The following is a 72089-nucleotide window of genomic DNA, read 5'->3' as shown; positions in this document are numbered from 1 at the left end:
CATGCATGTAGGCAGAGAAAATAAAATGTATAATTATGTTGCAAAGCACTGAGCAAATCTGTCACTGAAAAATACTTGGCTAAACGGATGAACAGGAAACTGAGCTTTATTGACCAGTACCAGGCAGCATCTGCCAAGGCCAACAACATTTTGTGATGTAATAAAAGAGGAATAGATAATCATGGCAAGAGCTTCTTCTATACAATTCACTGAGCAAATCAAATTTATGTTGCGCTCAATTAAATGTGCAGGTACAGGCATCTTCAAGCAACTTACGATTTAATTTGCATTAGTTGCCAAAAAAATCTCTATTTCTGTTGCATCAGATACAAAAGGCTTACATAACCTCAGACTTGATTGCATGTGATTCCATATAATGCTTCGCAGCCATCACATCACATAACAATGTTATAGCTCAGCTAATTAGAGGGGACTGTCATAGCCTGTATAAAAGCTGAAGCAAAGAATTCAGCAGGATTATTTAGGATTGTGAGAGAAATTGTAGTGCTTTCTTAATAAATAGTGTTGAAAAGTTAATTAGTGTTGTCGAAAATGTTTGGCAAAAGAGAAAATGGCAATGGCAATGGATGGTTAGTATAAAATGAAAAAAAAAAACAGACTATGACTAATAATGTGGGAGCTGCTAGCAGCAGTAGAAGTACCACGACTGACACTAGTTATCTAGACAGCAGTACTATTGAATGCTGATCACAATTTGCCTCCTTTGCCTTTTGGCAAACATATTCGTGATGTGAAATGGAAGGGCATTATGGAATATATGGCACATCACTCATCTCTTCACAGAAGGGTGACGTTACCTCTGACAGCAATACCATCAATTTGAGTCAATGTGCGGCTCTAAACTATCAGCCTGATCACAAATGACTTAGAGGTATTATTTTTGGATTGTTTTTTTAAATTTTATACAATATTAAAATCCTGTGGTGACGACTCCTGGAGTGGACCCTCTGGGTCGTGACACCAACCCTCCCAGGGCGAGCTGACCTAGTGAAGACCACCCCCTATACAGGGAGTGTCAGGGGCAAGCCCCAGGGGGTGAGGCACCACGACTGCTGGCACCAGGCAGCCGGCTCACAGGAGACACGAGTGGGTGAGAGTGTCTGCAGGAACGTGTAAAGTGTGGACACGGGAACACGTGGTATACAGAGACTTCGTTCGTCCGGGTGTGAGTGAAGCAGGAAGCGTGCAAGGAGCACGTCAGAGCACTGAGTCAGGCAGCAGGTGTGCCAGGAGGTACAACTGAGTATAAGACAGAGCACGGAATCGGAGTGTGTGCCAGGAGGCACGACTGAGTATAAGACAGAGTACAGGGTAAGAGCGTGTGCCAGGAGGCACAACCGAGTATGAGACAGAGTACAGTGTCAGAGCATGTGCCAGGATGCACAACCGAGTACGAGACAGAACACAGGGTCAGAGCGTGTGCCAGGAGCACAACCAAGTACAAAGCAGAGTGCAGATTCAGAGCGTGTGCCAAGAGGCACAACAGAGTGCAAGGCAGAGGACCTGAGTAGAGCGCACAGCCAGGCAGGGACACGGCAGACCAAGCCAGGAAGCACAACAATAATCAGGCACCTCCCCTAGGGGGAGGTCGTCTGATATAGCACATGACTACTACTGGTTCCGGGTCAGGAACTAGCCAGAAAGCACATGACCACTACAGGTTCCGGGTCAGGTCCTCCATTACCATAGAGAGGACCGAGCCCTATACAGCACTGACCGGAGCGCGCAAGCGCAAACGTGACATGTAGGAGGAGGCCCGGGGACGAGAGCTGCGCGTGCGCACCCTACGGGACCCCCGTAGTGACCGCAGCTCCGAAAGAGATGACGTCGGGACCGAGGTCCCGCCCCCAGGTGAGCACGGCGTGACACCTGTCAGTGCTTTGTGTTGTTAAATAGTCTGTTTGTTACTACCAGATTACCACCCATTTCTATGGTGAAGTAATTTGGACATTAGTAAGTCTATGTTTGTGTTGAAGAGTTTGAAAAGGGTTGGATATATTCCTAGGATACTTCATAATGTTAGAGACATCATTTCAGGGCAATTGGAGACTTCACAGTACTTTCATTCAGTGCAAAATCAAATTTTTGGAAACATTTGTTAAATTTTGAGATTTTGATTTTGAATCTCAAATGAGTCATTCATCTCTAATGCTCCAGTATCACGATTCCACCACTCATGGTGTCCCAAGGATACTGTACGTGACAGCTGAGTCACCCTATAGGATAAAGGGCATTCTGGGCTTTCAGTATTTTGAGTGATAGCATAGCTGCCCCAACTGGTTGGACCTGCAGGATTCCCTTCAGGTGTCACCCATTCCAAGTGATTACCTGGCTATTTAGCTAGCTGGCAATGGTCAGACCATTGCCAGTCATAGCCTTGCGTGGTGGTGTTTTGGCTCTGTGCTCTGTGTTCTGATATTCGAATCATTCTTGACAGACTTTGGATTTGTCTCTTTGACTACTCATTTGCATTACCCTGTTAACCTATGACGTACTCTGACATTAGTTGCTAGACTCAGGACTATGCGTTTGACTATCTGTTTGTCCTATCCATTTTGTCTTTGACGTACTCTCTGTCATGGGTGTGTCAGGTGTGACAGACAGTCATCCTGGATTCGGCTGTAGAAGGTCTTTGCGTTTAGCTCAAGAACCTTCTTGATTCTTGCCTCATCATCAACTACAAAACACATCAGACTGCTGTGCTTCCCAACAATGGTTTTGCCACCAAGTATTAAGTCTTGTTTGCCAGAGGGATCAAATATTTATTTCTCATTGCAAAATGCAAATAAATGCATATATTTTATACAATGTGAATTTCTGGATTTTATTTTTGATATTCTATCTCTCAATGTTAAAATTAGCCTACCATTAAAATTATTGACTGTTCATGTCTTTGTCAGTGGGCAAACTTACAAAATCAGCAAGGGATCAAATATTTATTTCCCCCACTGTATAGACTTTTCTTTAATCCCCGTTACACTAAATGATGCAACAACGATCCCGACAACGATACGACCTTGTCAGGATCGCTGGTGCATCGCTATATGATTGCTGGTGAGCTGCCAAACAGGCACCTTCACCAGCGATCAGCACCAGCGAGGACGCTGGTCTCTAAGGTAAATATCAGGTTACTAAGCGGCACGTGTCACCTAGTTACCCATTGTGTACCTTAGAAACCTGCGTGCTCGCGCCGGGAGCTGTGAGCACGCAGGTTTCTAAGATACACATCGGGTAACTAAGTGAAGCACGCCGCTTAGTAACCTGATATTTATCTTGGTTACCAGCTCCCAGCGCCTGCTTAGAGCGTTAGCTCCCACTGCCACACGCAGCGATGCGCGCTGGCCAGCGGGAGAGCAACGATCAAAAAACGGCCGTGCACGATAGTGCACGATCAGCGATACCCTGCGGGGGGGCGGTCGCTGATCCCCGTCACACACAGCGATCTCGCTGGTGAGATCGCTGTGACATCACAAAATCAGCAATCTCGCTAGCGAGATTGCTGGGTGTGACGGGGCCTTTAGGCCCTTTTACATTTAGCGATGCACCAGCGATCCGACCAGCGATCCCACCCGGTCAGGATCGCTGGTGCATCGCTAAATGATCGCTAGTGAGCTTTCATACAGAAAGACCTCACAGCGATTCAGCAGCGACGCAGCGCACGATACTTACCATTCACACACAGCGATCCAGACGTCCTCCCGCCCGCCTCCACGCGTCGCTGGACGTCACAGCAGGAAGTCTCAGCAGGAAGCGCCCGACGAGAAATGGAGCCGGACATTCTCGCGCGATCAGCGATGGACAGCGGGGGAGCCGGTCGCTGGTAAGTATCACACATAGCGATATCGCTAGCAATATCGCTATAACGTCACAAAACCAGTGACGTTTTAGCGATATTGCTAGCGATATCGCTTAGTGTAAAACCCCCTTTTAGACTGTCTGTTTATCTTATCCCATTTCTCTTTGATGTACTCTTCTTGCAATTGATCTTGGATTTCTTGAGTTCACTGCCTCACTGCTTGTCAATGAGAAGTGATTCAGTGTCATATCCAGTAATCAATACAAATGCCAATATGTGTTGAATTTGCAGAAGACATTTTGTTATATTAATTATGTCAAACTATTTAAGTTGATTTTGATTGACTGATTTATTGCAAACAGGAGAAAGTTTGTAAATTTTCGAATAAACCTAATTTGCAGTAGGGGTTGAATTATTTTTATTGCAAATGTAAATTGATCTGTTCAGATAAATACAAAAAACTACTCCTTTGATTGTTCTTCCAAGAAGCTTATGTCCTTGGAAGGTACAATCTTGTCTCTGTGAGCTTTTCAACACTCTAAATAGAAATGAAGAAACATTCAAGTGGAGATTTCATTTTAAAAGATATTTTTTCTAAATCACAGCTACTCACCCCCATTTTGCTGAACTGTATTGGGTTAACAAAAGGTAAAAAAATAAAGTTATACTCACCTTACTGCTCATCTCTCCTGCCACTCTGCTTCTCACTGTCATACATCCAGTTCTTGTAGCATATTCTTATCATTGTCACAAGCATTAAATGCCCAAGCCTTCATACAAGGCCAGGTCCCATGGCTTGAAATGGTACTGCACATTTGTGCTCAAGGTCATGAGGCAGATTGTGATGTCATGACGTGATGACCTTACATAGAACCATCCTTAGCTCATGGGATCCTGAAGTCCCAATCTAGCATGAAGAGGCCCAAAGATTCAGTGCTCCAATGGTGCAAAGAAAATGAGACGGTGATGTTGAAGATTGAATGAGCTCGAGAGGTGAGTGGTGTGAGTATATGTATATTCTTGTTTTTATATCTCAAGTTTATTAGAGTTTTGGAAAGTAGGTGAAAAATAATGATGATCTCTAAAATTCCTTGAATCAAGTGGCACTGGGTATTAGACCAAGCATGAATAAATGAGATGCACATGCCATAAATGTGTTCAATTATAGAACCACAGTGGGCGATCTGTCCATAAAGCGATGCATACATATATGATAGCGATAAGACAACCTAAACACATTGCAGTGACTGGATAGAATAGGAGTGCAGAATGACAGGCACGGCCATGATGTTAGAGAGGGATAGTGAATACGATGGGGAGAGTAAATGCTCAGCAGAATGCACAGGAATGCGCCCCAACACTCATTTCAGATCAAGTCCTTAGTCAATCATAAGCAATCATACAGTATATATCAGTCATGAGCAGTTTATACTCCAGCTTTTGAAATGGTGTGATCAGCTGCAGTATTTCAACTGATAAGCAGAGTCCATGTCATGTAGGATATAATCCTGTATGGAGTCACAGAGGGGACAATTATACTTTATGGCCCACTGTCCACACAGTGTCATCCTGGCCACTGGGGGAGTGAACTATTCTTAATTATGCCAGACGTATTGTTCCTTTGTTCACTAGGTCAAGGGACATTGAGCCATTGTTTCATATGAGCATGTAAAATGTCATTCACAGAATAGATGATAATAGTGGTTTAACTGCTGGGACCCGAACTGATCTGTATAATGGAACTTTAACTTCAATAACAATTAAGTGGCATAGCTGGCTATTGCTCCATTTTTTCCCTATGGTGCTGCTAAGCAGTGTGCTCTGCTTTTTTCCAGGAGCCTCACAAAAAAACAAAAAAAGCTGCAGTCTGGAATATTTTTTGAAATAAGGACAAAAGTTCCATGTTGGGGATAAAATACCATGTTCTTCTGATTGGTGCAGGTCACAGCCATTGGACCCCCACTGATCAACAGGATAATAAATTGATTAATGCAAGTCACCATAATTGTAAATTATAGCTATAGAGGGAGCACAGTAAATGTCCAGGAGCCATCTTTATTTTACTTTCAATATTCTGCTATAATGGGGATAATGACTAAAATGTCTTTGCATATTATTATTATTATACATTTATGTAGTGCCATTTATTCCATGGAGCTTTACATGGGATATAATTGTATAGTGGGCACCTAGGATGAATTATCATGGACAGTAGGTAACACTGTATGCCTCGCTAGATGCAACACTGTATGCATCCACAAATGCTAACTTTAAAAATACAAATTTTAAAGAAAAAAACAAGCCATTTAACGCAATATTTATAAAAAATTGTAACCTGTGGCTCTCAGAATTTGGCAACACAAAATAACAAATATGTTGTAAAAAATATTATGGCTCCTGGAATTAGATGATAAAAGTATATATAACCTCATCATTTTTAGGGTAAAAAAATAAAAAATAAACTTTATTAGGTAGGTCATAAAAGAAATACAAGCAAAACTCCACCTCCTGTCTCCTCCAGCTCAAAAATATTTCCAGAATCCGTCCTTTCCTCCACCCTCAATCTACTAAACTACTTGTGCATCCCCTCATCATCTCCCGCCTCGACTACTGCAACATCCTTTTCTGTGGTCTCCCTGCTAACACCCTTGCACCTCTCCAGTCCATCCTTAACTCTGCCAACCGACTAATTCATCTTTCTCCTCACTACTCCTCCACTTCTCCCCTCTGCATATCTCTTCACTGGCTCCCATTCCCTCAGTGTATCCAATTCAAATTACTAATACTGACCTACAAGGCCATCTATAACCTGTCTCCTCCATACATCTCTGAACTAATCTCCCGATACCTTCCATCATGTAATCTCCGGTCATGCATTCATTTTAATGTTATCTTCATTTACAAATAATTAAACAATATTTTCTTGCTGTTAATTTGTAAATGTCCCCCAAGTTCAATTTCAAATTTGCTTAAAGGATTTGCAAAAATATTTCATAAACACTTGCATGCTCTTTTTACATTTCACACAGGGTAATATATCTTTTTCAATTAAGAGGAAAATGTGTCTATTTCTGTAAATTCAGTCTGTGATTACCATCTGCTCTTATGCTTTTTATCATGCCTGGTAAAGGAAATTGTGTTATAATTCCATTCAACATGACTGTGTAAAGACGGTGAAGTGTGTATTGCTTCAATTAGTGAATGTTCATGTTTCAGATTTGGTTAGCATGCACAATTTCCTCTTGATAATGGTAAGTTAGTGTTCGTGCATTAAATTCAACACATGCATCTATTTCAGGTAATTTGGGAACAGATGCTAAAAACACTTAAAATGTATTAATAAAAGCTATCTAAAATGATTAATTTGCTCTGTGTTATGTCCTTGGAAAGTTCTCCTAGGAATTGTACTTCACCTTTGAAACTGCCTATTACATGTTCAGGGTCACTTTTTTCAATAGCACATAAATCTGCATCTTTACTGGTGACATAGACGTTATGCTCCCTCCTCAGAGGTTATCTCTAATCAGTGTTTCACTGCAGAGATGGTAACTATCAGATAAACCGGAATGTAACTCCAATATTTATAAACACATTATCATACTGTTAAAGGGATTGTGTTCAATGCACATAAACTAGAAGAATACACTCGTAATATTATGGAAGAAAAAAACTTAAAGACACATGAACCAAAGCAACAAAGACACTAAATGTAATTATGAAAAATAAAAAGGGGAAGCAAAAAGAAAATTCTAGATAAAAAAAACCTTAAGGGTTTGTGCACGTGGCTTCTTCCTGAGATATGGGTGTCTGCAGAGTTTTTCAAGAGAGAGACACTTCAAGAAACACTGAAACTTTTTTCTTGAAGTATCTTTTTTTTTTTTTACAGTTTTTTGTTTGTTTCTTGAGCGCTTTTTCAATGTTTTTGATGGCTAGTTTTTTCTTAGCATTCACCAGTGTTGGGAAAGCGTTTAAGAGTTACATAACTTAAGTTGCTTTCTTTTTCATGGGAACGCAGGGATAGCAAATGAATAACTAAATAAATAAAAGACAAAAAGAGGTTAAGGTTTTGTAACTACTTTACTAGTTGAATTTAACAAATGTTTGATGACTATTACCACAAATCTCTTTTCGTGTGTGTACCTTCATAGCAAAGCAACATAGTTCTTTTTAATGGTCATTATATTTTTGATAAGGGGGGAAAAAATATATATATAAAAAAATATTCTGCATACTGTACCTACTGTTGTTGACACAAATACTTTTCCATTTATGCACCTACCAACCAATGTAGCATTGGGAGATTTGTTTTTTAGTCAGGGGGATAATAGTGTATTATAAAGTAGTAACAACTGGAAAACATTATTCACACATTTTAATTTTTGCACAGAAGTTTTAATATTCTAATTTGGCAATTCTACATTGTCCAATGGACTATTGAAGCAGTTTTAGTCCTGGGGAGGAAGTAATCTGCTGTATCTAAGCTTCTAAAAATCTGGAAACAAATGATTACTGCAAATAGATATATTTAAATTTACATCATAGCTGTTTAACACTAGAACTACTGTACTCGTGACACCTACTAGAACTACTGAATGTAGTCATTTTGACTACTGACTTCTTTTCGTTATTAGAGTTTCATTTGTGGTTATTTATTAATTATATTTTTTTAATGTATTATTATTGTGAGATCCAACAGTAATGCTTTGGAATGTTTTTTTTTATTTTTTTTTTTTTCATATTTTTCTACAGGAAATAACAAAAGTAAACTAAGCAAAACAATAATAGACGTTTTAAAATAATTTATTATTAAAGTGCACACATATAAACAACAACTCAAGAACAACAAGCAGAGAAAATGTAAGAGAAGGAGAAGAAAAATGAAAATATGGCGCAGAATCTCAATAAAACCGACCAACCGTTATTATGAAGTACAACCGGTAACTTTCTAAACATTTGTTGATTCGCATTTCAGGCATCGTCTTTCAATTACAGCGGTACATTGCCCACACAAAGACTTATGGCAAGTCATACAATTTCCAACAGATCGATTTATTTTTGCATTTTGCTTTTATCTGGCAAAATTTTTTTTGAGACATCACATCTGAAGATGTAGCAACTTGAGACATGCCACCCTTTCCCCTAGATACAACATACGGACCACTCAACTCTGTGACAAGCTTTTGCAAAAATGCCTTGCGTGACATTTGTCAGGTGGTCATCTTCTTGTATAATATCCAAGCATTTATACCCGCTAAGTCTAAGGTATTTTCAAATGCGTGAACAGGCCGTCTCCTAGTACCTGTTCTTGTGCTGTATTTGCGTGCCATCTGATCTACTACATCTACTCCATATTTTGTTTCATTATAAAACTTTACAGTTTCTGGAGATTTTTTGGAGATTCAGAAGCAACAAGAACATCGGGATGGACGGAACTCAGAATTATCACATTTTTGGTTGGCTTACCTTGATACACGGTAAGTGTAAAATTATCCTCATTTTTATAGACTTTAGTGCTGTACAACTTTTCTTTCATTGTTTTTATTTCTTTAGGCACTTCTCGTCTTATCTTATTTAGCGTTCCCACGATAGTCGTTCCCTGGCTTTTTAGCTGTTTGGCAAGTTTTACTGATGTAAAATAATTATCGGTGGTTACATTTCGACCTTTTTTCAAAAACGGCTGCAATAGTTTCATGACTACGTGGTCAGCTAAACGGTCATCAGCACGGCATGAATCATCTTTACCCATATAAGGGAAGCCATTTACAACATATTTACTATCCTTATCTACAGCTAGCCAAAATTTATGGCCATATTTATCTGGCTTGGAAGGTGTATACTGTGTGAAAGGACACCTGGTTTTGCTTGGAAAAGTTGTTCATCAACCATAATGTATGGGCCAGGTTTGTAACAAGCAATGCAATTGGCAATAAACCTGTCCCACACAATAGAAAAGAGAGCAAATTTGCCGGTTTGCAGTCTCTGCGATCGATTGGACTTCTCATCAAATCTGAGGTAATGCATAATTTCTACAAAACGGTCCCTAGACATTATCGCTTTGCATAACGGTATTCCCCAGTCATAATCTAACCAGGTAAGGCTGGTTTCACATTTGCGTTTTTTAGCGCTGGAAAAAAACGCATACCTGCGCATGCGGTTTTTCCCCTATATTTAACATGGGTGCGCATACCTGCGCGCTGGTAAGCGCATGTATGCGATTTTCATGCACTGCGTTTTTTTGGGGTGTGCGTTGGGATTTTCCAGACGCAGCATGTTGCATTTTTTGGCCCTGCAAAAAAGCGCATTCACACATATGCGCACGTTTTGCGCTAAAAATGGCCATTATAGCCTATGGATGCGCATATGTGCGCACTGGCATGCTCATGTATGCGTTTTTTTGCATATGCGTTTTTTTTTTTAACCATGGAATTTAGGGGTTTGTGTTAGAGTTAGGGTTAGTTAAGGGGGTTTAGGGTTAGGGTTATGGTCAGGGTCAGGGTTAGGGTTGGGTTTTGGGTCAGGGTTAGGGTTAAGTATGGTTTGGTTAAGGGTTAGGGTCAGGGATAGGGTCAGGATTAGGGTTAAGTATGGTTTTGTTAAGGGTTAGGGTCAGGGCTAGGGTTAGGGTTAGGGTTAGGGTCAGGGTTAGGGTTAGGGTTAGGGTTAGGGTTAGGGTCAGGGTTAGGGTTAAGTATGGTTTTGTTAAGGATTAGGGTCAGGGTTAGGGTCAGGATTAGGGTTAAGTATGGTTTTGTTAAGGGTTAGGGTCAGGGTTAGGGTTAGGGTTAGGGTTAGGGTCAGGGTTAGGGTCAGGATTAGGGTTAAGTATGGTTTTGTTAAGGGTTAGGGTCAGGGTTAGGGTTAGGGTCAGGGTTAGGGTTAGGGTTAGGGTCAGGGTTAGGGTCAGGATTAGGGTTAAGTATGGTTTGGTTAAGGGTTAGGGTCAGGGTTAGGGTTAGGGTTAGGGTCAGGGTTAGGGTTAAGTATGGTTTGTTAAGGGTTAGGGTCAGGGTTAGGGTTAGGGTTAGGGTCAGGGTTAGGGTTAGGGTTAGGGTTAGGGTTAGGGTCAGGGTTAGGGTCAGGATTAGGGTTAAGTATGGTTTGGTTAAGGGTTAGGGTCAGGGTTAGGGTTAGGGTTAGGGTCAGGGTTAGGGTTAAGTATGGTTTTGTTAAGGGTTAGGGTCAGGGTTAGGGTTAGGGTTAGGGTTAGGGTTAGGGTTAGGGTCAGGGTTAGGGTTAGGGTTAGGGTTAGTTAGGGTTTAGGGTTTGGGTTAGGGTTAAGTATGATTTGGTTAAGGGTTAGGGTCAGGGTTAGGGTTAGGGTCAGGGTTAGGGTTAGTAAAGTCATGGTTTGGGTAGTGTGAGGGGCCACCTAAAAATGTTGGAAAAAAACGCAAAAGCGGTAAAAACGCACTAAAAACGCATACAAACGCATAAAAACGCTGCGTTTTTTTCATGCATGCTCATAAAAATGCTTGAAAAAAACGCAGCAGTTGTATGCTTATGTATGCGTTTTTTCAATGCGTTTTTTTGCGGGAAAAACGCGCTGCAAAAAAAGCAAGTGTGAAACTAGCCTAACACGATGAAAATGTGAAAAGTTGACATCTGAATTGAACTAAATCTATATGAATATCAGGGTAAATAAGATACAGTGAAAAAATTATGCACAAAACTTTACAGCAACTTTTAGTGACAAAAGGACAGCAAAATATAGCAGGTAGTCAAAAAGACTACCTTTTAGTAGTTATAGGTGAATGTTGAAATAAATGGGCAATTTTTGCACCTAAATTATTTATTGCCACAAAATCTTTTTTAACATCCTATTTGAGGAAAAGTCACCGAGTCTCAAGCCGGAATTCCAAAAAATGTAGTCACAGAGGAGAAATACATAGTGCGAAGTAATCAAAATGACTACCTCAGTAGTTCTAGTGTTAAAGGGAATCTGTCACCAGTTTTTTGGCCCATCAACTAAAAATATCATCTAATTGAGTGTGACCAAAGCCGAAAAGCATTAGTACGCATGCGCCGGTGAACTGTGTCCCGGAACACAGCAAAATACTTCCAGGACATAGTAAATCCGGTGCATGTGCACTTATGCTTTTCGGCTTTGCCCACAGTTGGGCAAAGCTCACTGCGTATGCACGGGAGGCAATTTGAATGCGCACACGTGGGACCTGTGCGCGGACAACACTATTCACAGAACAGAATTCGTACAGCATGCCAATTTGGGTTGGACAGAGGGACCAGAAGCAACGCCCATCGGAACGGACTGAGGATATCAACATACTGCGCGAGAGCAATGTAAAAGGTTTTTAAGGGGATTGTATAGCTCACACTATAGTTGGGGAATGTATAGCTCACACTCTATTTGATGACACATTTAGTTGATAGACCAAAAAACTGGTGACATATTCCCTTTAAATTATCAAATTGGAAACTAGTACATGTCACCCTGATATTACTGACAAGCAGTTGTGGTATTAGTTTTTATTGCCATTATTTGAACCCTGACTGGAATAGTGGCCCTTATTTCCAGCTAATGACTGTCCATTATCTGTCTTCTACACTATTTTACTGCCACCAGAGGCAATGGCATACATTCTTCTTGGCATCTACTCCTTTTCAGTCATGTCATATTTACTGTGGTACTGTTACTACTGGGGCTGCCATTACTCGCCCTAAAATGCCAGAAATCTCCTTGCCTGCCCCGTCCTAATTCTCTGTTAAATACCAAAAGGTAAGACAAACACACATGGTATACCACCTAATCAACATTTGCGACCATGTGTGTATATGGATTACTAAGGCCCATCATCAATTACTACATAGAACCACGCAAATAGATGATCACAAGGCTAGTATTTATGTCTCAAAAATACCATTTTTATTAGAAAAATTCATTTAAAACCATAATGCCAAAAATTGGGAAAGTGGGAAAAGACAATACACTCATTGTCCACAATCACTAATAAACACACAGTTCCAGGTGACAGCAGCTACCTCAAACACTGGAGGGGCTGCCAGCCATGCACAATGGCTATAGGAGCAAAGTGCTTAAAATATCTCATGGCAGTATATTGCTACCAATTATCCCCATCATCCTATCACAATAGTGAAAACTCCACCAGTGTACTAATGCTCTAACCTATATATGTAGTGGAAAACCAGCGCCACCTAGCTAACAATAGCACATGTACCCATAGAAATCTAACTAGACAGGATCAATGTCAAAATACAATGAGGTAAAATTACCTCTGGGTGTACACAGAAGGGTGCCGCTACCACCTGGGGCTGCGCATCCACCCTAACGAGTGTTTCGGACTCAGGTTAATGTCATCTTTTCCTCCCAGTGGCCGCTGGCGTTCCTACAAGTTTAGTTAGTCTGCTGGTGCTCCCACCTTCCTATATAAGGTCACCTGGTATACCAGCTGACTGTTGGTAATACAGGTCCTTTGGAAACCAACCATTGTGAAGACTGGTCCTACCTGGTGCAGAGGTGGTTAAGCTTATCTGGAGCAGTGGTGATGCTCCTGAAGAGAGGAGCTTTCTGGAGCAGTGGTGTTCCTGCTGAAAGCTGAGTTCGGGTGCCATACTCTGCTGTCCTGTGCATGACAGAAGAGAAAGCTAAGTGTTTGTTTTTCCATATCTGTTATTTTCCTTGCTGTTGTATAAGTGTAGCGGTGGGACCAGTGTCCGCACTAACCAATTTCCTAGTGAGGGATAGGTGGAGGGCAAGTGAGGACTGAGGTATCCTGGTCGGCGACGGTTTGAAAGAAGCCATATAGGGACGTCAGGATAGTCCAGGGCACAGCCTCAGGAGAGTGCAGGAGGTGTCCCTTTCCTCGCTCCCTATTGCAGAGCCCACTTTTGTAATTGTGTCCCTGGTGTCCCCTTGTTTTGTCTTGTTGTTTTGTGACCGACCGATTTTCAGGTTGCGTCACGCAGGGCCAGTCACATCATGACAGTGTAGTTGTGGGACTTCTACAGGCATAAAGGCTTTGCACACAGTGCAAAGCCAGAAAAAAATTATAAGTATCATCCAGTCATCTATAGATTCTTGAAGGCAACAATTGTCAGTCCTCATATTTTGAAAGTGTAGTTGATCTACTCCTACACTCAAAAAGGCTTTGCAAAAGTGCAAAGCCAGAAAATAATTAGAAGGGGGATCAACCAGTTATCTGTTGTGAGTTCATTTTCCCCTTCACTACTGAGGCCCGAGGAACTCCCTCTTCTGGTAAAGAAAGGTAGTGAGCCTGATTATCAAACACCTGAGTCTGATGATGATGACTGGCTGAGTGGAGTTACTGACTGGGTATAAGGCTGCCGACGCCCTTCTGCCCTGCGGGTGATTTCTCTGTGGGATCCTTGGAGACCAGTCTTAATTCCTTCTCCTCTAAAGCTAAGTTTTCTGCTCGGCCTTTTGCATTTGTGCTTAGACTTTGTTTTGCTTTGTTTTTCTGGATTTCTGCCATTCCTTGCTGAGGTGTGCTGAATTCCTTTAGCTCTGTCTTCTGAAAATACCTGAGTGCTGATTTAGTTTTTGAAGCCTAGCTGCTTCAGGGTCTTTTTCATATCAGCTTGTTGGCTTATGTCTTTGATAGGGTTTTGGCAAATTGCAGACAGCAACCTTCCTTTCCTGTTCTGTTTAGCTAGCTTGGGCCCCATCGTTTGCTCAGCCTATCTTTCTATCTGTGTGAGTGTTTTTTCATCTTGCTTCACCGTCATTATATGTTGGGGGCTGCCTTTTACTTTGGGGTCTGCTCTGGGGCAGTTTAGATTTCCTTTTCTGTCTTTAGGCTATTTAGCGCTCCGGCTGTGATCGAGAGGTCTAGGGCATTGTAGGAACCCCCCACGGCTACTGCTAGTTGTGTTGATAGGTTCAGGGGTCTGCAATCTGATAGTTGCCAACTTCTCTGGTTTTCTGGACGTAGCTTCTACTTTTGTGTCTGCCTCCTACGGTGACTCAATCATAACAGTTATCCATACCCCCATGAAGGCAACAGCTTGTGGGCCTCATCAATTATTTTCGAAGTGTAGTAAATGTACTCATAAAGGTTTTGCACAAAGTGGAGGATAATACAATAATTCTCTTCAGGTGTCTGCTTCGTCTTTTCCTGCCTCAGGAAGCTGGGGGGACTGCCCTCACTTGTGTCCTGAAGCCCGATTCCCAGGTGGCTGGGCTGTAAGTGTCCTTCGGGTAGTGCTAAAGCCCCAGACATGTAAAACTGGATGACCACCCCACTTTTTTTAGGCTTATATACCATCACAATCTAACACTAACCACGTTAAACTCTATGGATGACAAATTGAATCCACAAAAATTTTTGAAGCTTTTTTGTGTAACATACTAACGAAATGTAACAGAATCCATATAATACTCTATAGATGAATATATGAATCCAGAAACATTTTTGAACTGTTATATATCACTAAACGTAGCACAATGCACGTAATACTCTATGACTCAATGAAAATATAGTCAATTATTTCACCTCCCAAAAAAGACTGTGGCCATGTGCAGTAGCTGTATATTTAGCAACTGACTTCAAAGCCCTAAGCCCTGCCTAGAGGCTATATTCTGCCACTCTTCATGCTCCTGCAACTGTTCCTAGAATGTAACTGATGCAAACAGCAAAGCAGAAGATTAGCTCTTAGAAGAACTGTTAGTATGATTGTTCAGCATCAGCACCAGTATCAATACTAGAGGACTACGATAAGTTAAACTGTGCACCCACAGGCCTGGATAACTGCTCTGTCGCTCCATTCACAACTGTCCTTGAGCTTTGCAATGGCATCAGTGTGCTGAGAGTGGCTGCACTGTCCTTTTATAACCTCTGCTGAGGTAAAGCCAATCACGGTAATACCACTTCCAAGATGGATACCGCATTACAGTGACTGGAAGGCAATCCCAGCATGTTTATTGGCTTTGCAATAGGCACCAAACATGCGGGGTGGGGATTCAAGCTTCAAATCCTAACACCAGCTAATGCTCGTCGAGTGTCAAGCACATCAAAGTACTCATGTACTCGAGTGAAATCCGAATATCATCAACGATGTTAGCTCATCAATGCAGCTAAGCTACTCCTGCTCCCTAAAAGAAAAATATATTTTTTGGATTGCTTGAGGAAAATTCTTTCTAATTTCCTAGTCATTTTAAGAATAGCAAGCCTGCTGTGTAATTCGTAGTTGAGAACCCATTACTAGAGATGGGCGGACATCTGGATGTTCAGTTCTGGTGGGTTTGGCCAAACAATTACCCGAACCCAGACCTCATTCGCTTTAATGGGGGGCCCGAAAATCCAGTGTTTGCTGCGCTGTCATGTGCATGACAGTGCGGCAAACACTGCTTCTGATCGATGGTAAAATCATCACTGCTGGTCAGACAGCAATGGTTCCCATGTTGTCTGGTTCCCACAATATGGTTCTCAGCTATGGCTCCCACGATATGGTTCCCTTACTGGAGGGATAAATTTTACCTTTGGTCACTGGTGTCAGCTGATGGGACTACTGCACCAGTCATTCGACACCTGTTGCCGCCAATAACAGTGAAAGCAGGATTGGCAGATGGGAGGATTTGTCAGCCATGCCTGCACTGTAAATAAATGATTTAAAAAATGGCATCAGTTCTTCCTTATTTTTGATAACCAGCATTGCAAAACTCACAGCTTGGGGCTGCAACCCTCGGCTGTCAGTTTCAGCAAGGCTGGTCAATAGTGGGGCCCCCACACCGTATTTTTAATTATTTAACCCCTTCACCCCCAAGGGTGGTTTGCACGTTCATGACTGGGCCAATTTTTACAATTCTGACCACTGTACCTTTATGAGGTCATAACTCTGGAACGCTTCTATGGATCCCAGTGATTCTGACATTGTTTTCTCGTGACATATTGTACTTCATGTTAGTGGTAAAATTTCATTCAAATAACTTGCGTTTATTTGTGAAAAAAATGGAAATTTGGCAAAAATTTTGAAAATTTCGCAATTTTCTAACTTTGAATTTTTATGCCCTTAAATCACAGAGATACGGCACACAAAAAACTTGATAACTAACATTTCCCACATGTTTACTTTACATCAGCACAATTTTGGAACCAAAATTTTTTTTTGTTAGGAAGTTATAAGGGTTAAAAGTTGACCAGCGATTTCTCATTTTTACAACACCATTTTATTTTTAGGACCACATCACATTTGAAGCCACTTTGATAGAAAATACCCAAAAGTGACACCATTCTAAAAACTGCACCCCTTAAGGTGCTCAAAACCACATTCAAGAAGTTTATTAACCCTTTAGGTGCGTCACAGGAATTTTTTTGAATATTTAAAAAAAATGAACATCTAACTTTTTTTCACAAAAAAAATACTTCAGGTTCAATTTTTTTATTTTACCAAGGGTAACAGGAGAAATTGGACTGCAAAAGTTATTGGGCAATTTGTCCTGAGTACGCTGATACCTGATTTGTGGGGGGGAACGACTGTTTCGGCGCATGGCAGAGCTCAGAATGGAAGGAGCGCCGTTTGACTTTTTCAATGCAAAATTGGCTGGAATTCAGATCGGACGCCATGTCAAGTTTGGAGAGTCCCTGATGTACCTAAACAGTGGAAACCCCCTACAAGTGACCCCATTTTGGAAACTAGACCCCCCAAGGAACTTATCTAGATATGTGGTGAGAACTTTGAACCCCCAAGGGCTTCACAGAAGTTTATAACATACAGCCGTACAATTAAAAAATCATATTTTTCCACAAAAATGATCTTTTCACCCTCAATTCTTATTTTTCCAAGGGTAACAGGACCCTAAAAGTTATTGTGCAATTTGTCCTGAGTACGCTGATCCCCACATGTGGGGGTAAACCACTATTTGGGCGCATGGCAGAGCTTGGAAGGGAAGCAGCGCCATTTGACGTTTTTGGCTGGAATTGAGATCGGACACCATGTCGCGATTGGAAAACCCCTGATGTACCTAAACAGTGGAAACCCCCACAAATGACACCATTTTGGAAACTAGACCCCCTAAGGAACTTATCTAGATGTGTGGTGAGAACTTTGAACCCCCAAGGGGTTCACAGAAGTTTATAACATAAAGCCATACAATTAAAAAATCATATTTTTTCCACAAAAATGATCTTTTCACCCTCAATTCTTATTTTTCCAAGGGTAACAGCACCCTAAAAGTTATTGTGCAATTTGTCCTGAGTACGCTGATACCCCACATGTGGGGGTAAACCACTATTTGGGCGCATGGCAGAGCTCAGAAGGGAAGCAGCGCCATTTGACGTTTTTGGCTGGAATTGAGATCGGACACCATGTCGCGATTGGAAAACCCCTGACGTACCTAAACAGTGGAAACCCCCCACAAATGACACCATTTTGGAAACTAGACCCCTCAAGGAACTTATCTAGATGTGTGGTGAGCACTTTGATCCCCCCAGTGCTTCACAGAAGTTTATAACGCCCGGGCATGAAAATAAAAAATTCGTATTTTTTCCACAAACATGATCTTTTAGTCACCATTTTTTTTATTTTCCCAAGGGTAACAGGAGAAATTGGACCTCAAAAGTTGTTGTCCAATTTGTCCTGAGTATGCTGATACCCCATATGTGGGAGAAAACTACTGTATGGGCACACGTCGGGGATCGGAAGGGAAGTAGTGACGTTTTGGAATGCAGACATTGATGGAATGGTCTGCGGGTGACATGTTGCCTTTGGAGAGCCCCTAATGTACCTAAACAGTGGAAACTCCCCACAAATGACCCCATTTTGAAAACTAGACCCCCTAAGGAACTTATCTAGATGTGAAGTGAGCACTTTGAACCCCCAAGGGCTTCACAGAAGTTTATAATGCCAGGGCATGAAAATAAAAAAATCATATTTTTTCCACAAACATGATCAATTAGTCCCTAATTTTTTTATTTTCCCAAGGGTAACAGGAGAAATTGAACCCCAAAAGTTGTTGTCCAATTTGTCCTGAGTACGCTGACACCCCATATGTGGGAGAAAACTACTGTATGGACACACGTCAGGGCTCAGAAGGGAAGTAGTGACATTTTGGAATGCAGACTTTGATGGAATGGTCTGCGGGTGTCATGTTGCCTTTGGAGAGCCCCTAATGTACCTAAACAGTGGAAACACCCACAAATGACCCCATTTTGGAAACGAGAACCCATAAAGAACTTATCTAGATGTGTGGTGAGCACTTTGAACCCCCAAGGGCTTCACAGAAGTTTATAATGCCCGGGCATGAAAATAAAAAAATCGTATTTTTTCCACAAACATGATCAATTAGTCCCCAATTTTTTCATTTTCCCAAGGGTAACAGGAGAAATTGGACCGCAAAAGTTGTTGTCCAATTAGTCCTGAGTACGCTGACACCCCATATGTGGGAGAAAACTACTGTATGGACACACGTCGGGGCTCGGAAGGGAAGCAGTGCCATTTTGGAATGCAGACTTTGATGGAATGGTCTGCGGGTGTCATGTGCGTTTGGAGAGCCCCTGATGTACCTAAACTATTGAAACTCCCAACAAGTGACCCCATTTTGGACACTAGACCCCCCCACGGAACTTATCTAGATGTGTGGTGAGCACTTTGAACCCCCAACTGCTTCACAGAAGTTTATAACGCTCGGACGTGAAAATAAAAAAATTATTTTTTTCCACAAAAATGATATTTTTGCCCCCAATTTTTTATTTTCCTAAGGGTAACAGGAGAAATTGGACCCCAAAAATTGTTTTGCAATTTGTCCTGAGTAGGCTGATGCCCTACATGTGGGGGTAAAACACTGTTTGGGCGCATGGCAGAGCTTGGAAGGGAAGGAGCACCATATGACTTTTTCAACTCAGAATTGGCTGGAATTGAGATCAGACGCAATGTTGCATTTGGAGAGCTCCTGATGTGCCCAAACAGTGGAAACCCCCAATTCTAACTCCAACCCGAACCCCAACACACCCCTAACCCTAATCTCAGCCCTAACCCAAGCCCTAACCCTAGCCCTAACCCTAACCCTAGCCCTAGCCCTAATGGAAAAATGGAAATAAATACATTTTTTTAATTTTATTATTTTTCCCTAACTAAGGGGGTGATAACGGGGGGGTTGATTTACTATTTATGGCGGTTTTTATTTTTGGCAGCTGTCGCACGCTAAAAGACGCTTTTTATTGTAAAAATAGTTTTTGCATCACCACATATTGAGAGCTATAATTTTTCCGTATTTTGACCCACCGAGTCATGTGAGGTCTTATTTTTTGCGGGACGAGTTGTCGTTTTTATTGGTACCATTTTCGGGCACGTGAAATTTTTTGATCGCTTTTTATTCCGATTTTTGGGACGAAGAATGAACAAAAACCAGCGTTTCATGAATTTCTTTTGGGGGAGTGCGTTTACACCGTTCCGCGTGCGGTAAAATTGATAAAGCGGTTTTATTCTTCGGGTCAGTACGGTTACAGCGATACCTCATTTAGGTCGTTTTTTTATGTTTTGTCGGTTTTATGCAATGAAAACTATTTTATATAAAAAATAATTATTTTTGCATTGCTTTATTCTGCGAGCTATAACTTTTTTATTTTTTCGCTGATGATGCTGTGTTGTAGCTCGTTTTTTGCGGGACAAGATGACGTTTTCAGCGGTACCATGGATATTTGTATGCGTCTTTTTGATCGCGCGTTATTACACTTTTTGTTTGGCGGTATGATAATAAATCATTATTTTTTGCTTCGTTTTTTATTTTTATTTTTTAAGGGGTTCGCTAAAGGGGTTAACTAATGGGACAGTTTTATAGGGCGGGTCGTTACGGACGCGTCAATACCTAATATGTGTACTTTTATTGTTTTGGTTTTTTATTTTCAAAAAATGAATTTATTGGGGAATATTTTTCTTTTTTTTTACTAATTTATTTGGCGATTTTTTTTAAATTATTTTTACACTTTTTTTTAAATTTTTTTTACTTTATTACATAGTCCCAGGTGGGACATCATGGTCCTGTGACAGATCGCTGATCTGTCACATCACAGATCACTGTGACAGATCAGCAATCTGTCACAGGCAGTGCACAAGGCTTCCTCATGCCTGCGCTTTGGAAAGGAGGAAAGGAGTCCCCCGCAGCAGCGCTGCACATTGCGCTGCCGTGGGGGGCTCAGGGAAGCACGGAGGGAGCCCCCTCCCTGCCGATGCTTCCCTTTAACTCCCGGTACACCGTGATCATGTTTGATCGCGGTGTGCAAGGGGTTAACGTGTCGGGGGCGGTCCGTGACCGCCCCTGACACATAGTGCCGGGTGTCAGCTGTGATAATCAGCTGACACCCGGCCGCGATCAGCGGCGCTCACCACGTGGGCGCCGCTGATCGCGCTAGACGTACTATCCTGTCCATGGGCATAGAGGCCCGGGTCCCATGGACGGGATAGTACGTCTGATGTCAGGAAGGGGTTAAATAACTAATAAAAAAAATGCAGTGGAGTCCCCCTATTTTTGACAACCATTTCTTGGACCAGCACATTCAATCTTACAAGGGGGTATCCTATTGTGGAATCCAGGCTGTCCCCCAAAATCCAAGGAAGGGGAATTATTTGAAAACTATGTCACGGGTTGAGTCCAAGTGGATTTTCACCCTTGACAGCCTTGCTCCAAAAGGCCTTAATCATGAGATTGAGCTATATGGCTTTTAAAATTTGAGATGCACCAAATCTCAATTTTTCATTTACTTTTAAACCTAATATTATTACTATTTTTATTTCTAAGCATATACATTATGAACCAATTCCCTTCTCTTCGGTTATTTTTATAGAGGTCCACCATGATAATGATAAAGTATCTAATATGGGACTCCGGTTAATATTCCCCCTTTTTTTCTTTCCTCTCCTTTTTAGTACCTCCTTTAAATTTATAGTCAGGATTTATGCTTGCTCCCTGTGTTTAGATACATCGCTGTGTCATCAGTGTGTTAGTATGATCGGGATAGTATTTTTATCACATAAGGAGGTACACATCCTAATTAAGGGGTCTCCCTGTTTTATATATATATATTTCTTATTTTTTAGACATTTTTTATATGTATTTTTATTTATTTTTCAAAAAAATGTTCTAGTCACATATATGTATGTTTAGTAATCCTTTTAAAATCTGTTTGAAATAAAAGTTTTCTTTTAATATAAATTATACACATGATCAGACACACATTTATCATTGGCCAGCATGATACATTGACTATCGGGATCCACTGGTCATTACAAATAAGGAACATTGTAAGACACTAATAAACCTGTTTTACTACTACTGCGATCTGATTAGAAGTATTGGCTGCAGCTGGGTGAGCGAATATATAAGGATGGGTTGTCAGGCATCTGACACAGCCCTGATGAAGAGGGGAGCCCCCCTCGAAATGCGTTGGTTTGCGCCTCTCGCTCACCCGTCCTCTGCTCTGTTTGTGAGGTCACAACAGTCCTGCCCCCCTACACCGCCGCGTCCTCGCTGCTACTTCCGGCCGGAGTACACGAGGTGCTGGCGTCCTTTCTCACCACGCGCGGCACCGCTCATCCTCCTTGTCAGCAGCCATTGCTTCGATAGTTTGCGGTACTTCACAAGCGGTATAAGTAAGTCTATAATAGTGCCACCAGCACTTAATGCTCATTGCCATTCCGCTGTAATAAGTTAATCATTTTTCATCTAGTGCTTTGTTATCGCAGCAGCAGACACTGCTCCTGCGCCGGATTAGCTGGCAGAAACCATCACAAGCTTCTCATTAGATTTCACTGCCCACTTGGCAGGTTCCGTCATCCACCTAGTGCATATAATTCTCCTCCACAGACAAAGTCTCGCTGCACTGATTAGTGTTCCTGCCTATTCCAACTTTTCATCATTTAAAAGCACAAGTAATTGCAGACGTGTTCCTTTTGGGACTTTGGTGTCCAACCTATGACCATTATCATTTACTATATTCAAATCCTTTTTCTGTACAGCACCGTGGTATTGATCCATGAGCAATTAACTCTGTACTAACGAAATTGAAACGGATAGAAATTTACTAGTGAGTATAGTATATTTATGAGTTACAACATGGGTAATTAATATTATTGGTACTCTAATCTCAATTTTTACTTCATCAGTATCACCAGCTACTACAAGAAAACTATCCCTACATAATTAGGGGCGAAGTATCCACCAGTTAGATACTTGTGACTACATAGAATACTCTATCAACTCCTACAGTCAAAGTAAGTACCAACAATATCCCATTTTTGCAAGCATAATCAAATATTTCACTTATGCCTATATACATCAGCTCAGTATAGCGCGGTAAGCCCTATTACTACACGCGTTAATCTGATTTACAAACAGGAATTGACACAGTCCTGTTCTCTTACCAGCTGCATCTGAGCTTCTAGTTCCAATCAGGTAGCGCCCGTGTAATCGGAGTTCAAATTCACCACAGTGAAATTCTACCCGTGAATTGCAGTGAACTCGCTTCTGGACTGTGAAGTTTTGCTCAAAATGTGATTTATTTTCATCTGGCACTTTAGGAAAGACAGATCTTTTCCAAGATTTCGATTAACTGGTGGTCTACATAGAGGACATCTGTGTATGTTATTTCTAAGTATATAGTGTTAGTGTGGAGCCATATGTGTTGCACATGTCTCCTCACTAATGCTACATACCTGGCAATAACCTACAGTTGGTCAAATGATAGACATCTGTTTTTATTTTGGTACCAAATCAAAATAAATCACATGTTCTACTCTTGTCTTATTTGGTGCAAAGTTTTTTGCTATATTTAAAAAAACAATGTCTTTTTCTGCTTCCGCCACATGTGTATAGAAAACAACAAGGCTTGCATATTCAAAAAGTGATAATTTTTGGATGGTTTTCACAGTCTAACTAGCCTAGCATGTCTGATATTGCAATGAGTTGTTAAATAGGTTGTTGGTTACCACTAGATACCATCTGTTTTTCACTATCCAGATAGGTTGAGGACACTTGGACATTAATAACCATGTGCTTGCATTAACAAGCTCAAAAGGAGTTCAATATAGACCTAGGAGTTGACAGAGTGTTATACACATATTTTACTGGCAATCAAATGCTTTTTAGTATTGCAATTCATGGCAAATTTATTTGCTTCAAATCAAATGTTTGTGGGAAAATTGCCAAGCTAGAAAATATGAATGTTAAACAATCTGCTTATCTTTAATAACATCATCTTTTGTAGTAAAAAGTATCTTAAATTATCTCTGTTATTTCAACTTTTTTTGCATAAATCATCAATGTATAAGTGATAGATTGTAGATTGTAATTGAAGCGCATGTGAAAGAGTGAGCAAAAGGAAAAGCCCGTTAAAGAATATATAACGAGATATGAAGTTGCAACTTTGTAGTAAACATTTCACCGTGGAGCTGTGTTTATGATTAGACTTCTCTATGATGCTGTATAAACTACTCTATGTTGCCACTACTTCAGAACATGTGTCCATAACACATGGTTGTTAAAAAAAAATAACTTAAAAAATACAAATAAAACCCATTATCTTGAATAAAATACTTACAAGACCTAAAAAGTTTTGTACCAAGTAACGCACATGCACACTAGTGATGAGAAATTTGAATTCACATATTAGAGCTTTTTTCCCTAAAAAATTGATTTGCAGAGTAGTTATTCTTCACAAATTTAATATCCATTTAATGTCCCTCCTGAGACCCCAAAACATAATAAACATAATATGTAAAAAAAAAATTAGCTTTAAAGCCCTTCTGATCGTCACTGTCACCCATAATGTCTCCTTCGGTTCTTCTGATTCCACTTGAATTTATTAGCTCATCTTTACTGCACATCAAGGCTGCATTCACTGTAAATCTAACTGCTGTTGATAAGTGAGCTCTGTATTCATTCATCTCTTCCAATAAGACCACCAGCGGATAGCAAAATATTAACTATTTTGTGAATAAATGCTTATAAAACTTGGTACAAACCAAGTATTTATCAATTATCCATGTTTAACCCCTTTCTGATGTCAGGCGTAATAGTACGCTGATGTCAGAATCCCTCCTTTTCATGTGGGCTCCAGCGGTGAGCCCACATCTTTCCTGGGATGTGTCAGCTGTTTTGAACAGCTGACATGTGCCCGGAATAGCCGCGGGTGGCATCGCGATCCACCTGCGGCTATTAACCTGTTAAATGCCGCTGTCAAACTCTGGCTATGTACCTGAGGAAGTGGACAGGACGTCCATGAAATGCGTAGTTTTTTAGCCCTGAATAAAGTATGCAACTCTTCTGAACCCAATGGTTCCCTTGCCTGATTTTGGAGGAGAGTGGAATTATCGGCATCTTGAATATCCTGTCCAGAAACTCTGACAGCGGCATTTAAATCGCACTTCCGGCCATCATTCCGGAAATCCGCCCACCAGTGGCCCTGTCACATGACTGCGAATCACCGGTTTGTAGGCATGATAATCAGAGGTCTCCTGGAGACCTCTATGGCTATCACTGTCGACTTGCTGTGAGTGCCACCCGGTGGTCGGCGCTCATAGCAACTGAGTAATTCTACTTTATAGAAGCAATGTGTTTCTCGCCTGTATATAGCAGAGCTGATCGGGTTGTGGCAGCTTCTTGTCTCCTATGGAGACTATTGAAGCATTCCAAGAGTTAAAAAAAATGTTTTTAAAAATATAAAAAAATTGATATATAAAAGTTCAAATCACCCTCTTTTAGTCCCTTTCAAAATAAAACAAAAAAAATCAAACATACACATATTTGGTATCACTGTTTTCAGAATATCCCGATCTATCAATAAAAAAAGATTAACCTGATCTCTAAACGGCGTAGTGAGAAAAAAAGTCAAAACTCCAGAATTTCGTTTTTTTGGTCACCACGACACTACATTAAAATGCAATGACGGGCGATCAACATATTGTATCTGCACTAAAATGATATTATTAGAAACGTCAGCTCAGTACACAGAAAATAAGCAGTCACCCAATGAGTATCGGAAAATGGAACATTTTTTTATTTTTTTTAGCAAAATTTGGAATTTTTTTTGCCACTTAGCTAAGACAGAATCTAGACATGTTTAGTGTATGAACTAATAATGACCTGGACAGTCATAATGGCAGGTCAGTTTTAGCATTTATTGAATCTAGTAAAAAAATCAAACAAAAAACAGGTGTGAGATTGCACTTTTTTATAATTTCACCGCACTTGGAATTAGGGGAAAAAAAAGTTATGGCTCTGAGAAGGGGAGCAAAAAAAGAGAACGGAAAACAGAAAAAAGTTCAGGTCACGAAGGGGTTAAAAGAAATCTGCCAGCAGAATATATACAAAGAGATCCTGAATCCAACAATGTATCATTTAGTTTACTGGGTGCAGCTGTTCTGACATTATTCCATTCTGACAATCTGAGTTTTTAGATTTATCAATGCAGCAGAGCTGAGAAAGCTAACCCCACCCACACCAGGCTCTCAGTGTACATAGCTACCATACAGAGTGGTGCTTATCTCAGAAGAGGGTGGAATTAGACAATCAGGCTTGTGCTTCTGTGTTCCAGCAATGATATGCTCCTGGTGATAATAAATGCACCAAGAAGAGCAAAAAACAAGAGCACGGAGCTCGATAAGTGAGGCATCGATGAAATCTGAGTTTTATCTCTTACTGTTGAGAGCTCTCTTGATCTGACTTTTGAGGCAAGGCTCCCTCTGGTGGATACTGCTGGTAGTGGTGCTGGTCAAAATGATGCTAACCCAACAGCTGCAGAAGATAATTGGAGGAGTGGTGGTGGTGACTGGGCTTTCTCTCAGTGACTGCCGGTGATACTCCTTTCTTTGCTTACTGAGGATTTCTGTCTGCTGCCTGATCTTGCATTTTTTCAGCTAAGTGTCATTTGCTAAATCCTTTGCATCTGTTTTTACCTTGCTGTCAGGGGTCAGCTTGCTCCCCCTGGGGCTGCTGGCTCCTGCCCTGTATTTTTGTATCTTGTGTTTGTTTGCTCAGTCCCCTGCTGTATTAGCCTGTTGCTAGCCGCCAGTTCACACCTGAGTGCTGATATAGTGGTGGTGAGGTTGTTCAAACCTCAGTATTTTTGTACATCAGTCATGTTGGAATTATTAGGGTTTTTGCGTGATTGCAGACAGTGCCTTTTCTGTCCTGTCCTGTCCTATCTAGTAAGTGTGGGCCCCATCATTTTCTCAGTCTATTTTCTGTCTGTGTTTGTGCTTCATCTTGTCTCACCGACAATATATGTTTGGGGGCTGTCTATTCCTTTGGGGATCTGCTCCGGGGCAGTTAAGATTTCACCTTTCTGTCTTTAGGCTTAGTTAGGCCTCCAGCTGTGACGAGGCATCTAGGGCAATGTAGGAACACTCCACGGCTACTGCTAGTAGTGTTGTTAAGATCAGGGGTCTGCAATCCGCTGAACGACCAACCTCTCTGGTGTTCAAGTGGCATAGCCTATTGCGCTCTCCTCCTCGGTGACCCATTCATAACAGAATCACCGGCCAAACTGAAGATTCTAGGGGTACTCAAAAGAAGGAAAGGATTGCAAAAAAAAGGTGTCAATTTTTCATATATTTTTCCTCTTTTTTCTCTGGGGCCGTAGGAGGATTTTTTCCTTAATGGAGACAAGACAATTGTCTGATCATGTTGAGCAGCTCGCTGCTGAAGTGCCGAGATTTTCTGCTTATTTCGCCCAATCATCTGTTGTTGAACCAAAGATCCCTACTTCTGATGTGTTTTCTGGGGATTGGTCTAAATTTCTGAACTTTAAGAATAATTGTAAACTATTTCTTGCTTTGAAGCCTAACTCCAAGGGGAGCTCGGTGCTGCAGGTTCAAATTGTCATTTCCCTGCTGCGCGGCGATCCCCAGGACTGGGCTTTTTCTCTGACACCTGGAGATCCTATTCTGGCTAATGTAGATGCGTTTTTTTCAAGCCCTGGGGTTATTGAATGATGAGCCTAATGCTATTGATCCAGCTGAAAAAACCTTATTGGCATTAAAACAGGGTCAAGATGATGCTGAGTTATATTGTCAAAAATTCCCAAAAGTGGGCAGTCCTTACTAAATGGAATGATTATGCACTAGCAGCTCTCTTTCGGAAAGGTCTGGCAGAATCCATAAAGGATGTTATGGAGGGATTCCCTGTCCCTTCTGGTCTTGACGACTGTATGTCATTGGCCATTCAAGTTGATCGATGTTTACGAGAGCGTAAACCTACGCGAGAGGCGGTGCCGCCTTTCGAACAAACCTCTGAACCCATGCAATGTGATAGGGTTTTGTCTAGGGTGCAACGTCAAGAGTTTAGAAGGCGTAATAAGTTATGCGTAGTGATGAGCTTTCCGATACCGCAAATATCGAGTATCGGCCGACATTCGCGGTATCGGAATTCCGATACTGAGTTCCGATACTTTTTGCATATCGAATACCAGAATCGGAAGTTCCCATAATGCTATGAGCCAGTTTGATTTGATTCAGCCAATGAGGAATCCTCAGAAGTGTGGGCACATCCTGTTAGGCATGTAGGCATGTTAACTAATGGCATGGCTGTGATTGGCTGCTGAAATGATGTCATGATGCACTATAAAAGCCGCCGCCGCCGCCATTTAGGGTTCACTCTGCTGTGAATTCAGTTAGGGACAGGCTGCTTTTCAAGACTCTGAGTGCCAGTTAGAGATACCGATTTTCTAGATAATATTGTGCTTTACCCAGGCTACATTATCAATCACTGTAGCTATCTTTTACCTTGCAGCAACGCTGTTCACAGCTGTCTGCAAGGTCTGTGTGAGTGCAGCTCATGCTGTAGTGTGTCCTGCAGCCACCTCTGGTTGTAGGCCACTCAGCGTGCATCACTGCCTCATACATATTTATTTTTGTTTTATTGCTGCTCATTTTTCATTCTTCTATTAGTGTGCATCCATCCGTATCCATCTACATTGGTTGCAAACATTATAGGAGTAGACAGCGGAGCCTTTCTGCAGATTTCAGTGTTAGTGCCCAGTTCTCTGCACTGTTCACGGCTGTCTGTGAGGTCTCTGTGTGTGAGTGCAGCTGACGTTGTAGTGTGTTCTGCAGCCACCTCTGGTTGTAGTCCGCTCAGCGTGCGTCACTGCCTCATACATAGTCCTTTTTTTGTTTTATTGCAGCTCATTTGTCCTGATTTTTTTCTCCTATTAGTATGCTTCCATCCGTATTCATCTACATTGGTTGGTTGCAAACACTATATAGGAGTAGATAGAGGAGTCTTTTTTCTGGCTTGTGCCCTGCAGCCGCAGCCAGATTAGTATTAGCCTATTTTTTGGAGCCTCATCTATTGCATTGTACGTTACCTTCCTGCATTGTAATAGCTCCAAAAAGTTTGTGATACTATCGCTTTCACATCTTTGGTCACATCCTTTTTGTTTTGTTTTTTTTTAAAAAACACGTAAATAAAGTTCACCAAACACTCCACTTGACAGTTGTGTAGGCCACATTAGCTCATATTAAAGTGTAGTCCACACACTTTATAAAATTAGTGTTAGTCCACACACTTTATAAAATTAGCAAATTAGTGTTTCTTATACCTGTTAGCAGCTGTTCAGGAATAAGCACACTAAGCCCCCCCTTTGTACTTTTCTGCCTATCTTTATCAGTCTACCAAGATGAAGAAGGCAGGGAGTAAGGCATGTGGTCGTGGGCGTGGAGTTTCAGCAGGGAGAGGACGTGGGGATTCTGTGCCTGCTGCGGGCACCAGTGACTCAGCATCCCCCAGTTTTACCAGGCAACAGTCCTTTATGCGCAGCTTTGTAGGACCTTGCCGTACCCCACTGCTGTGGGAGGAACAAATTGAAGCCGTTGTCGGATGGATGGCAGCTAACGCATCGAATTCAATTGCTTCCACATCCTCTCAGGGCCAGAGCACTGAAGAGCAACCATCTGTCTCTTCACCACCTGCCAAATTGCCCAGGCAGTCAGAAAGCCCTGGACAGGAGCCATCTCTACTTCTGTTCTCTGAATCTCTTGGCTTGGAAACAGGGGGCCAGCCAAGCAGCATTCCAGAATGTGATGAAGAGGGAATATGGAGTGATGCGCAACTGCTTTGTCCCTCTGAATCTGAAGAGGCGGGTGGGCCAGTGCCTATGGTCAGCACACCTCAGTACGCATCAGATGATGAGACTCAGGTGCCACTTTCTGGTGCGTACTGTGCTGGCGAGACTACCCAGAAGAAGCAGGTGTTTGAAGAGCGGAGTGTAGATGAGGTCCTTGACCCATCATGGCGTGAGGAACATGAAGGTGGTGGGAGCAGCTCTGAGGAAGAGATTCCCCGAACAGCCAAAACAGCAGGGAGGGGGCATACTTGGTTAGCTGTAGCCTCCACTTCGGCACCCGTTAGGAGCATTCCTCTTCCAAAACCCAAAACGGGCGCTCCCAGGACTTGCAGTGCATGGTCCTTTTTTGACACAGTTGCAGATGACATTTGCTTTGTCAAATGCAAGCTGTGCAATCAGAAAGTCAAAAGAGGGAAAAGTGTCAGTAACCTCAATACCACAAATATGTGGAAACATGTGCAGACCAAGCATGTGGTGGAGTTACAAAGACACACTGAATACGTAGGCCAACCTACAGCACCACCTACCATCTCTTCAGCTCATGTTGTAGCCTCTTCCTCCAGCTCACACACAGCTGGTTCGGCTTCCTCACAGGATCGCCATGGAAGATCCTCTGGCACTGTTGTCCAGAGACCCAGTGACATTCCACCCACAGCACCATGTTGCTTGTCATCCTCACACTCCCAGGCCAGTCTACAGCCATCAGTAGCACAGGTATGGGAGAAAAAGCGGCCATACTCTGCAAACCATCCCCGAGCACAGGCTCTGCATGCTGGCATTGCAAAACTACTGTCCCTTGAAATGCTCTCATTCAGGCTGGTGGAGACTGACACCTTCCGTAACTTCATGGCATTGGCAGTCCCACAATACACCGTGCCCAGCCACTTTTATTTCAGCAGGCAAGCCGTCCCTGCCCTGCAAAAGCATGTGGAGGGAAAAATTAAACATGCGCTAATAAACGCCATCAGTAGCAAGGTCCACCTGACCACGGATGCGTGGACCAGTAACCATGGACAGGGACGATACCTTTCCCTCACTGCCCATTGAGTCAATGTTGTGGAGCCGGGTACAGATCTTGAGAGTGGCGCTGTACGTGTTCTGCCAACTCCAAGGATTGCAGGAATCCAGTCTGTACACATTGACTCCTCCTCATACTCCAGTTCCTCAGAATCAGCGCTGCAGGAGCCTGTTATGACCGATATCAGAACAGCCATGGCCAAACGTCAACAGGCCATACTGAAATTAATTTCTTTGGGGAATCGAAGCCACACAGCGCAGGAGCTCTGGAATGCCATCAAGCAGGAGATCGACGTGTGGTTTGTGCCAGCGAATCTCCAGCCAGGCTTGGTAGTGTGTGACCTTGGCCAAAATCTGGTGGCAGCTCTGGGCCTAGGCAACCTCACTCACATCCCATGTCTGGCACATGTGCTGAACTTGGTCGTGCAGAGCTTTCTGAGGGACTTTCCGGATCTTGATGCACTGCTGCACAAGGTCCGCATAGAGTGCGCTCACTTGCGGCGTTCCAGCATGACAAGATCGCGCATTGCAGCTCTGCAGCGCCGATTCTGCCTTCCGGAACATCGCATCATATGTGACCTACCCACCAGGTGGAATTCAACGTTACATATGTTGAAGCGGTTGTGTGAGCAGCAAGCAGCAGTAATGGAGTACCAGCTACATCAGGCGCAAACAAGTCGCACTGTGCGCCAGTCAGACTTCAGCACCACTGAGTGGGACTCTATGAAGGACATCTGCCATGTTTTGCGTGCCTTCGATGATTCCACGCGGATGGCAAGTGCAGATGATGCGCTAGTCAGCATGACTGTCCCCCTTATCTGCCTGCTTAAAAAAACACTGCAAGCACTAAGGGAGAAGGTTTTGGAAGAGGTGGAGGATGAGGAGTCCCAAATGCCATCTGCTTCTGGACAGCCTGCGCAACGTGGTTCCTCACAAAGGCCTAGGCAGGGGACACTTTGTGAGGAGGATGAGGAGGAGTCAATGAAGGAGGAAGACATCTCTCCAGAGGTACACAGTGCTCTAGTAGTCAGTATGTACAGCGAGGGTGGGGTGATGCAGAGCAGGCAGAGATGACGACTCAAGCAGGGGACAGCGTTTCTTGGACAGTTGGGAGTCTGCAGCACATGGTTGATTTCATGCTGCAGTGCCTGAGAAATGACCGCCGCATCGCCCACATACTCAACACGGCTGATTATTGGGTGTATACCCTCTTAGATCCTCGCTACTGGGACAACTTACAAAGCCTCATAACACCGTTGAACCAGGAGTGTAAAATGCGGGAGTACCAAGACACACTGGTGCATTCAATCATGTTCTCCATTCCACCTGAGAGCAGTGCTGCTAGTGCTTTACAAAGCAGCTCTGTGCGTCGAGGCAGTGGAGGAAGCTCTGCACAAAGAGGGAGCAGAGGCAGAGCCTCAGCACAAGGCAAGACCACTATGGCCCAAATGTGGCAAAGTTTTGTGTGCCCGCCACAAATGTCTACACCATCACAGACGGCTCCAGACAGCAGGAGGCAACGTTTCCGTCAGATGGTGACAGACTACATGTCTTGCCCTGTCAGTGAACTCCCAGACAGCTCTTCCCCCTTCAAGTTTTGGGTCTCTATGCTGGATACATGGCCAGAACTTAGTCAGTATGCATTGGAGGTGCTGGCTTGCCCTGCTGCTAGTGTATTATCGGAACTAGTCTTTAGTGCCGCAGGTGGTGTACTAACAGACCGTTGCACGCGACTATCCTCCGATAACATTGACCGGCTTACTTTTCTGAAAATGAACAAGGCCTGGATCTCGCCGAAATTTGCCAGTCCTCTTCCAGAATAAATAATTGGTTGGCAAGAGTATCCTGGTCTCCTGTTGTGTTCATGTTTCTACCACCTGAACTGTAATCCCTGGGCTCCAACACCGCCAGTTGTTGCTCAGAAGTGCCGTCTGCACTAGAGTTGAGCGAAACGGGTCGAAAAATTTCAAAAGTCGCCGACTTTTGGCAAAGTCGGGTTTCATGAAACGAAACCCGACCCTAGGATGAGGTCGGCCACGAGGTCGGCGACTTACGCGCCAAAGTCACGTTTCAAAAGTTTGTTTTGCGCTCTTTTTCAGCCAATCAGGATCCACGGACACTGTGGGCAACGTGATGACATAGGCACGGGTCACCAAAATCTTTCAGAAGGGCATGCAAGTGATTGGCTTGCTTTGGTGGGCGTCACAGGGGGTATAAAAGGGCATGCACGCCGACCGCCATCTTACTTCTGCCGATCTTAGCATAGGGAGAGGTTGCTGCTGATTCTGTAGGGAGAGTGTTAGGCAGGGAAGAAGAAAAAAAAACTGCTTCTGCTGCTAGCGATTGTGCCTGTACAACACACCAGTCACTGTGTGTGCAGTGCAAGGGGAGGCTATATTGTGGTGTATCAGTGGTGTTGGTTGTTGGGCTGCCTTCTAAGGCTTCCTGACAGCTGCATTGCTGTTTACCCACTGCTCTGCAAACTGCCTTTTTAAAAGCAATCCCAATTTTTTTTTTTGTCCTGCTGAGGTACTGAGCTGCAAACTGCTTTCTTAAAAGCAATCACAATTTTTTTTTTTGTCCTGCTGAGGTACTGAGCGTACATTTTTTCACACCATACAGCGGTGTACGCTCCTCACACAGTACCGTGTAACGGCTGTTATCACAGCCACAGTGAAGCTATCTGTGTCACTCTGTGAGAATAAGTCGAGGACATGTTCCGTTCTTACAGACCTGCACTCTAGGGAGATTCCTACTCTGCCCAATTCTACATACACCTTGTAGTTTGTGATACACTAGCCAATTTCTGCCTGTGACATAGCGCTGTGATATTCAGTGGGCCTCACACAATCCAAAAGTGTCCAGTGTCCACAAGTGTCTGCAGAAATTCAAAATCTCCCTTATCCTCTAGTCACTTTGGTCACAGCTGTGCCATCGAGGCTGAGACATAGCGCTCAGATATTCAGTGGGCCTCACACAATCCAAAAGTGTCCAGTGTCTGCAGAAATTCAAAATCTCACTTATCCTCTAGTCACTTTGGTCACAGCTCTGCCATCGAGCCTGTGACATAGCGCTCAGATATTCAGTGGGCCTCACACAATCCAAAAGTGTCCAGTGTCCACTAGTGTGAGCAGAAATTCAAAATCTCACTTATCCTCTAGTCACTTTGGTCACAGCTGTGCCATCGAGCCTGTGACATAGCGCTCAGATATTCAGTGGGCCTCACACAATCCAAAAGTGTCCAGTGTCCACAAGTGTCTGCAGAAATTCAAAATCTCACTTATCCTCTAGTCACTTTGGTCACAGCTGTGCCATCGAGCCTGTGACATAGCGCTCAGATATTCAGTGGGCCTCACACAATCCAAAAGTGTCCAGTGTCCACTAGTGTGAGCAGAAATTCAAAATCTCACTTATCCTCTAGTCACTTTGGTCACAGCTGTGCCATCGAGCCTGTGACATAGCGCTCAGATATTCAGTGGGCCTCACACAATCCAAAAGTGTCCAGTGTCCACAAGTGTCTGCAGAAATTCAAAATCTCACTTATCCTCTAGTCACTTTGGTCACAGCTGTGCCATCGAGCCTGTGACATAGCACTCAGATATTCAGTGGGCCTCACACAATCCAAAAGTGTCCAGTGTCCACTAGTGTGAGCAGAAATTCAAAATCTCACTTATCCTCTAGTCACTTTGGTCACAGCTGTGCCATCGAGCCTGTGACATAGCGCTCAGATATTCAGTGGGCCTCACACAATCCAAAAGTGTCCAGTGTCCACAAGTGTCTGCAGAAATTCAAAATCTCACTTATCCTCTAGTCACTTTGGTCACAGCTGTGCCATCGAGCCTGTGACATAGCGCTCAGATATTCAGTGGGCCTCACACAATCCAAAAGTGTCCAGTGTCCACAAGTGTCTGCAGAAATTCAAAATCTCACTTATCCTCTAGTCACTTTGGTCACAGCTGTGCCATCGAGCCTGTGACATAGCGCTCAGATATTCAGTGGGCCTCACACAATCCAAAAGTGTCCAGTGTCCACAAGTGTCTGCAGAAATTCAAAATCTCACTTATCCTCTAGTCACTTTGGTCACAGCTGTGCCATCGAGCCTGTGACATAGCGCTCAGCTATTCAGTGGGCCTCACACAATCCAAAAGTGTCCAGTGTCCACTAGTGTGTGCAGAAATTCAAAATCTCACTTATCCTCTAGCCACTTTGGTCACAGCTGTGCCATCGAGCCTGTGACATAGCGCTCAGATATTCAGTGGGCCTCACACAATCCAAAAGTGTCCAGTGTCCACTAGTGTGAGCAGAAATTCAAAATCTCCCCTGTCCTATAGACACCTTGTACCTTGTTTTACATTACTATATAGTTTGTTGGATTTTGTCTACATTTGTACCAAAAATGAGGAAGGCTGGTGGAAGAGGCCGTGGAATTGGGTGGGGGTTGGCAGCTGGTAATGATGGTGTTGGTGGTGGATCTGATGGTAGTGGCAAGAGCAAAATAGGACCGAATGCAGGAGGTGTTGAGCCTGCGTCATCGTCTGGCTCCATAAGGCTTCGAAGGCTTAGTTTTCTAGGAGTTGGCAAACCGCTTTTAAAGCCAGAGCATCAGGAAAAAGTTTTGTCTTACATTGCTGACTCAGCCTCCAGCTCTATCGCCTCCTCTTCTTCAGTTGTAAAAAGTAAAAGCACTGAGTCGTCATTGGAGGCTCATGTTCATGAACCACACCTTTCCTTGTGTCCTTCACCCCAACCAAGATTGAAGGATGACGCAGGCCATACTACTGATTACTCCATGGAGCTGTTTTCACATACCATGCCTGGATTATCAAGTCAAATGGTGAATTACCCAGGCCAAGATGAATCTGACATAGAGTGCACTGATGCACAGCCGCTGATGGATGATTCTGCTGGTACATTCACTCAGAGCACTACATTGTCCACGAGGTGTACAGAGCCAGATTCTGACCCTGATGAGACTCAGGTGCCCCTTCCCGCACACTATACCACCATACACGGTGACACAGAGGAAGGTGCACATGACATTGAAGAGGAGGTGATGGATGACCCAGTTGTTGACCCAGATTGGCATCCATTGGGGGAAGAGGGTGCTGCTTCCAATAGCTCAGATGAGGAGCATCCACAGCAGACATCGACATCGCAACAGCTGTTATCTGGCAGGCCCGGAGCACTCCAAAGACAGGTTCCAAAAATCAAAAGAGTTGCTGGACAGCTTGTCCAGAGGGTCAAAACATCACAGCGTGCTAGGCCGCAAAATGTCTGCCAAAGTAGGAAGAGTGCAGTGTGGCACTTTTTTGAACAAAATCCTCATGATCAGGCCAAGGTTATCTGTAAGAAGTGCGCAAAGACCTTTAGCCGAGGGAAAAATCTGAAAAATTTGAATACCAGTTGCATGCTTAGACATCTAAACACCATGCACTTGCAAGCGTGGACACAACACCAAACCTCAAGTGCCACATGTGCAACTGATCACAACGAAGGTAGTCAGCAACGCTACATTGTTTCCCCCACTGTAAGCCCACCGGTTAGCACAGCAGCAAATGTTGAGGTGTCGTTGCAAGGCCACAGCAGTCAGGGAATCCCACTGTTATATCAACGAAAGACTGAATCTAGGCCATCAGAAAGAACACCGACTCCATCACCATCATCAACCCTCTCTCAGTCCGCCCTGTCCACCGCTACTTCCACCATATGCAGCTCTCAAGTCCAGCTCACGCTCCCAGACACTATGAGTAGGTCAAGAAAGTACTCAGTCTCTCATCCGCGTACACTGGGTTTGAACGCCCACATTGCCAAACTAATCTCGTTTGAGATGATGCCCTTTCGGTTGGTGGAAAGCGCAGCTTTCCGCGAACTCATGGCCTATGCAGTACCACGCTATGACCTACCCAGTCGCCACTTCTTCTCTCGCAAAGCCATCCCAGCCCTCCACCATCATGTGAAAGACCGCATTGTCCTTGCACTCAAGCAGTCAGTGAGCGGAAAGGTGCACCTCACAACTGATGCATGGTCCAGTCGGCATGGCCAGGGCCGTTACGTGTCCATCACTGCGCACTGGGTTAATGTGGTGGATGCAGGGTCCACAGGGGACAGCGGTGGTGGGACAGTGCTGCCTAGCCCATGGTATAGGAAACAGTTGGCTGTAGGCGTTCGACCCTCCTCCTCCTCCTCCTCCTCCTCCAGAAGCGAAAGCTCGTCCACAGAGCGCAGTCGTACGAGCACTCCATCTGCAGCTGCCACTGTTGCACACGAGGTGTCCCCCTATCGAGCAGCTAGTGGAAAGCGTCAGCAGGCTGTGTTGCAGATGATGTGTTTGGCCGACAGACACACCGCCGAGGTGCTGGCCGAGTACTTGAAGCGACAAACTGAGTCATGGCTGGGCAGTGTACATCTTGAGGCAGGCAAGGTAGTTAGTGATAATGGCCGTAATTTTGTGGCAGCCATAGCCCTTTCAAAACTCAGCCACATACCTTGCTTGGCTCACACCTTGAACCTGGTGGTGCAGTGCTTTCTCAAAAATTATCCGGAGTTAACAGCCCTGCTCCAGAAGGTGCGAAGACTGTGCGCGCACATCCGCTGGTCGCCTGTACACTCCGTTCGTATGCAGAAGCTGCAGCGATTGCTCCACCTTCCCAACCACCACCTCATTATCGACATTGCAACAAGGTGGAACTCCACCCTGCACATGGTGGAGCGGCTGTGCGAGCAGAGGCAGGCCATAATGCATTTGTGGGAGGATACACAGCCAGGCACTTTGAGAGCAGACATGGAGTTGACAGGTGTGCAGTGGTCGAAGCTGAAAGACCTCTGTAAAGTCCTTCAGTGTTTTGAGGAATGCACACGGCTGGTAAGCGCAGACGACGCCATCCTAAGCATGAGCATCCCACTTATGCGTCTGCTCATGCAAACGTTGACGCACCTTAAGGAGCAGGCTTCTGCAGCCAATGTTGATGAGGAGGAAGAGGTGGAGGGAATCCTTGATGACATTCAGCCATTGTCTGCTCAGGGACCTCTCCTGGATGAGGTGGAGGAAGAAGAGGAGGAGAAGGAGGAGGATGATGGGGATGATTACTTAGGGGAGGAGGATGCATCTCGTGGGGCAAGTGAAAATGTTGGCGTGGCAAGGTCTGGTACAGGGTTTGTGCGTGACTGGAGGGATGTGGATTTGCCAGAAAGTGCTCCTCCAACCAGCACTCGCAGTGCATCATTGACACCGGGAACATTGGTCCACATGTCAGATTATGCCTTGCAGATCCTAAAAAGGGACCCCCGCATTGCTAAAATGATGAATGATGACGACTACTGGTTGGCCAGCATCCTGGATCCACGCTATAAAGGCAAATTACAAAACATCATGCCACAGGAGAACCGTGACCTAATATTGGCTAATAAACAAGCAACTCTGGTAAATCGGTTGCTTGAGGCATTCCCAGCACACAGCAGCTGTGATGGTTCTCACACGAGCCGTACGGGCCGGGGTCAGCTTGGCAGAGGTGTTCGTGGTGCACACGGCAGAAGTGGCGTTGGAGACAGGGGTTTCATGACAATGTTGTGGACTGATTTTTCAAGTACCTCTCACACAACTGGTAATACTGCATCGGTGGAAAGTGACAGGAGACAGCAGATGTCAACTATGGTTACAAACTACTTTTCCTCCCATATCGATGTTCTCCCACACAGGTCATTCCCCTTTGACTATTGGGCCGCTAAACTGGACACCTGGCCTGAATTGGCACAATATGCCTTACAGGAGCTCGCTTGCCCAGCTGCAAGTGTGCTATCGGAAAGAGTATTCAGTGCAGCTGGATCAATCCTGACAGAAAAAAGGACCCGTCTGTCAACCCAAAATGTGGATGATCTAACCTTCATTAAAATGAACCATGCAAGGGTTTCCAAGGATTTTGTCCCATCTTCCCCTGATGACACATAGGGTGACAGAAAAATGGCTTGCTTTGGTCCACCTCTTCCTAGGACTTGACCTATTTCACCTTTTGCATCAGCTGAATGTCCAACATCAACATATGCCACTTTCTAAAACTCCCTAACTGTGCTGCCTCCCCCCCCATGGCCGGGGTCACCACCTAGCGCACGACACCGTGCGAGTGCTGTTGCCCTGGACAGGTGGGTAGGCCAACTCTTGGGCGCGGGCACTGGCACAGGGGCCCTCATAGTGCAATCAAGTGTCTCTGACGGTGGTGGTGCACACCCGCCGTCAGACACACCGCCGTACTATGAGGGGCCCAGTGCCAGTACCGACGCCCACGAGTGGGCCCCCCTTGCTTGGGCAGGGCCCCAGCATTTGCAATCTTTACCTCTCCCTGCTCCTCCCCTGTGTAGTCTGGGCCGTCAAATCCATACTGTGCCTGACACCGTTTGAGCCTGCCTCCTGATGTATAGACATATATTTTGAATGTGTACGCTATCCATACATGTTATCTGGGGATACGGTACCCTTTCTCACCTTTGTGCAATCACGTGCAATCCATACTGGGCCTAACACCGTCTGAGCCTGCCTCCTGATGTATAGACATATATTTTGAATGTGTACGCTATCCATACATGTTATCTGGGGATACGGTACCCTTTCTAACCTTTGTGCAATCACGTGCAATCCATACTGGGCCTAACACCATCTGAGCCTGCCTCCTGATGTATAGACATATATTTTGAATGTGTACGCTATCCATACATGTTATCTGGGGATACGGTACCCTTTCTAACCTTTGTGCAATCACGTGCAATCCATACTGGGCCTAACACCGTCTGAGCCTGCTTCCTGATGTATAGACATATATTTTGAATGTGTACGCTATCCATACATGTTATCTGGGGATACGGTACCCTTTCTAACCTTTGTGCAATCACGTGCAATCCATACTGGGCCTAACACCGTCTGAGCCTGCCTCCTGATGTATAGACATATATTTTGAATGTGTACGCTATCCATACATGTTATCTGGGGATACGGTACCCTTTCTAACCTTTGTGCAATCACGTGCAATCCATACTGGGCCTAACACAGTCTGAGCCTGCCTCCTGATGTATAGACATATATTTTGAATGTGTACGCTATCCATACATGTTATCTGAGGATACGGTACCCTTTCTAACCTTTGTGCAATCACGTGCAATCCATACTGGGCCTAACACCGTCTGAGCCTGCCTCCTGATGTATAGACATATATTTTCAATGTGTACACTATCCATACATGTTATCTGGGGATACGGTACCCTTTCTAACCTTTGTGCAATCACGTGCAATCCATACTGGGCCTAACACTGTCTGAGCCTGCCTCCTGATGTATAGACATATATTTTGAATGTGTACGCTATCCATACATGTTATCTGGGGATACGGTACCCTTTCTCACCTTTGTGCAATCACGTGTAATCCATACTGGGCGTGAGAACGGCTGGCGAGCTGTTAAGCAAGCTACAGCACCTGTGGTTTGCACACGTAAGTTTTTCATTTTTTTCAGGAATGACGGTTAGGCCTAATTCCGGAACTGCGGTTGACCTGCACTTACTGGGAAATCATTGTTCGCGGGTAATAATTGTAATCAGTAATCCCCATCACTAACGTTGTTCAGCGGGTTATCTGCACCTGTAAGCGACAAACGCTGGCCTTTTCAGTGTAGCGCACATGCAGCCACGGACATGTAAGGGCATGACACACCAGTTATTGGCCAATCTCATGTGCCAGAGCCTCACGTGTCCCTCTAGTAAGCCGGACTCGGACTGCGGGGCATGACGGAGTCTCGTTCGTTAACGGAATTAAGCTTGCAATGTGTGCATCTGTTCTGTAGCTAGCATGGTTGAGGTTTCCCAGGTGGAGTCGAATTTAACCGTAGGCTCCACTCCTGGTGGTGCCCTTCTGGACATTCTTTTAAGGTTCAGCTTTGCAACCATACTGCCCACGTAAAACAAACACTTTGCCTTCATGAACGCTGTTTGGAGGGTCATGACTCGTGGGAATAACGCCGCCCAATCAGTTAACCTGCTAGAGAGATCGTTCGTTGCTCCCAAGCATGACATTACACTCCCTAGGAAGAAGGTAATGCCACTGTGGCGACCGTACTCCTGGGGGCGACACAAGTGCACTGATGCCCAGCCACTGCTCGATGAATCTGCTGGTACATTGACCCAGACCACTACATTCCCCTCGCACGCTACACGGCCTGAATCTGACCCTGATGAAACTCAGGTTACCCTTCCCATATACAGTTCCATCTTACACGGTGACAAAGAGGAAGCTGCAGATGAAAGTGCAGGTTCGGCCCACCCGCCATCAGACACACCACCGTACTATCAGGGGCCCTGTGCCAGTGCCGTCGCCAACGAGTGGGCCCCCCCTGCTTGCTCAGGATCACAGCACTTGCAAAGTTGAAATACTGTGCAGTGAGATGGAAGATGGGGACAACGAGGAGTCCAGACAAGTACAGGGATTCCCTAGTGAGGAGACTTATTTGATTGTTTTCAATGTTGGGACAGCAATTTTTGGGGAGCACTATACTCTGGAGAATGATAGATGGGGCCCACCATACACTGGAACATTCCAAAGGTGGACATCAGACACTGGAGCAGCATTTACAGGGCCCATTATACACTAGAGCATTAGAAATGGGGCCCATTATGTTTGGAGCATTATTTGGGCCCATAAGACAGTGGAGCTTCATCCATGGGGACCAACATATACTGTAGCATTATGTGGAGCTCATCATATACTGTTTCAAACATTATATGGGACCAATGATTCTGTATGGAGAAATATATGGGCCTCGTCATGAGATGTAAAAAGTGAAGTATTTTTCATTGTACTATACCGCTATTTCTCTGCCGTATCGGAGCATGATGAGTTGTGGTATGTGTTAAAGGGGCGCTCTTTCGCCCAGGGCACATGAAAACCTGGAGCCAGCCCTCCCCCCCCACAACTGTAGCCAAATAACCCCCATTTTTCAGTGCGTAACTTGTATTATGAAGTTAATTAAGGTTGACAAGTTTAAGTAAGAAGAATTGATGCTTTTGGCATTCAAATGGGCACTGTTGGTGTGTTTCCTGTCCTCCTCTCACTGCCGACTTTTATTCCCCATTGACTTACATTGGGTTTCGTGTTTCGGGACGACCCCGACTTTTCCCTATAATCGGACGATCTTGCTCGACCCGACTTTTGGAAAAGTCGAGTTTCACGAAACGAAACGCGACCCTAAAAAACCAAAAGTCGCTCAACTCTAGTCTGCACAGAAAAAAACACAAGCTCCTATGTTAGTGGGGTTCAGTAACACCAGCTGCTCCCCTGCTGTGTGTCCGGTAATATCTCCTGCTCCCTCCACATTCAAACTACATCAGATATTAAACTTGCTCCAAGTAGGCCTCAGCCTGCTCCATGATTGACCCTGGGCTCCATCACCGTCAGTTGTTGCTCAGAAGTGCCATCTGCACAGAAAAAAACACTAGCTCCTGTGTTAGTGGGGTTCAGTAATGCCAGCTGCTCCCCTGCTGTGTGTCCGGCAATATCTCCTGCTCCCTCCACTTCCAAACTACATCAGATATTAAACTTGCTCCAAGTAGGCCTCAGCCTGCTCCATGATTGACCCTGGGCTCCAACACCAACAGTTATTGCTCAGAAGTGCCATCTGCACAAAAAAACACTAGCTCCTGTGTTAGTGGGGTTCAGTAACTCCAGCTGCTCCCCTGCTGTGTGTCTGGCAATATCTCCTGCTCCCTCCACATTCAAACTACATCAAATATTAAACTTGCTCCAAGTAGGCCTCATCCTGCTCCATGATTGACCCTGGGCTCCAACAACGCCAGTTGCTGCTCGGAAGTGCCATCTGCACAGAGAAAAACACTAGCTCCTGTGTTAGGGGGGGTTCAGTAACGCCAGCTGTTCCCCTGCTGTGTGTCCGGCAATATCTCCTGCTCCCTCCACATTCAAACTACATCAGATATTAAACTTGCTTCAAGTAAGCCTCAGCCTGCTCCATGATTGACCCTGGGCTCCAACACCGCCAGTTGTTGCTCAGAAGTGCCATCTGCACAGAGAAAAACACTAGCTCCTGTGTTAGTGGGGTTCAGTAATGCCAGCTGCTCCCCTGCTATGTGTCCGGCAATGTCTACTGCTGCCTCCACATTCACACTACTACTGATTTCAAACTTGCTCCAATTAGGTCTCTGGCTCCACTCTGTCTCTAGCATTTACCCTGGCCTCCAACCCCACCAGTTGATGCTCAGAAGTGCCGTCTGCACAATCAACACTTGTTCCTGTGTTACTGGGGTTCAGTAACGTCAGCTGATCCCCTGAGGTGTGTCTGGCAACGTCTCCTGCTCTGTCCACATTCCCACTATTATACAATATGAAGAATGTAAAAAAAAGAGTAATAGGAAGAAGGTGAAGAAGAAGATGAATAAGGAGAAGAAGAAGTTGATGAAAAAGATGCTGCTGCTGCTGCTGCTGCTGAGGATCATGAAGGAGAAAGTGTGGAAGAAGTAAAAAAGAAGGTGAAGAGCATGGAAGTAGTGAAACATACATATCTGACAAAATATAAAAAAGGTTAACATAGTCAATATCTTTGTAACTCCGAACGTCTTTAAAAAAAAAATTATTCTTGCTATTCCATTTGATTGGGCTAAACCTCTATGCCTTTACTGTCTCCTCCACCTCCCCCAATACATTCTACATTATTATTAGTTGATTTTCTTCATGTAGAATTAACCTACAAGGAAAGAAAGGGTTTATTTTAATTCCGATATTTCTGTCCCATTGACTTGCATTGGTTTCCGGTATCGGAATCGGCAATACCCGATACTTTTTGGGTATCGGTCCGATCCAATCCGATCCAATATTTCACGATATCGGATGGTAACGCTCAACGCTAGTTATGCGTCTTTTGTGGAGATGCTTCTCATGCTATTTCAGCCTGCTCTAAACGAGAGAAATGTTTTGCTCACTCATTTGCCGTGGGCAGTGTGCACCCTAAGTTCTTTTTGGCTGTTACCTTGATCTGCTCCTTGTCTACATTTTCCGCTAAGGCATTTGTGGATCCAGGAGCAGCTTTGAATCTGATGGATTTTGACTTCGCTAAGCGTTGTGGTTTTCCTATGGTGTCACTTCGGACCCCTATTCCTCTGATTTGTATTGATGCCACCCCTTTGGTGGAGATTAAACCCCAGTTTTGGACCCAGATGATTATGCGGGTCGCTCCGGACCACCAAGAGAATTGTAAATTTTTGGTGTTGCACAATTTACATGATATTATTGTACTAGGTTTTCCGTGGTTGCAGACCCATAATCCTGTGTTGGATTGGAAATCTGTGTCTGTGGTGAGTTGGGTTTGTCAATGTGCTCTTGGTGACACTCCTGTTTTCTCCACCTCTCCCCAGTCTCAAGATGTTCCTGACTTTTTGGCTGATTTTTCTGATGTGTTTAGTGAGAGTAAGTCCACGTCTTTGCCTCCTCATAGGAGTTATGATTGCGCAATTGAGTTGATGCCCGGGTGTAAATTTCCCAAAGGTTTGCTTTTCAACTTATCGGTACCTGAACATGATGCTATGCGATCCTATATCAAGGAGTCATTAGAGAAGGGTCATATAAGACCATCCTCTTCACCTTTAGGTGCTGGGGGTTTTTTTGTGGCCAAGAAAAATGGCTCATTAAGGCCGCTTTCACACTTCAGGCTTTCGGTATCCGGCATGGGGCGGCGAAAAACTGTACTACCGGATCCGGCCGCATATGCAGACACCGGATCCTTCTTTCTGCCTGATATATTCCTGGCAGAGAAGGTTTCCGGGCATGCGCAGTGCGAAAAACCAGTCCGGCGTTGGGAAAAAACGTTGCATGCAATGTTTTTTCCAGACGCCGGACCGGCTATTTTCTCCAGATCTGGAAAAAAACGGACGCGCCGCATTGCCTTCCGGCGCAATGCGGCAGCAATGATACAGCATGGGGAAAAAGCCGGATATGGTCGTAACAGGCGCCGGATCAGGCAGTCCATTTTTTCGCCACACCAGGCCGGATACCAAAAGCCTGAAGTGTGAAAGCGGCCTAAGGCCATGTATTGACTATCGCTTCCTTAATAAGATCACTGTTAAATAACAATACCCGTTGCCCCTGATTTCTGATTTATTTTCCAGAGTCAAAAATGCTTGTTGTTTTACCAAACTTGACCTTAGGGGCAGTATAATCTTATTCGTATCAAGCACGGGGATGAATGGAAGATGGCTTTTAATACTCCGGAGGGACATTTTGAGTACCTGGTGATGCCTTTTGGGCTCACTAATGTCCCTTCCGTCTTCCAGTCTTTTATGAACGATATTTTCTGGGACTTTGTGGATAAGTTTTTGATTATCTGGATGATATTTTGATTTTTTTCCATTGATTGGGATTCTCATGTGGAACATGTTCAGACTGCATTCCGGATCTTGAGAGAAAATACTCTGTATGTTAAGGGATCGAAATGTCTCTTTGGTGTACAGAGAATTTCGTTTTTGGGATTCATTATGTCCCCATCTGCTATTGAAATGGACCTGGCCAAGGTACAAGTCATCTATGATTGGGTTCAGCCCACTTCTCTGAAGGCTCTTCAGAAGTTTTTGGGTTTTTCTAATTTCTATCATAAATTTATAAGTAATTTTTCTGGTATTGTTAAACCACTGACGGAATTGACCAAAAAAGGAGCTGATGTGGTGAATTGGCCTCCAGAGGCAGTCTCGGCGTTTCAGGAGCTTAAGCGTAGATTCACTTCTGCTCCGGTTCTGCGGCAACCTGATGTTTCACTCCCATTTCAGGTGGAGGTAAATGCTTCTGAGATTGGTGCAGGAGCTGTTTTGTCTCAAAGGGATCCGGTAACCTCTAGGATGAATCCCTGTGCCTTCTTTTCTTGAAAATTTTCCCCATCTGAACGTAACTATGACGTGGAGAATCGAGAGTTGTTGGCCATGAAGTGGGCATTTGAAGAGTGGAGACATTGGTTGGAGGGAGCTAGACATAAAGTTGTGATCCTTACCGACAGCAAGAATTTGATTTATCTTGAATCAGCCAAGCGCTTGAATCCTAGACAAGCTAGGTGGGCCTTGTTTTTCACGTGTTTTAATTTTGTGGTCACCTTTCTTCCTGGCACTAAGAATGTTAAGGCGGACGTCCTTTCTCGGAGTTTCTTTGCAGATTCTCTTGATGTGACCGAGCCTACTACCATTCTGGGTGAGGGTGTGGTTCTTTCCACCATTTCTCCTGATTTGAGACTTGCCCTGGAGGAATTTCAGGAGGACAAGCCTGAACGATGCCCTGTGGGGAAATTGTATGTCCCTGACCAGTGGAGGAAAAGATTGATGACTGAAATTCATTGCTCAGTGCTGGCTGTTCTTCCAGGTATTTTTGGTACCAGAGATTTGGTGAGTTGGTCTTTTTGGTGGCCTGTCTTATCTCATGATGTCAGGAATTTTGTGCAGTCCTGTGGGACTTGTTCCTGGTCAAAGTCCTGTTCTCGTTCTAGTGGTTTGTTGATGCCCCTGCCGGTGCCCAGCAGGCCATGGACCCATATTTCAATGGATTTTATTTCTGATCTCCCTGTCTCTCATAGAATGACTGTTATCTGGGTGATTTGTGATAGATTTTCCAAGATGGTCCATCTTGCACCACTCCCGAAGTTGCCATCTTCTTCTGAGTTTGTGCCTCTGTTTTTACTACAGGTGGTTCATTTGCACTGGATTCCTAAGAACATTGTGTCGGACAGAGGAGTCCAGTTTGTTTCCAGATTTTGGAGAGCCTTTTGTTTTAAACTGGGAATTCAGTTGTCTTTCTCCTCTGCATTTCATCCTCAGACCAATGACCAAACTGAGAGAACAAACCAGACTTTGGAGTCCTATTTGGGATGTTTTATATCTGCTAATCAGGATGACTGGGTCTCATTTCTGCCATTGGCCGAATTCGCTCTAAACAAGAGCTAGATCCGCCACTTTGATGTTTCCGTTTTTCTGTAATTTTGGTTTTCATCCTCGATTTTCTTCGGGGCAGGTGGAGGCTTCTGCTTGCCCAAGTGTTGATTCTGTGGTGGACAAAATGCAGCAGATTTGGGACCAAGCAGTGGACAAGTTGTCCCACTCTCAGGAAAAGGCCCAACTGTTTTCCAACCAGCTTAGGACCGTTGGTCCCCAGTTCAAAGTGGATGATATGGTTTGGTTGTCCTCAAAAATTATTCCTATGAAGGTTGCGTCTCCATATTTCATGCCAAGGTTCATTGAACCTTATAAGATTTTGTAAATCCTTAACCATGTTTCTTTCCATTTGGGTCTTCCAGGTATGTTCAAGATTCATAATGTTTTTCACAAATTATTGTTGAAAAGGTTTGTGGAGCCAGTAGTTCTTGTGGCGGCACCCCCAGACCCTGTATTGGTTGAGAGTAATTTGGAGTATGAGGTAGAAAAAATATTGGACTCTCATCTGGCTAGATGGAGACTCCAGTACTTGGTCAAGTGGAAGGGTTATGGCCAGGAGGATAATTCTTGGGTTCCTGCTTCCGATATTCATGCCGAGAGATTGGTTCGTGCTTTTCACCGAGCCCATCCTCATCGACCTGGTGGTGTGGATGAGAATTCGGTGACCCCTCCTCAAGGGGGGGTACTGTTGTGAGCTCTCTTGATCTGACTTTTGAGGCAAGGCTCCCTCTGGTGGATATTGCTGGTAGTGGTGCTGGTCAACATGATGTTAACCCAACAGCTGCAGAAAATAATTGGAGGAGTGGTGGTAGTGACTGGGACTACATAAGCGAGCAAACTTCTCTCAGTGACTGCTGGTGATACTCCTTTCTTTGCTTACTGAGGATTTCTGTCTGCTGCCTGATCTTGCATTTTTTCAGCTAAGTGTCATTTGCTAAACCCTTTGCATCTGTTTTTGCCTTGCTGTCAGGGGTCAGCTTGCTCCCCCTGGGGCTGCTGGCTCCTGCCCTGTATTTTTGTATCTTGTGTTTGCTCAGTCCCGTGCTGAATTAGCCTGTTGCTAGCTGCCAGTTCACACCTGAGTGCTGATATAGTGGGGGCGAGGTTGTTCAAACCTCAGTATTTTTATACATCAGTCGTGTTGGAATTATTAGGGTTTTTGCATGTTTGCAGACAGTGCCTTTTCTTTCCTGTCCTATCTAATCAGTGTGGGCCCTATCATTTGCTCAGTCTATTTTCTGTCTGTGTTTGTGCTTCATCTTGTCTCACCGACAATATATGTTTGGGGGCTGTCTATTCCATTGGGGATCTGCTCCGGGGAAGTTTAGATTTCACCTTTCTGTCTTTAGGCTTAGTTAGTCCTCCGGCTGTGACGAGGCGTCTAGGGCAACGTAGGAACACTCCACAGCTACTGCTAGTTGTGTTGTTAAGATCAGGGGTCTGTAATCCGCTTGAGCGACCAACCTCTTTGGTGTTCTGGTGGCATAGCCTATTGCGCTCTCCTCCTCGGTGACTCATTCATAACACCTTACAGCATGCTGTCATCAGTGTACATAGCAAAAACCTGTTAACAGACTCCCTTTAAAGTGCATACATTACATGACATTTTTAAGCATTATGATTTTCCTATTATATTTCATTATTATGTTTCTGTGTGTCTGTATTTTCTGCAGCAGTAATTTACTACAAGTGGGTCCTATATTTTTTTAATATGACTTTTCATCTCTCATTCTGTCAATATTTATTTGCATTAAAAAATTCCTTTGTGTTACAGTATATATAGTATATTATAATTAGATGATGCTAGACAGATTACTGAGTATATTGCATTTGTTGGTGAGCTTTAAAGCAAACATTACATTTTTTTTTCCTGCACCATCAAAGAGTGTCCATATTATTAAAGTAATGTTCATTTACTGTATTAACATATTAGATCCTTCAATCAAGGGACACTTTTGCCTTTCTAGCTTTTAAATTATAGTACTGCATAGGGGGCAGCTCTCAACTAAGAATTCTTAAAAAAATATAGAAATAGTTTTTCCAAACTGCCAAATATTGACCATAATAAATTAAAATGATACCTAAAAGATCTTTGTATTTCATTTGTTTATCAATGTGGAGTAAAAATTGTTTCTTAAAAAATTCTTTTTAAAACACGAAGACACTGCAAAGTATGTGCCAATACAATACAATATAAAACAGCTTCATAAAATTAATTTTGCTTCCTCATCCAATGTTCCCTTGGTATGTTTGATTGAAACATTAGCATTACCTTCAGACTTTCATGAAGGCATAAGTAACACTTGCAAAGCCCAACAAATCAAATCTCTTTTATACACAAGTATGTAACAAGCATTGACTATATGGTATAGTCCCCTCTTTTCTCACTTTCTTATCTTAGGAAAACCAAAAAAAAAAGATGAAAGACACCATATGAGATTGCAAAAATAGGAATTGATTTCTAAGAATTGCATTTAATTTTTCTAACACAATAGATTTCTATTTTCATTACAAGTCATCTTTGTTCTATGAAAAGAATATATGGGTGTTTAAGTCAATTCTTTGAAATGAAAAACAAAATAAAGAAACGTTATTATCTAATGAAAAATAAATAGTATAAAAGCCATGATATGGTTATATATTGATACAAAAAATGTATATGTTATTAAACATTCATAAATTGTAGTAGCTAGTGATTAGATAATATGCCACAATTCAAATTTGGACAGGAAATTCTACTTTTATTGAATCTGTTCCATAAAAGTTGTATATGGTTTATGCTCTGTGGTCCTTAGACCGCAAAAATAAACATAAGGTGAGAAAAATGTAAAAAATTAAAACTCTCTTTGGCCTTCACCTTGCCTGTGAAGTTCACTGCTTGTTTGTTCTGGTTCGATGCCCGTTTGCAGGCCGCCTATCTTCTTCTCATGATGTGTCCTGTTGTGTCATCAGCGCTTCCCATGCCTACTAGGCCTTACAACATTAAAATGTAACATCATGACATCACATGACCTATTCAGTGCAAGAAAATGCCAACATTATCATCATTGTATATAACCTTGAGTTGCACAAAAATTTTATGAAAATTATTTTATTTTCTTACTCCAAATGAAATGTGTCCCGTGACATTGTTTAAACTTAAAATGCACCGAATTTATCATAGTTGTTCAAGTTGTTTTAATGAATCGGGTGTATGTTCAAACTATCTAACTGAAGTACATTACAAACATAATCTGTTATGGTAAAAAAAATGTGCCATAAGAGACAGGAAGTGAGGTAAGACAAAAAGATATGATTCAAAAATAATATTTTATTCATTAACAATTTAAAATAATTAATATAAAAAGAAAGGGCAAAAGGGACCTCCAATAGAAGAGGGAGAATTACCAGCAATATACAGTATGTAACAATGAAGAATTGAAGATAATACAAGATGATGTCAGCAAATAAATCTAATAAATAAATAAGTAAAGTGCACAGTAGATTATATCCCAAAAAGATAGGATTTTTAATGTCCCAAATTCCTAAACCTCTAAGTAAAGGCTGGTAATATGCAAACTCAGCAAAGGCAAATTAATTCTTATTGTGCTGAAAAATGAAAAAACACTTTAAAAAAACCATTTAAATGCAGCCTAAGAGAAAAAGGATGGAAGGGACACAATCCAAAGAAAGGAAATAAGGGAATATAGTGAAGATATAAATTACCTGTTGTGCGGCTGAAGATGGAGACAGGTGCTATAGAGGGCTGTGAACAGGGCAATAGATGTGTCATGATACCAGTGCTGGTGGACCTGCACTTCTGGGGTTAATGTTTTGATCTCAGTGCAGACTCTTACCTGCACACCTGAGGCTTATGATTGTGGCCTCTCATTGGTTCTGGAAAAGCTTCTTATAGCCTCAGGAAGCTCGCATCCCCGTCAGTTATACCTTCGCCCTTGGCAGAGTTGTGTTGATCCCTGAGTGTATTTGTGTTATATTCTGGTTGCCTGATACTTTGTGTACGACTCAGTCTGTTCTCTGGATATTGCTTGTTGGATTCTACTTGGTACCTTCTATGTCTGTTTGGTTTTGACCCCTGCTTGGCCCCGACTATCCGTTCTGTCTCATCCCTGGTACTTTACTGCTATCTCTGCGTATGACCTCCGTTTTGCCTGACTCTGAACATTCCTGTAGTTGTGTCCTGCCGATCTCTGGAAGCAGGATGCTATACCCCGCCCCTTGCAGTCACATGACCGTAGGTCCTTCACTGCTTGCTAAACTTCAGTGTCCCCAGGTCCTGTTTGTCTGTACTTTCCGGCCATACCTGACCCCGGGCTCCCCTACAGTATGGGTGAGTCCCTGCTCAGCGGAGGCTGCACGCCAGCGCTGACAGGACCCTGACAAGATGCTGGTGATGCTCCCCCCGCCTGACTAGTGCTGTTTTGCTAATTGCTTCTTCCGGGGGTGTTTACTTCCAGGGGCTTTCATCTATGTCTTATGACATATAGATATTTCCAGACACACAATCACTTTCTCATGCTAGCTGCCATTATTACAGGAAAATATAGCCCAAACAAATAATGTCTATGGCTATAATGGCTGTAGTGTATCTTATTAGATCATGTTATTGGTGGAACTGATCAAAGCATCACAACTTGGCTGCCTGAATATTACAGACATTGCTTCAATGAGCATAGTGCATTGGGAAATCAGAAAGACAGAAATGGCAGAAAATACCATACAGAAATGAGAGAAAATCCAGCAAGCACCTCACCCATAGCAGAATCAGACTTTAAAATGGCAGCCACTTAAGACCACTGCAAAACAATATATCAGTGGTCTTTAAGGGGTTAAACATTTTTTACTCAAGGAATCTAATAGAATTACATTGTGCTACAATATACACCACATACATATATATTCATCATGTATATAATATATATTCATTATATATATATACAGTATATATACACATATATATATATATTCATTTATTTAAGGAATAATTATCACATTTTATTATCCAAACAAGAACATATAAATTTTATGAAAGCCAAGTGAACAGTATATTTTGCCTATTTTGTGATATCCCATCTCTATTGGTGGTGAAGAATCTGATAGTGAGTCATCATTCTTAAGTCTATTTGCATATACTTGTTATGCAAGAATTCCTATTTTCCTCTTTAAACATTTGTTTTCCAAAAATGAATACAAACTTTCACCAAGTTACACTTTCTGTATGGACTGAGCAATAGAGATGAAATTCTCCAAATAAGATTGTGCAATAAAGACAACAATTTTTTAAAATATAGTTATTATAAATTTTTATTGAATTATTATTGAAAAATATAATATATAAATATTAAACAGCTGATCTATGAGGAGCATGTTTTGTAAAATACATGTAAAATTCAGAAATAAAGATAGAAACCCCAAATAAATATAGATATATAAAGAAATATATAAATATACCATATGACAATGTGATTATAGAAAATAACAGATTACACCCTTAATGCACAGCACAAAAAATTATAAAATTATAGTTAAAAATTAAAATCCTAATAAAATTAATTGCATAACATTATCAACTTAAAGTGCTGTAGTGCCAAATATATTGCACAGAAAATAACACGGTGCATAATATGCTGTGTATAAAAAGTGCAGCAATACACAATGTGCTCTGCTGCAGTAAGTGCTTCAGTGCCAAAGAAAATTGAAAAAAAAAGTGCAACAGTGGTAAGTGCTGCAGGGTACAAGGAGTTAATCCAATAGATAAGCTTTGTAGATCAGTAATATAAAGTGCTGCGGTGCAATTTTTTAAATGTGGCATGAGCATATTGAAAGCAGGTATAAACTATAACTAAGATATATATGGGCTTCTTATATCTGAAGAGAAAATGTGCTGCCATGTCCCCATGCGTGTTTCGGCACTAGCCTTCTTCCTTAGAGGAGGAAAAGGAGTAGGTGGACATTCATCGTACAATTTATGTATAAGGGACATTTTTGAAGAGAAGAGATGAGGCAGAGCTTCAGAGTGAAATCAATGATGACGATGATATTGGCTATAATAACCAATTGCCAAAGTGGATTGATGATAATGAAACTCCATTGTGCTGGCGGATATGGCAGCTGTATGCTGCAATGCTTGTTTGAAGACAGATGTATTGTTAACTTGAAGCAAATTAATTACTATTGGATAGCCATGCTTTTAGACCAAGCTATATAAGCAAATTGGTGGAATTATCTGCAGCTTCTGAAAAGGAGTCTAAATTAGCTTATTGCCAAGATAAGCTTTATTACCTTATCTTCAAAGCTTTTCCAAGTGAATACTTGTCACCCACAATACAGATCAGCAGAGCTGTCTGCACATCATACAGACACAGAGTTCCCCTGACTGTGACAGCATTAGGCCTGCAATAAAATATTCAAGGCAGCAACTGAAACACCTACGGTATATATAACATGACAGAAATAATAATAATGGAAGCACAATCTGAGCAACAAGGTTTGGTCATCTATAGACTGTGTCCTTTCTCAGGCAGATACCATAAGCAACAATACCATAGATTTTTGCACCAGCAAATTGGACCCATTTCAAGAACTAGCTCAGTTTTCTATGGTCATACTGTCATGTCCAGTCTTCATTGTCATGTTCAAGAGGGTGTTTGATGTAGCTGTTGGATTTTTCACACCAAAGCAAACCAATATATCTTCCACAATTGTGGAAAACATCTGACAAAATGCATAAAGTATAGATCAGGGTAGACTGGCACCAACAGGTGAAGACATTGATTAGATTAGCCATACCATCTTTCTGCCAGCCTGACTGTCCATTTTCTGACTGTTCATCATCTGCTCTGCTGCCAACAGTGCTGATGAGCCACAATAAGGTGAGCATATACTCCCTGTCATCCCTCCTGTAGTACTGCTGCTGGTGGGACTGCAGTTGCTAGACCTACACTGCCACACATCTGCTTGTCTTTCCCTTTTTAACTCTCTATGGTGTTGGAGTAACCAATTCACTGCCACACTAGTCACAGATCTGCTGGAAGACTGTGTTTCATAATATTAGACAGTAGTATTGAAGCTGGAAAATGTACTCTCTTTGGTGTATGAAAGCATGAAACAACTCCCAAAAGTAGAGCCCACTTTTGGAATGACTTGTTAACATCAAGCCATAGCTTCTTCGTTTTGAAACATTAATCCTGTTATGTCATCCGAAAAAGGGGATAATTTTTGGACAGCTAAATAAAAAGCATATTTAATTGTCTAATCACACAACTATGTGAAAATGCTAAACTTCTTCCATTTGCACTGCCTGTGAATAGACAATAGCCAGGAAAGCATCTTCCCCAAAAAAGGGACGATTTTCTGACCATTTAACCCCTCAACGTCCACCAATACACCTTTTAATGGTGGCAGTTAAGGCTACTTATTCCTCAGCGCCTTTTTAACGGCTCTGAGAAATAAGTGTATAGTTCCCCCCAAGCATTAGAAAGTCTCTGGTGTTTTAGCTACCGGAGGTAACTGAGATCCCGGACACATGATTCGGATCAGTTTTTGTCGTCCCCTGTCACGTGATCGCCATTACTCAATGAATAACTGCGATCACAAAAAAAGTCAGATTTTCCATTCATTTCTCAAACTTCTAATATGATCTAGCATACCAGAGGAGAGAGAAATAGTGTCCCCCGAGCCATCCAGGTACCTCGGTCATTCTGTATCCTCCTACTCTGACCCCCGGCCCTCCATGTCATCTTCCTGGAAGAAAATGTCAGGAACGTGCACAGTGCGCCCGCTGAGATCTGCCGGCCAGTACCAAGCAACAATAGGAGACTTTCTTATTGGCTCATTTTGATCACTGTGATAGACCCTATTAGAGTGATCAAAATAAAAAAATAGCAAATGAGAAAATTAACCTCCTTTGTCACACCCTTAGTTTTTTTTTTTCATTCTTTGCAGTTAGGGTTAGGATTGGAGTTGCTGTTAGGGTTGGGGTTAGAGCTGAGGTAGAGCTAACCTCATAAGCTAACAGTGGGCAGAATTGGAAAAATTGGCTTGGCCATTAAGGTCAAAATTGGCTCAGTCACTAAGGGGTTAAACGTTATGCAACATAAGTGGACTACAGGCCTGAAACTGCAGTGTGTGGTAAATTCCCTGCCAATCAAATATTTGAGGGAAATTTTACGAAATCAGTGAATTTGAGTTTCCACAGATACGCTTATCTATAAATAGAACTCATGTTCATGGCATGCTTTCCTCACATATTTTCTGTTCACACGCTTTGCCTGTTCTTTACAGGAATACAGACAGTAGAGATGAGCAAATCAGGCAAATTTGAATAACCTGTTAGCATGGATTTTTGGATTTTCCTAAACAATTTGTGAAGAACTTTTTCTCTGAGAATTTAATGTCCCTTACTATACTCTGGGAACTGCCCAGATCTCTTCGCATAATAGATACAAAGTGTAAATAATAAAAATGTTTTACTCATGTCACGAATTACCAGGGAGGATATATTCATATATCCCACCGCTGCCACCAATTTGTCATGAATTACCAAGGAGGATATATTCGTAAATCCCAAAGCTGCCACCAATTGTCACGTACCAACTTCTCAGCACATGACCTGGGGTTGCGCCTGCAAGGGTTAACCTGTCTCCTCTCACTCCTCGCATTCAACCTGTGTTCTATGCTGCATTGGGAGCATAAATCACACCCCGACACAGACCACACAACCCGCTCATACACACTGCCACCACTCATCGAACACACGGGCGATGAGACCCTGGAAGTACTACTACTACTATGTGCCAATCACCAGGAGCACACACTCTAAGGTTATGGATTCTTTAGAGCAACAAGGTTCAGACTTATTAAAGTTTTAAGTTTTAATATAAAAGGTACAGTAATTACAATAAAAAAGGATAGAAAAATGAAATAAAAAGTGACATACAAATATGCAAAACAGCGGTAAAATAAAAGGGTGAAAAACTTACAGAAATATCGAACTTTGCATTCTGATTCTCTGTCCCCGAGGGAAGGAGGAATATGAAATGGAGTACAAACAGCTAGGCTGCCCCTCACTGTGAACCCTTTTCTTTGTGTGTAGTCCTAATTTATAGATGTGACTTGGGGATTCAATTTCTAGACCAGCTTCTCATGTTAATTTTCTAATTGCTAGCTTGTTACTGGACAATGGCTATTTTACCAATGAATAAATTATTTTCTTTTTGAACACTATTTGTGTGACCTTTCTGATACATAGATAGTGTCAGGCTGCAATTGGCCTCTCCATCAAAGACACTAAGAGGTGTGAAATGTTACCACTGTGTGGTTCTCAGTAAAGCCCCCTGGTGAGATTGGAGACAGGAGACTGCCTTCTCAGGATAACATGAGGTCATGACCTGTGTGTAGAGCTGCAGTGCAAGGACAGATGTTAATTTACTGCTGGTGATACATGCATACATATACATATTTCACTACAACTCACCGATCACCTATCTCACCCCTCAGTTCCCTACCAGCACAGGTCTGCTCCTCATCACATCTTCAGATTGCTACTGCTCTGCTACTGATCTTGCTAAAATCCCTGGGCCTCTCACTTCTGGCCATTTCTTCCTGACTTTGCTAAGGACTAGGAGGGTTCTGTGCATGTGTGGGCAAGGTCTTGGTACATGCTGTGAGATTTTGCATGCTTATGCAGAGGCCTCCAAGGAAGATGAAGATATAGCAAGGACTACACAGGTGATGCAGATGGATCAGAGAGGTGAAAGATGAATATAACTGTATTTTTAAACATTTTGTTGGTCTTTTATAATTCCACAACTTGTGTCATTTTCATCTGCACAGAAGCAATTTTGTTTTTAAAATCAGCATTTTGCCGAATGCAGAATTTTGTAAATTTGAGAAGAATTCAATTCAATTTTAATGTATTTGCTCATGTATAATAGACCAGTATTTTGAGTCATTTCACTTAATGAATTATGTGGAGTGCTCCGTATATTACACATTTTCACCTGAGAATATATCTTGTATTATATTTTATGTCAAATGAAAGGCATTTTCTGTTGTACAGGAAAACAGCTAAGGATTTTTACAGGCAGCCCAGGTAGTATGAAATAAACTGTTACTATTTTCTATCACTAGAGTACATCATTGTCAGTGACTGTACTGTCTGAAAAGAAGCACTTATCCCATACACCTTATTGCTTGATAGCTTGTTGATTGCTTTAAAAAAAAGCAATAAATTAAAGACCTGATTCCAAATTGACATTAGCTTATGTTCCCTCTTTTGATTGATGTTCTGAATTAGAGCTCACATTCTTTTCCTTTTAAGGAGCATATATCTCAAAAAACAGTCATAATGCAACAAACATGGTAACAGCTATTTTAAAAGAAAGCACTGTACCTTTTTTTGTACCTCATTGGGTTTTTCAAATGTAGTCTTTCCGAAATTACAAATATATCACAATGCAGAATGATTTGGCAATGCAGAAGAATGTTTGGATTCAATTTTCTATACTTTTACTTACTTGTACATAGAGATAATGTGTGGATGTCAATGCTTTATATGGAAGGGGTGTGAGAAACAAAAAAATCAATTAAATATTAAAACTTCAATTATATAAATTATATAATGTAAAATAATATAACTTCTTTTTGAGATGATCAAATGTAGAGATAAAATTCTATTAATTTGTGGCTTGTGCTGTAAAATTGCATGAAGTAAATTAAAGGGAATCTGTCAGGTCATTTTATATAGCATTCAGAATGTATCCTGAAATAAGGCTTGGGCAGCCCTTTCCGAATATGTAACTTTTATTTCTGTACATGGCCCTATTGTCTTGCTGTAAGCCCCGGAAAAAATTATTGTCTCAAATTAAGCATATGTAAATGGCAAATGAATATTCACCACTGACTTGAGAGTGACAGCTGCATGGAAATACATGATGTGATTCTCATGTCAGGAGAGCAGATGGCCAGTGGATGATTGTGATACTATTCTCGGGCAAGTAACTCAGCTGTCTGACTGAATAAAATACACCGGCGAAGAGGGGTGGGCGGGGCAAGGGGTGAAAATTCACTACACATTTACATACTTGCCAGCAAATCAAGAGTATGTAAATGTTAAATTAATATTAATTCCTTCCCCGCCCATAATTCTGTCCACCCCTCCAAGCCTGTGTCACTGATTGGGTGCAGTTAGACTGCTGTGTTACTCCCACAAGTATTCCATTACCTGAGAATGACGGATGCATAGAAATGAATCTTGTCATGCTCATGTCAGGAGAGCTAATGGCCAGTCCAAGGATTGAGATGCCATCCTCAGGCATATAGCAGTCTGACTGAACGTTTTAACCCCTTCAAGATGTATAGGTACATCATAGGTCATCTATTCCCCCTTGATACATACTCTGGTAATGAGCCCACATCTTTTGATCAGCTGTCATGTGCTCCCAAAAGCCACAGGTGGAATTGCAATCCACCCGTGACTCTTAACTAGTTAAATAAAGCTATCTACCTCTGACAGTGGCATTTAACTTGCGCTTACCGGAAGCACATCACAAATGTCAACCATCGGCCCCCCTGAAACAGGGTCAAGATCAAGTGACACTGATGGGTTGGCATAATTACTGGGAGTCTGCAGATACCCCCCATGCTTGTCATTGCTGATCTGCTCAGACACCGGCCAGTGGCTGACGTTCAAAGCAGATTTTATTTTTTGCTACACATAACTGGGCTGAAGCAACTCCTACAGTGACTAAATGAAGCATGCATGACGTGATTTGGCACATTATTGCATATATGTATCCCAAATTCTTTTGTGCTAGATACAGGATGCTAGCATTCAGGAATATTGGTTTACAGCATTATGCTGTAAACAAATATTCCCGAATGCTGACATACAAAATACAATGTAGAATATATAAAATATACAATATTTGTATACATCATTAACAACAGAAAGAGGATTCTTGCTACTGTTTCAGCTGAAAAAGCAAATTACTCATTTTTTGTGGAATGATTTATGCAAATTTGTGGAATATGTTTGCACTTCAATCTTTTTTCATGGCATTTTAAGACTTTGTCTTGCTGAGGTCTTGAATACAAGTCATATTTTGTTGCAATTACTACAGAAATGTATAAAGAAACATGTCCATCTTCCTAACATTTCCTGGGTATCCCTAAAATGTATACACTAGCAGCAAGTTTTTTTTTATTTTTGATTTAAAGGAAATTGACTTTTTATCCTTCCTTTTCATATAACAGTGTCAGAATAATCAAAATAAGGCTATTAAAATTTCAACTAATTGGTATATGAAGATCGGAAGTTGCAACAATAACTTTCTAAATGTAGTTGGGAAAGAGTTAAATTATGTTATTCACTGTATTTGCTAATTGTATTTCCCAATTTGATACTATTTTGTGTTTACCAATAGCGCTCTGATCTTCCATTACTTTTTTATGCCAAGTATTGATCAAAGTTTTAATAGAAAGTGATTCCCACATGATTTTTGAAGTGATTGTTCAATTATACCACCAAATGACATTCTAACTAGATGGAAAAACTATTTGAAGCACATCAGTATCTAATTTTATTTCTGAGCATTGGAAAAGATGTTCTATATAGTTTCAGTTGAAGACAGGACTTTTTTTGAATGAATTAATCTTAAGCATGATGAACTTTGAAAGAGAAAAATCAAATTGTCTTAATTTGTTAAAAGTGGAGATGATTGTATTGATCCATTGTTAATTGACTTTGAGTCAAATTTCCTGAAATTCACAGGTCCAAGCAAATTCAAACAATTTGTGATTTTATATGTGCAGAGAAAAAAATTAAATGTCAGCGTCATTTTAGAAATGGCTGAGATTGCACTAGCAAGAGAGTGGGCTCACAGGACAACAGGCACAGGTATGAAATCTTCCACATAATGCTTTTCACATCACATAGTATACAGTGAAGAATTTGATCCCTTGCTGATTTTGTAAGTTTGCCCACTGACAAATACATGAACAGTCTATAATTTTAATGGTAGGTTAATTTTAACATTGAGAGATAGAATATAAAAAAAAACCCAGAAAATCACATTATATAAATTATATAAATTTATTTGCATTTTGCAGTGAGAAATAAGTATTTGATCCCTCTGGCAAGCAACATAGTAACATAGTAACATAGTTATTAAGGTTGAAGGAAGACTTTAAGTCCATCTAGTTCAACCCATATCCTATCCTAACTTGCCCTAACATGTTGATCCAGAGGAAGGTAAAAAAAAACCAATGTGGCAAACAGTAAGCTTCACATTGGGGAAAAAAATTCCTTCCCGACTCCACATACAGTAATCAGACTAGCTCCCTGGATCAACGCAATATCAAGGAAACTAGTGTATATACCCTGTAATATTATACTTTTCAAGAAAGGCATCCAGTCCCTTCTTAAATTTTAATAGGGAATCACTCATTACAACATCCTATGGCAGAGAGTTCCATAGTCTCACTGCTCTTACAGTAAAGAATCCGCATCTCTGAGTATGCTTAAACTTTCTTTCCTCCAGATGTAGAGGATGCCCCCTTGTACCCGTCACAGGTCTAAGAGTAAAAAGATCATTAGAAAGGTCTTTGTACTGTCCAAGCATATATTTATACATTGTAATAAGATCACCCCTAAGCCTTTGATTTTCCAAACTAAATAACCCCAAGTGTAATAACCTGTCTTGGTATTGCAGACCCCCTAGTTCCCTAATAACCTTGGTCGCTCTTCTCTGCACCCACTCCAGTTCAGCTATGTCTTTCTTATACACCGGAGACCAGAACTGTACACAGTATTCTAAGTGTGGTCGCACTAGTGACTTATATAGAGGTAAAATTATGTTCTCCTCATGAGCATCTATGCCTCTTTTAATGCATCCCATTATTTTATTTGCCTTTGCAGCAGCTGCCTGACACTGGCCACTAAATGTGAGTTTGTCATCCACCCATACACCCAGGTCTTTTTCAGTGACAGTTTTGCCCAGTGTTTTACAATTAAGCACATAATTATACATCTTGTTCGTTCTACCCAAGTGCATGACCTTACATTTATCCCCATTAAAGCTCATTTGCCATTTATGAGCTCAAGCTTCTAGTTTACATAAATCATCCTGTAATATAAAATTGTCCTCCTCTGTATTGATTACCCTGCAGAGTTTAGTGTCATCTGCAAATATTGAAATTCTACTCTCTATGCCCCCTACAAGGTCATTAATAAATATGTTAAAAAGAAGCGGGTCCACTGCTAACCTTGACCCAGTCCGAGTGTGCTCCATTAATAACCACCCTTTGCTTCTTATTCCTGAGCCAGCTCTTAACCTACTTACACATATTTTCCCCTATCCCCATTGTTCTCATTTTATGTATCAACCTTTTGTGTTGCACCATATCAAAGCTTTTGAAAAGTCCATGTACACCATGTCCACTGCATTCCCTTGGTCCAGTCTGGAACTTACCTCTTCATAAAAGCTTATCAGATTAGTCTGACAGGAATGGTCCCTTGTAAACCCATGTTGATATTGGGTCATGAGGTTATTCTTCTTCAGATACTCCAGTATAGTATCTCATAGAAAAACCTCCAGGATTTTACCCACAGTTGAGGTTAAACTTACTGGCCTATAATTTCCAAGTTCAGTTTTTGTCCCCTTTTTGAATATTGGCACCACATTTGCTATACACCATTTGTTATGAATGAGTCACTGAGGAGGAAAAAACCAAAAGCAAGCTAAGCCCAGAAAACCGGAGAGGTTGGTAACTAGCAGATTGCAGACCCCTGATCCTATCCACAACAACTAGCAGTAGCCGTGGAGAGTGCCTACGGTGGTCCTAGACGCCTCGGCACGGCCGGAGAACTAAATAAGCCTAAAGAAAGAAAGGGAAAATCTAAACTGCCCCAGAGCAGACCCCAAAGCAATAGACAGCCCCCAACATGTATTGTCAGTGAAACAAGGTGAAAACACAGACACAGGCAGAAAGATAGGCTGAGCAAACGATGGGGCCCTTGCTAACTAGAAAGGACAGGAAAGAAAAGCTGCTGTCTGCAATCACGCAAAAAACCCTGCCAAAAAGAATGTCCATAACGTCTGATAGAAAAAGGCCCTGAAGTTGCTAGACTTCAAATCACTGTATCAGCACTCAGGTATATTCTGATATATTCTGAAGACAGAGCAAAAGAGATCAACTGATCAGAGACAAAATGGGGATTCAGCCCAGTCCCAGCCAGGGCTGGCTGAACACAAAAACTAAGTAAACCAGACAAAAACTCATATGAACAATAGCAGAGAAAACTTAGCTTTAGGAAGGCAGGAACCAAACTGGAAACCAGGAGCCACAGTCTGGAAAAATCACCAGCAAGAAACTAGGGAGTTGGCTGCCTTAAATCCAATCAGAAACTCCTGATGTCCAATTGCAGTCCTCTTCCTCAGGTGGCCGGTCTCTGCCATTTAGATCAGCTTCATTACCTCCCTTCACCAACAGAAGGAGTCCAGATAGAGAACTTACTACTCCGCTGTCAGCACAGCCAGCTCCATAACCCTCACCAGAAGCCAGAGGCAAACCCAAAAATGAGCTCACAACAGCCAGTCCTGTGGTACAGACCCTGTTATTATGGACTCTTTAAAGATTAAAAATAATGGTCTATCTATGACTGTGCTTAATTCCTGCAGTACTTGGGGGTGTATCCCGTCTGGGCCCGGGGATTTATCAATTTTAGTGATTTTTAGATGCCACTGTACTTCCTGCTGGGTTAAGCAGGTGAAATTTAATGGAGAATTTTTATCCCTGATCATGTTATCCGTCATGGGATTTTCTTGTGTAAATACTGTTGAAAAAAAGTCATTTAGCATATTGGCTTTTTCCTCATCCTCATCCATCATTTCACCCAGACTATTTTTAAGGGGGCCAGCACTATCATTTTTTAGCTTCTTACTATTTATGTAAAGTATTATTTATTCAAAGTGACCAATGACCTTCAGACAGCAAAACGTAACGGTGAACACTCTCTGCTCATTCTTCTCGACCTTTCTGCAGCTTTCGACACTGTTGACCACCGTCTCCTACTCCATAGGCTCCAGTCACTAGGCATTAAGGACACTGCTCTCTCCTGGTTATCTTCCTATCTCTCTGACTGCACCTTCAGTGTTTTGTTCGCTGGCTCCACGACATCTCCTCTTCCTCTTGCTGTCGGGGTACCTCAGGGCTCAGTCCTTGGCCCCCTTCTCTTCTCTCTCTACACAGCCCCAATTGGACAGACCATCAGCAGATTTGGCTTTCAGTACCATCTTTATGCTGATGATACACAACTATATACGTCATCCCCCGACCTTACCCCCGCTGTACTACAGAGAGCCAGTGATTGTCTGTCCACAGTCTCCAACATTATGTCTGCTCTCTATCTGAAACGTAACTGTTCAAAAACTGAACTTCTTCTGCTCCCGCCATTTACCAACCTCCCTAAATCATACATTTCCCTCTCCGTGGGTGGCACCATAATAACACCCCGGCAGCAGGCACGCTGTTTGCGTGTTAAGTTTGGCACCAACCTCTCCTTCACATCCCATATACAATGTCTTGCCCGCTCTTGCCGCCTACACCTAAAGAACATCTCCAGAATTCGCCCTTTTCTCACCATGGAAACAACAAAAACCCTCACTGTAGCATTGATCCACTCCCGCCTGGATTACTGCATTGCTCTATTAATTGGCCTCCCCGTTACTCGACTTTCCCCTCTCCAGTCCCTACTTAATGCAGCAGCCAGGGTCATCTACCTGGCTAATCGGTACTCAGACGCGTCCGCTCTTCGCCAGTTCTTACATTAGTTGCCCATTCATTATAGGGTCTAATTCAAAGTACTTGTTCTCACCCACAAAGCTCTCCACAGTGCAGCACCCCCCTACATCTCCTCCCTCATTTCTGTCTATCGGCCTAGCCGACCGCTGCGCTCTGCAAAAGACTTTCGACTAACCTCTGCACTAATCTGTACCTCCCACTCCCGACTCCAAGACTTTTCCCGCGCTGCGCCAATCCTCTGGAATGCTCTGCCACAAGAAATTAGGACTATCCACACTTTGCACAGTTTTAGGCGCTCTCTCAAAACACATCTATTCAGAGCAGCCTATCACATTCACTAATCAGTCATTTTATGTGCAAGTGTGAGTATGTAGCCCATTCACTATCTCTATCCCCCACCTTCTCAAGATGGCTGGACCATCATTGTAAATACATCATTGTAAATACACACCTGTACTTTGTATCTCCCCACCTTATTGTAGATTGTAAGCTCTCACGAGCAGGGTCATCTTATTTTACTTTAATTATTGTATTGTTAACGTTGTTACTTATGACTTGTGTTTTGAAACTGTTAAACTGTAAAGCGCTGCGGAATATGTTGGCACTATATAAATAAAGATTATAATTATTATTATTTATGTAGTTAAAGAATATTTTGGGATTATTTTTGCTTTCTCTGGCAATGAGTCTCTCTGTCTCAATCTTTGCTATTTTGATTTGCTTTTTACAGAATTTATTTAATTTTCTGTATTTATTTAATGCTTCATTACTACCTACTTGTTTTAATTCTCTAAATGCTTTATTTTTGTCACTTATTGCACCCCTTACAGCTCTATTTAACCATAGTGGTCTCCTCCTATTTCTAGCATGTATATTCCCATACGGTATATATTGTGCACAGGTCCTATTCAGGATGCTAATATACGTCTCCCATTTTCTTTGTGCATTTTTATGTCTCAGGATATCGTCCCAGTTAATTGCACCAAGATCATCTCTCATTCGTTGGAAATTTGCCTTCCTGAAGTTTAGTGTCCTTGTAACCCCTCTACTACACATCTTATTAAAGGATACATGAAAACTTATTATCTTGTGATCACTATTACCCATGTGACCCTCAACACTTATGTTTGTTATGCAGTCTGGCCTGTTGGTTAATATTAGGTCTAGCAGTGCCCCCCCTCTTGTTGGGTCCTGAACCAGTTGTGAAAGGTAATTGTCTCTCATAGTTGTCAAAAACCTGTTACCTTTGCTGGAACTGCAGGTTTCGGTTCCCCAATGTATTTCAGGGTAGTTGAAGTTCCCCATAATAATGACTTCTCCTTGTGTCACAGCTTCATCTATTTGCTTTATGAGGATATTCTCTGTTGCTTCCATTATTTTTTTAGACTTATAACAAACCCCTATCAGTAATTTATTATTTTTTCTCCCTCCCCTTATCTCCACCCACAGGGACTCTACATTTTCATTAGATTCATATATATTATCACGCAGGATGGGTTTTAAGGATGATTTTACATATAAACACACACCTCCCCCTTGCTTATTTGTACGGTCATTTCTGAACAGACTATAGCCCTGTAAATTAACCGCCCAGTCATGGCTCTCATACAGCCATGTCTCAGATATCCCCACCATGTCATAATTATGTTCCAACAACATTAACTCCAATTCCTCCATTTTGTTGGAGAGGCTTCTGGCATTAGTATACATGCACTTTATGAATCTCTGTGTACCTCTATTCTTTCTTAAATTATTAACTGTTCTAACCCCACCCCCCATGCCACCCTCACCCCCAATTTCATTATTTGTGCCCAGGTCTCTATCTGCACTGTCTTCTCCTCCTATGAAAGGAATACCCTCCCCCCGTCCCTAGTTTAAACACTCCTCCAACCTTCTAGCCATTTTCTCCCCCCAGCACAGCTGCACCCTCCCCATTGAGGTGCAGCCCGTCCCTAGCATACAACCTGTAGACAACTGAGAAGTCGGCCCAGTTTTCTAGGAACTCAAACCCCTCCTTCCTACACCAATTCCTGAGCCACTTATTTACCTCCCCAATCTCCCTTTGCCTCTCTGGTGTGGCACATGGTACAGGAAGTATTTCTGAAAATACCACCTTGGAGGTCCTTGCTTTAAGCTTGCAGCCCAATTCCCTGAAATCATCTTTAAGGACCTTCCACCTACCTCTAACTTTGTCATTTGTGCCATTGTGCACCATGACCGCTGGATCCTCACCAGCCCCTCCCAGTAATCTGTAAACCCGATCAGCGATGTGTCGGACTTGAGCGCCAGGTCGGCAGCACACCGTTCGACGATCCCTGTCTTTGTGACAGATTGCCCTATCTGTTCCCCTAATAATTGAGTCCTCGACTACCAGCACCTGTCTGGCCTGCCCTGCTCTCCTATTTCCCCCCTTACTGGAGCAGACACTCCTCCAGCTTTCAAAGGACATGCCTTGCTGCAGCAGTGCTACTCCTGCACTAACACTCCCCTCATCTGCCAACTTAGCAAATTTATTGGGGTGTGCCAGAACAGGACTAGCCTCCCTGGTGCTCTTCACTCTACCCCGCCTTCTAACTGTCACCCAGCTAGCTGCTTCATTGTCCTGCAGCTCCAACCTTGAATCCCCCCTCATCTATCCCATTGAGTGTCTGCTCAGTGAGCAGAAGACTCCTTTCCATGTTGTCTATGGATCTCAGTGTTGCCAGCTGCACATTTAGATCCAGTAACTGGGCTTCCAAATGCACAACATGCTCACATCTCGCACAGCAGTATGCACCCTCGATCGGCTGTTCAAGGATTTCATACATGCGGCAAGACGTGCACTGGATGGCATTGGCAATAGTGGAGCACATCCTAATGGGGGTTGCACCAGACAGAAAAGATAAGCAAAAATAAATAAAAAGTATTAATAAAATATAACAGCAATTCAGTAATACCTCCTTGGAACTCCCTGAATCCAAAGTCACTGAATCACAAGTCACACACTTACCACAGTTCGCACTTACACTCAGGTCACACTCGCTCAGGCAGAAGATTTAAAAGAGATTTTTTTTTTCCCCTTTTACCTGCACACCACCCTGCTGCTCATTGCACTTCCAAAAAAGACTTAATACTTGGTGGCAAAGCCCTTGTGGGCAAGCACAGCAGTCAGATTTTTATTGTAGTTGATGATGAGTTTTGTGCACATGTCAGGAGGAATTTTCGTCCACTCCTTTTTGCAGATATTCTCTAAATCTTTAATATTTTGAGGCTGTCGCTTGGCAACTCGGAGCTTCAACTCGCTCCATAAGTTTTCTATGGGATTAAGGTATGGGGACTGGCTAGGCAAGACAATGACCCATGTTTTGGGTCAGTATCTTGCTGGGAGACCCAGCCACAACCCATTTTTAATGACCTGATGGAGGGAAGGAGGTTGTCACACAGGATTTTACGGTACATGGCTCCATCCATTCTCCCTTTGATGAGGTGAAATGGTTCTGTGCCCTTAGCAGAGAAACATCACCAAAACATAGTGTTTCCACCTCTAAGCTTGACAATGGGGACAGTGTTATTTGAGTCATAGGCAGCATTTCTCTTCCTCCAAACACGGCGTGTTGAGTTGATTCCAAATAGCTCAATTTTTGTCTCATCTGACAACACAGCACCTTCTCCCAATCACTCACAAAATCATCCAGGTGTTCATTGAAAAATTTCACACGGGCCTTAATAGCCACAACCATTTTTAAAAGTTTCTTGATGCTGTACAAGAAAAAAAGGACAGTTTATGTCTTTTCAGCACTAATTTTCCTACTTATCTGTCTGATAAATTGAGTTTCTTGGCTTGTTAGACAAACAAGTCATAAGCGATATAATTTCTTGCATTTCTTTTGCAATTTTTGTTTGTAAATGCAGTGAATTTTTTAGACAAAGAGGAAATATTTTAACATTTCAAAAGTGTTATGCAACTGTCCATCACATAAACTGTGCACCTTTTTTCATTTTTTAAAAGAACACGTTAACCCATTACTTGCCAAATTAGCAATTTTCATTTTTTTTTTTAAATGACAGATTTTTATTGATTTTGGTCCTAATGAATCAGAAGCATAATTTGCCAAATTTTTACAAGTACAGATTTTTCAGAAAGGGTGTCCCAATTTTGGGACATTGGCAGAAAGTGATAGCAAAAACTCAGAAAAGATATAACTTATTCAACTTTAGTCTTTTGCATTTTTTGCTTACAAACTATTATGCAAACAATATGTTTAAGCACTTTTTTTCAAAATATATTACAAAATTCTCCAAATAACTCAGTTAGGGGAATGGAATACAACAAAACAATTAGCATGAAGGGGAACATCACACCGTTTGCAAATTCTGGTTGTTTTTTTCTTACATAAAGCACACCTTCATTGTGTAGCAATTGGCTCTATCAAATGATTACCAGGATCAAATCTGACATCATCACTAACTCGGCCACCTAATAGTTTACTCCATTGAGGTCCACATCGCTTTGGGGTTGATTGTGTGCTTTTGCTTAGATAGGCCAATGCAATCCTCCTCCTTACATTTAGCAGTGGCACACTTTCTTCTGGATTTGCCTTTTGATATGCCCTCCAGGTGTTGACAATGGCAATGTCTATCATTTGAATGAAAAGGGGCCACCCCCACTTTTTGGAACGGATTCGGACACTGTACAGGGAGATTTGTTTGTCCAATAAATCAACTCCCCCCATGTGGGAATTATATTCCTGAACCATCAGCGGCATTGAGATTTGGACATGTTTTTTCTGTTTTTGAGAGTACCTACGAGCTGTTGACAAAGGCTCTATTGTGCTGAAGTTCATGCGAAACGTGACAACCTTATTATCCTTCCATTTCACCACAAGAATGTTATTTGCTTTATCAAACTGGTAATCACAAAATCCTCTTTTTTTTTGCTTTTCAATCTCCTTGCTTAGCATAAGAGGACACTGTTTTGTGCGATTTTCTCTCATAGTGCCAGTAGCTTGGATGTTTTTGTTTTTCAGCATCACCAGAGCATCAATACTTGTAAAGAAATTGTCAAAAAATAACTTGTAACTGAATGACTGGGAATTAGGAATTACATTTGTAAGTTATGAAATTACTCTGAAGCCTAACGGTCCTTCCTCTTTGTCAGACTTACCACATTATGGCACAAATTTGTAGAGGTAGCCGCTGGAACTGCACAGACACAAAATTTTGCAGCCGAATTTTATTGGCTTACCTCGCATGTACATTTTTGTAGGGTGTTTGCCAAAGTAGCGGACCATCATTTCATCTAAGGAAAGTTCCTGGTGGAATACACCAAATTTCAGGAATACTTTCCCCAGTACTTCAAAGAATAAACTAACTTTGTACATCTTGTCAGACTTGTCAATTTTGGAATTGTCATTTAGGTGTATATATTTTTTAATTTCCCTAAAATGGTTCTTTGACATTGCTTTGTACACCAATGGAACTCCCACATCTTGAGCTTGTTCCCAGAACATGTCCTCTTGGGGGGGAGAGAATGATATCCAGACAGTAATAATATGTCTAAGAAAACTTGTAATTCTTCCTCGTTGATTGAAAAGGAGGGTTTATTTTTTTGGTTTGCATATAGCATGCTTTGGGTCAAAATAATATTCATAACATCATGGGAAAAACCTCTTCAAATACTTCAACTTCATTTTTATTTTCTAAAAGGTCACAAATGTTGCTTATTTCGGACGTATCCTGGTCCGCACTGCTTTCATATGTTGGCTGACATTTTTTCCATTTTGGAGTTGCTGCACATTGTAATATTTCTGTTGCATTTTTTTTTCTTGCTCACAACTGGTTTTGAAGTTTGATTCCTTGGTCGTTTTCTGCTACTGGTACTTGAAGTTCCTGCTGAGGTGGATGGTAAATTCTCAGTTGATGCCACCTCAGGAGCCTCTTCAATTTCTGTTGAAGTGTGCAATACCTCCAAAGTTCCTGCTACATCATTCAATTCATGAGCAAGAAGCTTGAAAATCTTCCTCATCAGTTGCCTCATCAGGGTCAGGGGGCACAATCACTACTTCAACATCAGAAACTTCCTCTTCTTGGTCATCTAATTCCTCAAGATAACCTAGTATTTCATCAACAGTAAGTCCTTTTTTATATCGATATGCCATGTTCTTACTGCTGATACAACAAAAACAAAAATTAGTATAGTAACATTTAGAAAACTATAGATAAAAATATATATTATTATTTAAAATATATATATAAATATATTTCACATAATAACAGGGTCTGTACCACAGGACTGGCGTATAGCAAATGTGGTGCCAATATTCAAAAAGGGGACAAAAACTGAACTTGGAAATTATAGGCCAGTAAGTTTAACCTCAACTGTGGGTAAAATCCTGGAGGGTTTTCTAAGAGATACTATACTGGAGTATCTGGAGAAGAATAACCTCATGACCCAATATCAACATGGGTTTACAAGGGACCGTTCCTGTCAGACTAATCTGATAAGCTTTTATGAAGAGGTAAGTTCCGGACTGGACCAAGGGAATGCAGTGGATGTGGTGTACATGGACTTTTCAAAAGCTTTTGATACGGTGCCACACAAAAGGTTGATACATAAAATGAGAACAATGGGGATAGGGGAAAATATGTGTAGGTGGGTTAAGAGCTGGCTCAGGGATAGGAAACAAAGGGTGGTTATTAATGGAGCACACTCAGACTGGGTCACGGTTAGCAGTGGGGTACCACAGGGGTCAGTTTTGGGCCCGCTTCTTTTTAACATATTTATTAATGACCTTGTAGGGGGCATAGAGAGTAGAATTTCAATATTTGCAGATGACACTAAACTCTGCAGGGTAATCAATACAGAGGAGGACAATTTTATATTACAGGAGGATTTATGTAAACTAGAAACTTGGGCTGATAAATGGCAAATGAGCTTTAATGGGGATAAATGTAAGGTCATGCACTTGGGTAGAACGAACAAGATGTATAATTATGTGCTTAATTGTAAAACACTGGGCAAAACAGTCACTGAAAAAGACCTGGGTGTATGGGTGGACGACAAACTCACATTTAGCGGCCAGTGTCAGGCAGCTGCTGCAAAGGCAAATAAAATAATGGGATGCATTAAAAGAGGCATAGATGCTCATGAGGAGAACATAATTTTTCCTCTATATAAGTCACTAGTGCGACCACACTTAGAATACTGTGTACAGTTCTGGTCTCCGGTGTATAAGAAAGACATAGCTGAACTGGAGCGGGTGCAGAGAAGAGCGACCAAGGTTATTAGGGAACTAGGGGGTCTGCAATACCAAGACAGGTTATTACATTTGGGGTTATTTAGTTTGGAGAATCGAAGGCTTAGGGGTGATCTTATTACAATGTATAAATATATGCCGGGACAATACCAAGAGCTTTCTAATGATCTTTTTACTCTTAGACCTGTGACGGGGACAAGGGGGCATCCTCTACGTCTGGAGGAAAGAAGGTTTAAGCATACTCACAGACCGGATTCTTTACTGTAAGAGCAGTGAGACTATGGAACTCTCTGCCATATGATGCTGTAATGAGTGATTCCCTACTAAAATTTAAGAAGGGACTGGATGCCTTTCTTGAAAAGTATAATATTACAGGGTATATACACTAGTTTCCTTAATATTGCGTTGATCCAGGGAGCAAGTCTGATTGCCGTATGTGGAGTCAGGAAGGAATTTTTTTCCCCAATGTGAAGCTTACTTGTTGCCACATGGGTTTTTTTTGCCTTCCTCTGGATCAACATGTTAGGGCAAGTTAGGATAGGATATGGGTTGAACTAGATGGACTTAAAGTCTCCCTTCAACCTTAATAACTATGTTACTATGTTACATTTCACTATCTATTCATAAAACTAGCTAAATAAACAATTGTGATGAATAAAAACATAAAATACCAACCTTATATACTGTGATGTGATCGTAAAAAATGTCTGACAAGCCAGCAAGTTACAGGGTCTGTTCTCCAGAGTGTCTCCAGTACAGCTGAGATATCAGGTTTCACAAAGCACATATAGTCAGAAAGTTACTGGGGAAGGGGGGTGGAGGATTTCCAGACTATCTGGTAAGAAGGAAGAAATGAAACTAAAAGACCTCTGCCTGCCATATCAGTTGTAAATGATTTAGGGTTATGTATAAAAACTAGTGAATCAAGCAAAAATTTCCATGTAAAAAAAAAACATTGAAAATTGCCAATGTCCCAAAAATGGGACGGCAATTTCACTTGAATATAACTCTGGCCTTGGTAAATCTACATCAATGCCATTGCATTATATACCTTCCTTTAAGTATAAACAATAGTTCTAATAACTTTGTGATCACAGAACTGTGATTTTAAATAATAATTTCAGCTTATGATCCTAATTTTGAAAAAACCTCGAAAATAGGTGCTTTGAAAGCTCTCTGGGTGGAAGAATATTCAATCAAAAATGACAATGACATGATTTC

The sequence above is a fragment of the Dendrobates tinctorius genome, unplaced genomic scaffold (genome assembly GCF_039654945.1).
Source record: "Dendrobates tinctorius isolate UK_male_01 unplaced genomic scaffold, ASM3965494v1 ptg000115l, whole genome shotgun sequence".
NCBI lineage: Eukaryota > Metazoa > Chordata > Amphibia > Anura > Dendrobatidae > Dendrobates > Dendrobates tinctorius.
The sequence above is the reverse complement of the archived record's forward strand: the minus strand, read 5'-3'. Positions refer to the sequence as shown.